Source organism: Capricornis sumatraensis, chromosome 20 (assembly GCF_032405125.1).
Source record: "Capricornis sumatraensis isolate serow.1 chromosome 20, serow.2, whole genome shotgun sequence".
Taxonomy (NCBI): domain Eukaryota; kingdom Metazoa; phylum Chordata; class Mammalia; order Artiodactyla; family Bovidae; genus Capricornis; species Capricornis sumatraensis.
In genome coordinates, this window is record NC_091088.1 from 70,706,849 (window position 1) to 70,758,431 (window position 51,583).

Below are 51,583 nucleotides of genomic sequence, written 5' to 3' on the forward strand. Positions count from 1 at the left end.
ACCACACACATATCACACACCACACGCACACACACACACCACATGCATACACACACCACATGCATACACACACCACATACACACACCACACACACACACCACATGCATACACACACAGTGCATACATGCATCACACACACCACACGCATACACACACCACATATATCACACACACCACACACATATCACACACACCACACACATATCACACACACCACATGCATACACACACCACATACATACACACACAGTGCATACATACATCACACACACCACACGCATACACACACCACACACATATCACACACACCACACATATCACACACAGCACACATATCACACACACCACATGCATACACACACCACATACACACACCACACACATATCACACACACCACACACATATCACACACACCACACATATCACACACCACACACATATCACACACACCACACGCACACACACACACCACATGCATACACACACCACATACACACACCACACACATATCACACACACCACACACATATCACACACACCACACATATCACACACACCACATGCATACACACACCACATACACACACCACACACATATCACACACACCACACACATATCACACACACCACACATATCACACACCCCACATGCATACACACACCACATACACACACCACACACATATCACACATACCACATGCACACACACACCACATACACACACCACACATATCACACACACCACACACATATCACACACAGCACACATATCACACACCCCACATGCATACACACACCACATACACACACCACACACATATCACACACCACACGCACACACACACACCACATGCATACACACACCACATGCATACACACACCACATACACACACCACACACACACACCACATGCATACACACACAGTGCATACATGCATCACACACACCACATGCATACACACACCACATATATCACACACACCACACACATATCACACACACCACACACATATCACACACACCACACCTATCACACACACCACATGCATACACACACCACATACACACACCACACACATATCACACACACCACACGCACACACACACACCACATGCATACACACACAGTGCATACATGCATCACACACACCACATGCATACACACACCACATATATCACACACACCACACACATATCACACACAGCACACACATATCACACACACCACATGCATACACACACCACATACACACACCACACACATATCACACACCCCACATGCACGCACACACCACATGCATACACACACAGTGCATACATGCATCACACACACCACACACATACACACACCACATACACACACCACACACATATCACACACAGCACACACATATCACACACCCCACATGCATACACACACCACATACACACACCACACACATATCACACACCCCACATGCATACACACACCACATACACACACCACACACATATCACACATACCACATGCACACACACACCACATACACACACCACACACATATCACACACACCACACGCATACACACACACCACACGCATACACACACCACATACACACACCACACACATATCACACATACCACATGCACACACACACCACATACACACACCACACATATCACACACACCACACACATATCACACACAGCACACATATCACACACCCCACATGCATACACACACCACATACACACACCACACACATATCACACACCACACGCACACACACACACCACATGCATACACACACCACATGCATACACACACCACATACACACACCACACACATATCACACACACCACACGCACACACACACACCACATGCATACACACACAGTGCATACATGCATCACACACCACATGCATACACACACCACATATATCACACACACCACACACATATCACACACAGCACACACATATCACACACACCACATGCATACACACACCACATACACACACCACACACATATCACACACAGCACACACATATCACACACACCACACATATCACACACCCCACATGCACACACACACCACATACACACACCACACACATATCACACACACCACACACATATCACACACACCACACATATCACACACACCACATGCATACACACACCACATACACACACCACACACACACACCACATGCATACACACACAGTGCATACATGCATCACACACACCACATGCATACACACACCACATATATCACACACACCACACACATATCACACACACCACACACATATCACACACACCACACATATCACACACACCACATGCATACACACACCACATACACACACCACACACATATCACACACACCACATGCACACACACACACCACATGCATACACACACAGTGCATACATGCATCACACACACCACATGCATACACACACCACATATATCACACACACCACACACATATCACACACACCACATGCATACACACACCACATACACACACCACACACATATCACACACCCCACATGCACGCACACACCACATGCATACACACACAGTGCATACATGCATCACACACACCACACACATACACACACCACATACACACACCACACACATATCACACACAGCACACACATATCACACACCCCACATGCATACACACACCACATACACACACCACACACATATCACACACCCCACATGCATACACACACCACATACACACACCACACACATATCACACATACCACATGCACACACACACCACATACACACACCACACACATATCACACACACCACACGCATACACACACCACATACACACACCACACACATATCACACACACCACACGCATACACACACACCACACACATACACACACCACATACACACACCACACACATATCACACACACCACACACATATCACACACACCACACACATATCACACACACCACATGCATACACACACCACATACACACACCACACACATATCACACACACCACACACATATCACACACAGCACATGCATACACACACCACATACACACACCACACACATATCACACACACCACATGCACACACACACCACATGCATACACACACAGTGCATACATACATCACACACACCACACACATACACACACCACATATACCACACACATATCACACACACCACACACATACACACACACCACACGCATACACACACCACATGCATACACACACAGTGCATACATACATCACACACACCACACACATACACACACCACATACACACACCACACACACATCACACACACCACACACATATCACACACACCACATGCATACACACACCACATACACACGCAGCGCATACATACATCACACACCACATGCATACACACACCACATACATATATCATACAAACACACACCACATACACAGCACACACACATATCACACACACCACATGCATACACACACAGTGCATACATACATCACACACACCACACACATACACACACCACACACATATCACACACCACACGCATACACACCACACGCATAGACACACCACATGCATAGTGCATACATACATCACACACACCACACGCATTCACACACCACATACACACACCACACACATATCACACACACCACACATATCACACACCACATGCATACACACACCACATACACACACAGCTCATACATACATCACACACCACATGCATACACACACCACATACATATATCATACACACACACAGCACACACACACACAGCACACACACATATCACACACACCACACACATATCACACACACCACATACATACACACACAGTGCATACATACATCACACACACCACATGCATCACACACACCACATGCATACACACACCACATGCATACACACACCACATACATATATCACACACACCACACACATATCACACACACCACATGCACACACACACCACATACATACACACACAGCACATACATACATCAGACACCACACGCATACACACACCACATACACACACCACACACATATCACACACACCACACACATATCACACACAGCACATGCATACACACACCACATACACACACCACACACATATCACACACACCACATGCACACACACACCACATGCATACACACACAGTGCATACATACATCACACACACCACACACATACACACACCACATATACCACACACATATCACACACACCACACACATACACACACACCACACGCATACACACACCACATGCATACACACACAGTGCATACATACATCACACACACCACACACATACACACACCACATACACACACCACACACACATCACACACACCACACACATATCACACACACCACATGCATACACACACCACATACACACGCAGCGCATACATACATCACACACCACATGCATACACACACCACATACATATATCATACAAACACACACCACATACACAGCACACACACATATCACACACACCACATGCATACACACACAGTGCATACATACATCACACACACCACACACATACACACACCACACACATATCACACACCACACGCATACACACCACACGCATAGACACACCACATGCATAGTGCATACATACATCACACACACCACACGCATTCACACACCACATACACACACCACACACATATCACACACACCACACATATCACACACCACATGCATACACACACCACATACACACACAGCTCATACATACATCACACACCACATGCATACACACACCACATACATATATCATACACACACACAGCACACACACACACAGCACACACACATATCACACACACCACACACATATCACACACACCACATACATACACACACAGTGCATACATACATCACACACACCACATGCATCACACACACCACATGCATACACACACCACATGCATACACACACCACATACATATATCACACACACCACACACATATCACACACACCACATGCACACACACACCACATACATACACACACAGCACATACATACATCAGACACCACACGCATACACACACCACATACACACACCACACACATATCACACACACCACACACATATCACACACACCACATGCATATACACACCACATACATACACACACAGCGCATACATACATCACACACACACCACATGCACACACACCACATACATATATCATACCACATGCACACACACACCACATACATATATTATACACACCACACACATATACACACACACATATCACACACACCACATGCATACACACACCACATGCATACACACACAGCGCATACATATATCACACCACATGCACACACCACATACATATATCACACACACCACATACATATATCACACACACCACACATACAGCACACAAGCACACTACATACATACACATTTCTCCCACACCACATACACTACACACAAACCAACGCACACCACACACACATGCCACTTACATACACTTCCCCGCATACACACACACGGTTGTTTCCTTCTCCACACGGGCCTCCAGCAGGCTCTTTCTACAACCCGAATCTGATCGTGTCTCCACAGTCATGGGAAGCTCTCCACTGCGTCACCTACAGCAAAGCTTCCTGAATGGTTTACAAGTTTGCCGAGACATAAGTGGCTTTGGGTACCAGGCTGTCTCTCCAGTTACCTATGTGTTTATGAACACTCATTTTGCTGTGTGTCCAGTGGAGTGAACATAATTCAGATCGCTGCCCCGTGAGATGAACCTGAGACTCCGTCTCTGCCATTCACGGTTTGGCGGTGCCGGGCCCTCAGCCTCGTCTCCTGTGGCCCTGCCTCCCACACACCTGCTTGCAGAACACGCACTCCCTGGAGGAGCCATCCTTTCTCCCACGGACATGCCTTTGCCTCTGTGCCTGGAACCCTCCGCTCTCTCCTGCAGGATGTCTCCCCTGTCCCTCCCCCATGTCCCCACTTGCGCTCTCTGCTCCCCGAGTGCCTCCTCCCGAGCCTCCTACACACCATAGCTGCTCCTCACAGAGCTTGGAGTTCGTCTTTCCCGAGGACACTGAGCGTCCAGGAGCAGGGCTGCGCCTCACTGAGTGTCCACGGCACGCGGGTCAGAGGCGCTGAGCGACAGCTGCTGAAAGCGTGACCGACGCCTTTCCATGGGCGGTCACCACGCTCCAGCCTGAGTCGTCCTCAGACGTTTACGTTGCTGTCTCCCCGGTTGTGGGCCCTCCGGGACAAACTGCCCGATTCCTCCAGGGCCCCCGCGCCCAGACAGGCCGGCATCTGGGGCTCCCTTCCCGTGTGCCGAGCCAGCCCTCTCCGTGGCCCCGCAGCTGCGGGGCTGCCGTGGCCGGCCGTAAGCGCTCTGCCTTCCCTCTCAGCTCTGTGCCCCCGACCTGCTTGCAGGCTCCATGCCTGGAACCAGCGTGGCAGCCTCTGTGCCTCTGTTCCCGTCAAGGCGTCAGCCTTCTTCCCTGTTTCTCTGAAGACTCTGGCGTGTGAACCTGACCCCCCACCACACAGTTGTGTATTGTGTCCTGGTCATCGACACCATCTCTCCCCGTGTCTCTCCCTCTGTCTCGAATTCATCCCTTCTGTGTCATGAGTAAATGAAGACCTCTGAGGAGTGAGGTTCAGAGCAGAAAGCTGAGACCCAGGGAGGTGGAGATCTTGTCAGTATCTCAGAGTCCCAGATGTACCCAGCATGGCTGAGGCTCCGACGCTGAGGAACTGACAGGCTGTGAGAGAAGACGGTGAGGGGAGATGTGTGTCCCCCTGCCCTTAGGCCCCCGCAGGCTGCAGGGAGCGGAAAGGCCGCCGTGGGGGCCGCAGGTCAGTGACTTCCCTGAGCCTTAGTGACCGGCTCGGTCAGGAGAGGGGATGAAGAGACCCGCCTCTGCAGCACCCGATGCAGGCTCTGGGCCCTGGCCCTGCTGCTGGCATCTGACTCCCCCTTTCCGCCCCACCCTCCTGCTCTCTTTCACTGAGGAACTGAATCCCCCCCGGCCGCACTCAGAGCACTGCCACACCCTCTTTGTCGGGAGATGTGTGTCTACTTTGTTTACCCAAAGGCGAAGGAGTTCAGGGGAAGAAAGGAATCTTTATTAAGGTCTTACATCCCATTTAAATGGTAAAATATTAATTCTAAGTAGACTGTAAAGAGTGAAGTATGCATACTGTGATCCCAAGAGAAATCTTTTAAAAGGACTATACAAAGAGAATTTATTGGAATGACTGATGCTGAAGCTCCAATAGTTTGGCCACCTGATGCAAACTGACTCATTGGGAAAGACCCTGATGCTGGGAAAGAGTGAAGACAGGAGAAGGGGATGACAGAGGATGAGAGGGCTGGATGGCATCGCCACTCGATGGACATGAGTTTGAGCAAGCTCTGGGAGTTGGTGATGGACAGGGCAGCCTGGCGTACTGCAGTCCATGGGGCTCGCAAAGAGTCAACACGACTGAGGGACTGAAATGAACTGACAGATGATCCGAACTCAGACGAGTTAAAAAGGAAGCTGAGAAACAACCCAAAAGAAAGCAGGAAAGGGGAAGCTGACAGATAACAAAAGGAACGAAGAGGCAGACCAAACTGTAGGCTTATACATTGTTACATATAAGTGATCTGAACATGCCAACTAAAAGAATTTGCCAGAATGAATGTCTTTAAAAAAGAAAATAAGAAACTCTTTTCAGTATGATGATATAGGGACTTCTCTGGTGGTCCAGGGGTTAAGAATCCACCTTGCAATCCAGGGGACATGTTTGATCCCTGCTCAGGGAACTAGATCCCACATGCTGTGTAGAAACTGAGTACCACAACTACGGAGCCCACGTGCTCCGAAGCCGCCAAGCCACAGCTAGAGACTTCATGTGTCCCAGGGAACGATCCTGCATGATTCAATGAAGATCCTCAGGCCTCAACTAAGACCCAATGCAGCCAAAGAAATAAATATTTTAAAAATAAATGTAATTATATAGGTAAGCTTAAGGTAAAAAAGTGGAGAAAGATATATATTATGAAATCTCCATCAAAAAATGCTGCAATGGCTATATTAATATCAAACCAAGTAGACTTAAGAACAAGGAAAATTACTAGGAACAGAGAGAGAAGTTACATAGTGATAAAGAGACAATTCACCGAAAAGACATAACAGTTCCAAATAATGTATGCATTTCACAACAAAGCCTTAAAATAACAGGAAATAAAAACTGATAGAACTGAAAGAAAATAATAGACAAATTCACAATTATAATTGGACACTTCAACACCCCTCTCACTAGAATCAACAGAACAAAACAGAAAACCAGTAAGGATGCAAAAGAACTGACCAATGTCATCAACCAACTGGATGTAATGGATGAAGCTGCCAAAGGTCAAACTTTGTTTATCCAGAAATAATTTCCCATGATTTAAGCTAAGATAAAGCTTTTTAAGTCTGATATTAAGCTGTTGCTAATGTTTACCCCCAAAAGTGAACGGTCTAAGCTTCCACCTGAAGAAAATGAAAAAGAAGAAATTAATTCAGAATTAAGTGGAAGGAAGGGAATGATACAAGCAGAGAGTCACAAAACAGAAAAGAGTACCACAATGAGCACTCTCAAAAGGCAATCTGTTCTTTGATAAAGATAAATATAACTGCAATTGATGAACCTCTAGCTAGACAGAGAGGGAGGAGGGACACAGCATCAGTCATGAAAGAGGTGGCATCACTACAGACCCTGCAGGCGTGCGGACTACAGCAGTGCAGTGAGCAGCTGCGCCGGACGGTCCGAGCTCGCCGGTCAAGAGGCAGGCACATTTCTTGCAAAAACAGTTCACCAAGCATTGGCCTTACTCACAACTGATGTATGTCAGCACCTGGAGGGCCAGGCTAGGGCGGGCCAGTGGTCCAGGAGCGGTCCGGTTAGGGGACCGTGGGGAAGAGCAAAGAGGACTCCTCCCTCCCGCGGCCTTGGGCTGCGGGGTGGGCGGCCCGGTCTCGGCGCGGGCGCCCGGTCTCGGCGCGGGACACAGCCCCGCATCGCCACCTGGTGGCCGCTGAGCCGGGAAGTTCAGTTCAGTTCAGTTCAGTTCAGTCGCTCAGTCGTGTCGACTCTTTGCGACCCCATGAATCGCAGCACGCCAGGCCTCCCTGTCCATCACCAACTCCCGGAGCCGGGAAGAGAGAGCTGCAAAATGCAGCCTCTGAACCGCCTCCTATCCAGTCAAGGAGGTCCGGAGCCTCATCTGCCTCCCACACCTGCGGGGGCTGGACGGAGGGGACTGGGGAGCAGGAGGAAGCTTAATGGGAGAAGGCAGGAGAAGGGGCCTCCATCCTCAGGATGCAGCCCAGCCCAGAGCCCACCCACCTTCAGGACTCCAGATCCCAGCCCGGGGGCTCCCGCCCCCCGCACCTGGACCACCATGGGCCAGAGACACGTCTTACAGGCTGTCTGCACATTTATTAGTTCCTGGGATGGATCAGGGAGAGGCGGCCACTCCCCCTGCCCCCAGGGAGAACTCCAGCTTCCCGCTGCAGCACAAGGCATCGGAGGCAGGCTGGAGAAAGGACTTCCCGAGGATACCATCAGCACCGGGCTCGGCCCCTGGGTCAGCTTCCTGGACCAAGTGGACAAAAGTGATGGTGGGGAGGAAGGCTCCCTGCATGAGTCAGGGCGGGCCTCGTTGAGGCCTCAGCAGGGCAGGGACTGGTCAGCTGCCCGCGAGGAAACACGCCCCCACCGCCCCCTACAGGTGCTGGTGACCACACCCCACCCTGCCTTGCAGTCCCCGGACACACATACACACCCAGCACACACACACACCCAGCAGTCTAGGCGCGCGCGCACGCACACACACACACACACACACACACACACACACACACACACACCAGCAGTCTAGGCCCACCAGCCTATGCCAGCGCTGGAGGGGCTCATGAAAGCGCAGCCCTGGAGGAGGGTACCATCTGGGCAAAGGCCTGGATCGCAACCCCCTCCTCCTGGGCCGTCCATTCACCTGCCACCTGGAGCTCCACCGGGTCGCTGAGCTCAGACAGCAAGGAGCGGGACCCGCCGGTGCGGTAGCGGCAGCTGTATGTGCCGGCGTGCTGGCGGCCCACGTGGGTCAGCACCAGGTCCGCGGAGCGGTTGGTGGACCAAGCCACCGCCAAGGGCTCCTCTTCGCCCGCGCGCAGCAGCAGGAAGGAGACGTCGGGCACCTGGGCCTCGCAGCGCAGGACGGCATCGCGGCCCGGAGTCAAGGCCCCAGTCCACAGGGCCCGGAGCTGCGGCCTGGGCAGCGGTCCTGGGCGAGCGGCGGGAGGTCAAGTGAGTCCCTTCGGCCCCTCCGACCCTGCGCACTGCGCTGTAGCTGGCGGGCCTCCCCGTCCCACCCCCTAGACCTGCCATGAGGTCTGAGCCCCCCAGGGGTCCCCATCACGGGCACGCAGCGCCCAGGAGGAAAACGCCACCCGCCCAGCGGAGTGGGGTTTCCGCGGAGGGCACAGCCGGGGCAGCGACCCGGAGGTGGGAACTGTGTCCCCAAGAGGCCCGGACGCGGAAATCCAAGGAGCACACAGACCCAAGGCCGGCGGGGCCTCGGCGAGAATTACACCTCGACCCTCCGCATAGGCACCTGGGCTCCAGGAGGGCTGGGGTCCTAATCTGACGACCACCGACAGGCGCGTGGCGCAGGGAAACCAAGGCACGAGCCGGTGCCAGAGCGGCCAGAAGTCTGAACCCTAAAAGCTGGATCCGCCCCCCACGATCTCCAACAACGCGCCCCACCTGCCCGGCGCTCAAGGCGGCGGCAGACAGGCCACCAGGAGGGGCGCCCCGGGGCCCTGGCGGCCGACCCCCTCAGGCCCCGGGCGCCTCCCGTCGGACCCCGGAACAGGCGCCCGGGGAGAAGGGGGCTCCGGGCGGCCGCGCCCGCAGCTCACCGTCAACGCGCAGCTCCAGGGTCGCGCTAGGCTTGGAACCCGCGAAGGGCGGCGACGTGTCCGTGTAGACGCAGCTGTAGTTGCCCGAGTCCACCGCCGAGACGCCGCGCAGCTCGAATTGGGCCTCGGGGCCCGCGGGGCTCAGGACGCGCTGCACCCGGCTCCCGCCCGCGTCCTCGCGCACCAGGGCGAAGCGCATGCCGGCGCGGGGTGCCCGGCACCGCAGCTGCACCAGCGCGCCCGGCGTGGGACTCAGGATCGCGGGTTCGGCCGACAGCTCCGGCGCGGGGAGCGTCCCTGCGGGGAGCGCGCGGGAGGCTGGCGCACAAACCGGATCCTCCCCCGGAAAGATCCGCCCCGCTCCCTCCTGGGAGGCCGGCGGGGCCCACCCCCGAGCCTTCCTCCCGACCCGGTCCGGTCCTCGCCGGACGCGGACGTTCCTACGCTCTCCGCACTAGTCCGTAAGCGCAGGAAAACGGGGTGCGGGCGCATTTTGTGGAGGGAGCCCCCCCGAGCCCCCGACGGCCGCGTCCTCTCCTGAGCTTTACGCCCCTGGTCCGAGTCCTTAGGGGTCTTGCAGCTCCCCCGGCTCCCTCCACAGCGGCCTCAGGGCCCGCCGGAGCTGGCCCTGCGCTCCTCGCCCTCGGCTCGCGAGGGAGAGCGCGCCCCGGGCACGGGCAGGGCCGCGTCCAGGCTCCGTCCCGGCTCTCGCAGCCCCGCGGTCTCGTCCCGCAGGCTCACCGTCGCTCAGCACCAGCTCGGCCGGCGCACTGTCTCGGGACCAGGCGGCCAGCTCGCTGCGCAGCCGGTAGCGGCAGGTGTAGCCGCCTCCGTCGCCCGCGGCCAGTGCGCTCAGCAGGAAGAAGACGCGGTCCGGACTGGTGCTGGCCCGGGGTACCAGCTGCTCCTCCGCGCCCCGCCGCAGCTGGAAGTCCACGCCGCTCAGGGGCGCCACGCAGGTGAGCGAGGCAGGCGAGCCCGGCCTCAGGACCGGGGCCGACTCCCTGTCCACCGTCAGCGTGGGCGCCGGCGGCGGGGCTGCAGGGAGGGGTGTGTCACTGGGGCGGCCGCTGGGGGTCCCAGCCTCCAGACCTCTGTCCCAGAACAGCCTGCCGGTGGTGGGTTCCGACGCCGCTCCCCAGACAGGCCGCTGCTTCCCACAGCCGTCCTGGGTGGGGCTGCTCAGGGTCCAGGGTAGTTTCTCGTCCCCCAGGAGCCTCCTCCCCCAGGAGCCCTCTGGGATGGCCCACCCACTCACCCAGCTCCTCTACGGTCACTGTGGCACTGGGCTCCGAGGGGGTGCCTGCCGCGTGGGTCCGGTAGCTGCAGCTGTAGTTCCCAGCCCGGTGGACCGGGAAGGAGGCTTGCGTGGCCTCTGGGGCCTCAGCCACCTCCACAAACTGATCCTCGCCTTCCTGCCTCAGCAGGAAGGTCACACCTCGAAGTCCCGAGAGGCACAGCAGCGTGGTGTTCAGGCCAGGTGTGATCCAGGACACGGGACTGGTTGAGAGCGAGGGTGGGGGCAGGGGCTCTGCGGATGGGGCAGGGGTCACAGCGGGGCAGGGGTCTCGGGTGGCCCAGCCCGAGCTGGACCTCCAAGCTCCTGACAGTGTGAGAGAGCCGGGAGGTGGACGTCTTGATAGGGGAGTGAGTGGAATACAAGTGGAAGGCATGGGGCCGGCCTGCCCGCAGCTTCCTGGGGATCCAATCATTTATTCCTCACAGCCTTCTAGGGTTGGTGAAAACATCACCCTCTTTTTGGTCAGTCACTAAGTCTGTCCAGTTGTTTGGCACCCCACGGACTGTAGCCCGCCAGGCTCCTCTGACCGTGGGGTTCCCCGGGCAAGGACACTGGAGCGGGTTGCCATGCCCTCCTCCAGGGGGTCTTCCTGACCCAGGGATTGGACTGGCCTCTCCTGCGCTGGCAGCTGGAGTCTTTACTACTGAGCCACCAGGGAAGCCCAGTCTCACTTATTCTACAGATGGGGACACTGGGCTCAGAGACAGGACCTGAACTGCCCGGGGCCACCGGCTGCTCCGGACGGCAGGAAGAGCGCAGGGGCCTTGAGGTGTGGGCAGAGGAGCCTCCCCAGCAGCCCGCCTCCTGCCTGCAGGCCGTGGACCACACTCACCTGCTCCCGTCACGTCCACCGGCTTGCTCGGGCTGATCCAATCGTCGTTGCCCTTGTAGCGGCAGCTGTAGAGGCCCCGGGTGGTGCTGGTCACTGGTCCCAGTGGGAACCTGTGCTCGTGAGCAGGGGACTCCAGGTGCACCGGTTCCTGGCCCACGCCATCCTTGAGGAGCTGGAACTCCAGGGTTGGCAGCGGGCTCTGGCAGGTCAGCGTCACGTTGGCCCAGGGTGCCAGCGGTGAGCTGGCCTCGGCCCACAGGGATGGCCTGGGGTCGAAGACTGCATGGGGGAGGCAGTCAGAGCCGGGCACCCACCTGGGGGCTCACCCCACAGTGCCCCCCGTGCCCAGGCCAGCCTACTCACACGTCGCCTGCTCAGTCACCGGGCTCAGGGCCAGACCTGCAGAGACCTGGCTGTTAGGCCTCACTGCCGTTCCCCCCACCCCCAGCCACCCCAGGACCCAGCCTCACCCCAGAGCAGCAGGAGGGCTGCCCGAGCAGACATGGTCCACCTCCCGCAGCCTCGGGGCTGTCTGTGGGGTTATAAGGTGCAGCCGGGGCAGCGGGGCTGACCCCCATGTCCTTCCCGGAAAGCTGGGCTCCAGGGGCAAAGGGCGAACCTTGACCCCCAGAGGCTCAGCCACAGCAACAGTCAATAACCGCGCTGAATGGATTTGCTGCCTTCCGGTCAGTTTTGCAAACCTCTCACACGTAGTTATGGGGACTAGCAGCAGTCAGGATGCACGTTTCGGCCCCGGACATGTCAGGACTGGACACGGCTTCTTTTCAGGATCCTGCTGGCAGCCCTCGCGGGCAGGTTATTTTTCCCTTGGATATCCCAACCACAAAAAACCTGCCTGCCAACAAGAGACTGGTTCAATCCCTGAGTCAGGAAGCTCCCCTGGAAAAGGGAATGGTCACCCACTCCAGTATTCTCACCTGGGAAATTCCACAGACAGAGGAGCCTGGAGGGCTGTAGTCCATGGGGTCCCAAAGAGCCAACACGACTTGGCAACTCAACAAAAACAATCTCAGCTACAGCAGCAGAGATGAAGTGGTGGTCAGAGCTCTGGGGAAAGGGTTTGGGTGGAAATCAGCCGCGGTGAACTTGCAGGTGAGACTGCAGAGGAAGGCGCGCGCCGAGGACAGTGAGGGGCCGCAGGAGCTGCAGCCGCTCTGCTGCAGCCGCTCGTCTGGGGCTGCGTGTCAGAATCTGGAAGCTAAAAGCCCCGAGTAAGAGCGTCCCGTCTGGTCCTGCGTTCGGCAAGTTGCTGGTCTGAGGCATTCCCCAGAAAAATAAGGAGGCCATATGGACAGGCAGGACCTGGGGTTCTCACACAGGTCACACATCACACACACACGCAGCCATTGCACAATCTCCCGTCCCGTCCGGGCCTGTGTGGGCCTGGCCTTCAACCCAGGGAGTTGAAGGCCTCTCCCCACATTGGTGGCATTGATCGGGTAATTCCTTGGAAATCCAGTGCCTCCCGCGCTCTGTGGCAACTCGCCACGTTGTCCCTCGGTTTCTCCACCTGACAAATTAGCCAGCTGGAGCTCGAGACTGAAGGATGGGTGCTGGGAGCCCCCTCTCCAAGTAGGCATGAGGATGTTCGGGTGATGGTGAACACTGGCATGCCACGCCCCATGCCGAACTGTCCTCAGGGCCCTGATGGCCACCCGTCACCATGTGGGAGGATGTGACAGAGAAGCTCCGCTTTCCCAGAGCTCATGGGCTGGAGATGCTCGTCCCAGGCGGGAGGTGGGCCGGCTGCCATGCCGCCTGTCCTCCTGAGACACCGACCGTGCGGCTCCCAGAGAACGGGGCTGTGGGGAGCCGGGTGCGCTGGGGGACAGGCAGCCAGGGGCTCACCTGCCCACCGCCCCAGCAGCAGATGGGAACAACCTGACCCACAGTGGACGCCAGCCGAGGCCGACGGAGCTGGGGTCAGCAGCCGTGACTCCTGGGGGAGGTCAAGGGAGGTGTTTCTCTAGAATTTGAAGCCTGTTGTGCAAGTAAGTAGACCAGCCGCGGGTTCCAAAAGGCGTCCCTCATACGCCAAGACAGGCAGAGCGGTGGGCGGCAGGCCCTGTCGTGTCACCCACTGCAGCTTAACTGCTCAGGGGCGTCCAGCACCCAGCCCACACAGAGTCTGCCCTGCCGAGGACAGATGGGCGGGAAGAGCTGTCCAGGGAAAGGCAAGTGCAGCACGCACCCTCATGCGGCAGCTGGGAGTGGAAAACAGGGCAGCCGGCCACTGTGGACGGCCGCCCAGACGTGCCCCCGTGGTCACACAGCACGTCACATGCCCGGTCCTACATTTCCACATGAGAGAAATGAAAACAGGCGTTCAGGCAAACACTTGTACACTGATGTTCAATGCAGAATCTTCCCTAACTGCCCAAAGGTGGAAACAACCCAAAAGTCCATCAACTGATGAGTGGCTGAATGAATTGTGGTCTACCCAGAGGATGGAATATTACTCAGCGATAAAAAGGAATGAAATACTGGTATGTGGTCAGACCACAGAAAATATCACGGTCGGGGCAAGAAGCCAGACGCCAAAAGGCCACATATTGTATGATTCCATTTATACGAAAAGTCTAGAACAAGCAGATCCAAAGAGTGCGTCAGTGGTTGCTAGGGGCTGAGGGGAGGAGCAAAGGGGAGTGATGGCTTAATGAGCAGAGTTTCATTTTGGGGGGTGGAAATGTACTGGAATCAGTGACGATGACGATGGCACAGAAAGTACATGAACTGAAAAATAAAAACAAAAACCAACCTGAATTGTACACTTTGAAATGGTTCAATTATGTTTTGTGAATTGCATCTCAGAAACAGAAGGCACTCAGCATAATGTGTTCCTGCCTTTGGCGTGCTGGGGTGTCCACTTGAGGTGGCGGGGGCCGGCCCACCCACCAACATCCAGAAGTCATCCGAGCCCCGGCCAGAGGGACAGTACTGCGCTGGCAGGAGATGAGTGCATGTGTGTCTGAGCGATATTTTTACAATGAGAACAAGGTCTTGGGAATTGTTAGGTAAAATAAAACATCAGCTTCTTGTCCATGGTCAAGCTGACTGCACACCAAAGCAGTTGTTACATCAGAAGATTAATGCGGGGTTGACAGCATTCTCCCCGGGGCAAAGACTTCTCTTCAACCAGGTGTCTCTTAATCCATTCGCTTCAAGAAGAAAATGCTTTGTGGGAAGATGGAGACACCTGCTGGGAATAATGGGCAGCGTGCTGGGGCGCAGGGCAGTGCCCTGTGGAGGCCAAGCGCGGGGCACTTCAGTCACCACAGATGAGGAGCTGTGACTCCACGAGGCTTGACTCCGGCAGGACGTGCGGCTCGATTTGTCTGACCCTGGAGCCCTGGCTCCCACCACTGCCCACCTCATTCAGCGTCCGCCTCTCACAGGGGTCGGCCTTACTCTCTGCAGGGGGGTGGTCTGCAGGGCAGGCCCAGGCTGCTACCTCCCCAGCCTCGCTTGAGTCTCTGCCTCTGCAGGTTTGGCAGATTTCCTCGGTCTGCCTCCAAGAAGCCAGGTTGACCCTGCAGGGGACCAGCTGCAGAGCTGCTGGGGCGGCTGCCAGGACCCTCTACTCATGGGGCCAGCCCAGGGACGCCAGCAGGCGAGGGTCTGGGGTCCCCGCGCACACGGGAGCCATGAGTGCTGATGTGGGGACCCCTCCACCCCTTCTCTTTGCACAGCTGCAACTCAAGCGTGAACCCGGCCCCTCACAGAGAAGGGGACCCCACAGGAGTGCCAAGCCTTCGGAGGCTGTGGCCCTGCCAACACCTTGATTTCAGATGCCTGGCCTGTAGAATTGAATCAAGTCTTGTTGTTTCAAGCTGCCCAGTCAGTTGTAGCCACACATGCAGAGACCAGCCCAGCACCCTCGACGGGATGGGTGGGTTGCATGGGGAGGCGGCCTCTCCTGACCGCCAGTGATGCCCTCAGATGACTGTTCAATGCCGGACAAAGGGTCGCGGGTGACGGAGCGGTACCTGGAAGCCGCAGCCCCGTCTTGCAGGAAGGGGCCGTGTACTCACAGGAGGCAGGGCTGAGGGCGCCTCCAGACACCCTGCCCCCACAGGTGGCTCCTCTGCACGTCTGCTGGGCCAGAAACCGGCCTCCCAGCACTAGAGCTGGCAGATGGAAGCTGCAGAGCCTGGCTGTGTCTGCCGCTGCTGCCCTGCTCCGAGGCTGCACCATCGAGCCACCTCTCCTGTACTTGACCACCTGCCAGCCGCGGACCCAGGATCTGGGGCTGCGCTTGGCGAGGGCAGCCGGGAGCCTGTCCCTGACTGCGAACTGCAGTTGTTCCAGGTGTCTGGCAGGTCTGCCCTGGGAGACCACGACCTCCACGCTGCGGGCTGGCCCAGCCTTCCTAACTGGCTGCCGGTGAATGAGATTAGGGCTCAAGGACCTTCGGGCCCGCAGGGAGGCTGGGGGGGGGGGGGCAACGTCTCCAGGGCCGCGTCCTGCAGAACCGCATGCCAGCTTCCGTGGGAAAGAGGTGAGCGAGGCTCAGCGTCCTCAGCACCTGGACACGACCCCTAAGGCTGATAAGATTTTCCTGGAAATCAACAGAGCCAGCTTTGAAGCGCGGAGGTCAGGCCGGGGGCGGCTCCACCACCTCTTATCTTAAGCCAACCGCACCCCCACCGAGGGCCCCGGAGAACCCTGGCGTCTGTCCCTGCACGGGAGGGCGGAGCAGGACGCTCAGCAGGGCGGGAGGAGCGCCGTCTGCGTGCGGCCAAACTCCCTCCCACGCCCGTCCCCCCGGGCGTGCAGCCGCCCGGGCCTCGGCCTCCACGACCGGAACGCGGGAGCCGGAGCCAGAAACACAAAGGACAGGCCCGCCCGGAACTGAACGGCCGACCGCGGTGCCCGCCCGGGCCGGAGCCCGCGGACCGTAAGTGCCCCGGTCCGCCCCCGCCGGGACCGCGCGTGCGGCGCTGGGGTGCGAGCCGGGGTGGCGGCCGTGAACGGCGCCCTGGGCGCCCCGCTTGCAGGCTGGGGTCGCGGGAACGCGCGAGATGCCCGTTACTCGCCGGCGTGGCCGGCGCGGGTCCCCGCGTCCCCGCCCGCTCGCAGCGCGGAGCCTGCCACCTTCCTGCTCCGGGCCGCGGCGCTCTCAGTACCTTCAGTGGTGTCCGACTCTTTGCGGACCCATGGGCCGCAGCCCGCAGCCTCCTCTGTCCGTAGGATTCTCCAGGCAAGAACACTGGAGCGGGCTGCCGTGCCCTCCTCCAGGGGATCTTCCCGACCCAGGGATCGAACCCGGCTCTCTGAGTCTCCGGCACTGCAAGCTGATTCTTGACCCACTGAGCCGTCTGGTACGCCCGCTCGCGGGGGCTGCTGGGAAGTGTAGTCCTGCCGCACTTGGCTCTCCGTCCGCCCAAGGACTCCCGTTGCCGTGGTAACGGGCGCCTGCAAGGAGTGAGCCTGCGTCGTCGCCAAGGAGACGGCGTCCGGGACCTGGCACTCCCGGGCGCACCTAGCCCGGGAGAAGCTGGTGGCTGGCCAGGACGATGCTTAATAGTCGTTGTCCCCTGTCAGACTTCTGGGACATACGGACTGGGAAAGGCGTGGAAGGGTCGCGGGTGGAAACACCCGGGCTGCTCTGAAACGTCCTGGTGAGCGGGTCGCTCCCAGAGGTGAAATCAGAATCTCGGAGCGGGGCTCGGGCATCTGGGTGTCAGAGCTCCGAGGCAGACTCTAGTATGTGCAGCCGCGTTCCAGAGCCGCGACCCCCGGGGCCCCACAGGTGACGCTGAGCCTGCTCTCTGCTGGGCGGAATGTGCCGATTAGGGCCCCCAACCACTACGTAGCCCGCGTCGGTGCCCGCCCTTCCCGGGACTCCTGCACCACAAGCACACGGACACACGTGATGATGTCGGCCGATGTGGCCCCCAGGTGGCACTCAGCGGCCCCGACGGTCTGCTCCCACTGGTGTCCCCTTCTCCAGCCTTGTGGGTGTCTGGACGTCGAATGCCCTGCTTCAGTGAGGCCTGTCTCCCTGCCCAGCGGCAGTGCCAGGGCTTGCTTGAAGCTGTTGGTGGGGCTCACCACGCTCTGAGGTTGGAGCGGTGGCTGACCAGCACGCAGAGGGCCGCTTGCCCGCGTGCCTACCCTGGTGGAACAGGAAGGCCTTGCCAGAGTGGCTGCAGAGGGAAGGTGCGTGGGTGCCCCCCGGGTGTGGGCAGGCCCCAGCACTAGCTGAAGACTCTTGTGCTGAAGACATGGTCTCCCAGGGCTCAACAGGCTTACAGAATTGGGACCTCTCAAGCCTGTGGGGGCACCGCTGCTGAAGGAGCCTCTTCTTGCAAAAGGACCTCCTGCTCTGCGTGCACAGAAAGGGCCACTCCCTGGAGCGAATTATCTGCTGCCTCAAGCCCGCCTCCCAAAGGCCCTGTTGCTGTTGGGCAGTCCTGGAGGGTGGGCGTGGGCACCTGTGTGAGGGACCTGTTTGGCTGGGGTTGGCTGCAGGGTCTGCTTGACAGAAGCTGGTTGCCTAAGATGACCTCCTGTCCCCCCCCCCTGCCCCCTAGGGCTTATGCTGGGAGCAGCACCCGAGAAGTACTTGAGTGCCCTGGTGGGCTACAGGGGGTTTTTAGGGACAAGACCCCTGGCCACACTGGGAACTGAAGAGGGAGTTCCCACATGAGGTCCCTTGAAATATCAGGCTCCTGGATCAGGGCTCACACTGGGCCCCAGCCCTGGGAGCCTGTGCTCAGGGAGCCTGTGCCCTGGGCCAGCTGTCCTGCCACCGCCCCCCCCCCCCCACACACACACACAGGAGGGGGTCTCTTAGCTCTGTCTGCTGGGGGCCCAGGCTCCACCTCGGCCTCGCCTGAGGTCCCAGGACAGCTCATGGGGCATCAGCCTGCTCAGGGCACTTGGCTGGAGCATCCACCCTGGGGCCAGCCTCCAACTCAGGAGTCCTCCTTGCAGGACATGGAAGAGCTGAGGAATGGAGAGGCTGGCCGTTCCGAAGAGGGGAGAAGCAAACCTCAGTGACAGGGATTCTGGATGACTTGGCCGGATTTCCTTAAGAGTCTTGAAAGCAGTAAAAAGGGGAAAGACGTAAAGAAAGGAGCTTCAGGGCCTTCCCTGGCAGTCTAGTGGTTAGGACTCCAGGCAGCAGGCATGGGTTCAATCCCTGGGTGGGGAGCTAAGATCCCCAAGCTGCTCGGATTAGCAAACAAAAAAAGAGAAAAAAGCAGGAGCTGAAGGCAGCCGGTTCAGTGGGTTGAAGTATGTGGTCAGGAGGCAACTCCGGCTCTCCAGGCTTGGTTTCTCCCCTCGCCTGCACTGTCCTCTCTCACCCCGGTGACACCTAGCCCTGGGCTGACCTCCACCTTCCTCAGAGCCACCCTCTTCACCAGCTGTCCTGAACATCCTCCCAGACTGCCCATCTGACAAGTCACACTCAGTGCTTGTTATCTGGTGGCTGTGCCAGCCCCACAGTGGAACCACCAGCGTGTAAAGTGCCGTGTGTGTGTGGTCAGCAGAAGAGCAGACTCCAACTAGACCCACACCCTAATGCAGAGCCTGTGAGTGTGCCACCTCATATGGCTAAGAGGACTTTGCACATCTGAGAAGCGATCAGGAGAGAGAGTGTCCTGAATCATCCCGGAGGGCCCTAAATGTGGTCACGATGCTCCGTTTAAGAGAGAGGCTGGAGAGGCGGTGTGATGACGGAAACAGGGCAGAGTGACGCGGCCGCAGGAACGAGTAGGGGCCTCTGGCCTGTCCCTCCCCATTCAGCTCCACGCAGACCCCTGAGTGACCTGAAACTCCGCACTGAAGTTGCCCAGTGGAAACAAAGGATGCAAAACAGAGCTCACAGGGAAAGGATTTCTGGCGCTCAGCTCCCTGTCGCTGCGTCTGGGTGGGTCTGGGGCTGTGGGCCGTCTCTTTATACCTCTGTGATCATAACTTTTCCATCTCTTCTCTATAAGTAGGTATTAGGAAATCGGAAGGCATCCCTTTTTTGCTTTTACAACATTTCAGTGGCCCACTTGTCCCAACATCTGGGCGGTTATTTACGATTGAGTAACAAAGCACCCCAATGTATGTATCCTCCACTCTTAAAAAGTTTGCTTTATGGCACTTTGCTGTGAAGAAAGATCTACATTAGAATCTATTTCTGCTAAATGAAAGAAATCTTTGAAGAGGCTTTTCACCTTTAAGAAAAGTTAAAGAGGGGAAACTTCATTCCGCATTTGCTCTGCAGTGAAGCTGAGAGACAGGAGACGCGCACGTGTGAGTGAAATAAGCAGGGTGACGGCATACAGCCTTGATGGACTCCTTGCCCTATTTGGAACCAGTCTGTTGTTCCATGTCCAGTTCTAACTGTTGCTTTTTGACCTACATTCAGATTTCTCAGGAGACAGGTGAGGTGGTCTGATATTTCCATCTCTCTAAGAATTTCCCAGTTTATTGTGATCCACACAGTCAAAGGCTTTGGCATAGTCAATAAAGCAGAAATAGATGTTTTTCTGGAACTCTCTTGCTTTTTCCATGATCCAACGGATGTTGGCAATTTTATTTCTGGTTCCTCTGCCTTTTCTAAATCCAGCTTGAACATCTGGAAGTTAATGGTTCACGTACTGTTGAAGCCTTGCTTGGAGAGTTTTGAGCATTACTTTGCTAGCGTGTGAGATGTGTGAAATTGTGCAGTAGTTTGAGCATTCTTTGGCATTGCCTTTCTTTGGGATTGGAATGAAAACTGACCTTGTCCACTCCTGTGGCCACTGCTGAGTCTTCCAAATTTGCTGGCATCATCTTTCAGCATCTTTCAGGATTTGAAATAGCTCAATAGGAATTCCATCACCTCCACTAGCTTTGTTCTTAGTGATGTTTCCTGAGGCCCACTTGACTTCCATTCCAGGATGTCTGGCTCTAGCTGAGTGATCACACCATCGTGATTATCTGGGTCGTGAAGATCTTTTTTGTATAGTTCTTCTGTGTATTCTTGCCACCTCCTTTTAATATCTTCTGCTTCTGTTAGGTCCATACCATATCTGTCCTTTATTTTGCCTATCTTTGCATGAAATGTTCCCCGGGTATCATTAATTTTCTTGAAGAGATCTCTAGTCTTTCCCATTCTGTTGTTTTCCTCTATTTCTTTGCATTGATCACTGAGGAAGGTGTTCTTATCTCTCCTTGCTATTCTTTGGAACTGTGCATTCAAATGGTTATATCTTTGCTTTTCTCCTTTGCCCTTAGCTTCTCTTTTCTCAGCTATTTGTAAGGCCTCCTCAGAGAACCATTTTGCCTTTTTCCATTTCTTTTTCTTGGGGATGGTTTTGATCACTGCCTCCTGTACAATGTCATGAACCTCCATCCATAGTTCCTCAGGCACTCTATCAGATCTAATCCCTAGAATCTATTTGTCACTTCCACTGTATAATTGTAAGGGATTTGATTTAGGTCATCCCTGAATGGTCTAGTGGGTTTCCCTACTTCAATTTAAGTCTGAATTTGGCAATAAGGAGTTCATGATCTGAGCCACAGTCAGCTCCCAGTCTTGTTTTTGCTGAATGTGTAGAGCTTCTCCATCTTTGGCTGCAAAGAATATAATCAATCTGATTTCAGAATTGACCATCTGGTGATCCCCATGTGCAGAGTCTTCTCTTGTGTTTTTGGAAGAGGATGTCAGTGCGTTCTCTTGGCAAAACTCTGTTAGCCTTTGCCCTGCTTCATTCTGTACTCCAAGGCGAAATTTGCCTGTTACTCCAGGTATCTCTTACTTCCTACTTTTGCATTCCAGTCCCCTATCATGAAAAGGACATTTTTGGGGGTGTTAGTTTTAGGTCTTGTAGGTCTCCATAGAGCCACTCAACTTCAGCTTCTTCAGCATTACTGGTTGGGGCATAGACTTGGATTACTGCGACATCGAATGGTTTGCCTTGTAAACGAACAGAGGTCATTCTGTCTCTTTTGAGATTGTACCCAAGTACTGCCTTTCAGACTCTATTGTTGACTATGATGGCTACTCCATTTCTTCTAAGGGAGTCTGAGGGATTCTTGCCCACAGTAGTAGATATAATGGTCATCTGAGTTAAAGCCGTCCATTCCAGTCCATTTTAGTTTGCGGATTCCTAGAATGTCGACGTCCACGCTTGCCGTCTCCTGTTTGACCGCTTCCGATTTGCCTTGATTCATGGACCTGACGTGCCAGGTTCCTATGCAACATTGTTTCCTGCAGCATTGGATTTTACTTCCATCACCAGTCACATCCCCACTTCACAGACGGGAAAACTGAGGCCCAGACAAGAAAGCCGCGCATCCTGGGCTGGACCCATGCAGCCAGACACGCAGCCACGGCCCACGACCCGGGGCTGATCTGCCCCACACCCCCACCCCAGCTCCGAGGCCCCGCCCCATCCCCTACGGGCGTACGGGCGCGACCCCCACCCCAGCCCCCGGCAGCACCGCGCGCTACCGCCTCCCTCTCGGCGCTCAGCGGCTGAGCACCGGGCGGGAGAGGAGTCGGCGATCGTCTCCGGGCTTGGCCAGGCCTCCCGGTTACCGTGGCGACCACCACCTTTTCCGCGCCGCAGCCCGTCTCCGCAGGCGGCGGTAGGTACTCCAGCGTCGGGGTAAAGCTGTAGCCTTCCTGCGATTCGCCATCGCCTTGGAGACACATGGCGTCACCCAGCGGGCAATCACTTCCACGCTAGTGATTGGTCGTGCCCAGGGGAGGGCGGGGCTTTCGGTGTGGGTCCCGGCTGTTGGTCGGTTCCACGAGCAGGACAGAGGGAGGCTGGAGCGTTTCCCCGCACGTTTGAACTGTGCCCTTAGATTCCCCCCGACCCCGCGAAATCCCCACGGCCGGGTCCTCCTGCTCCGGCCTAACTTAAGTTCCCGCCTCTAGTTCCGACGAGTCCGGATGCCAGATTCTACCCCAGTTCCTGAACATTGGGTCCCACCCCCCAAATCCATGTATCCGTTTCTCATCCCGTTAAGCAGTTGGGTTCCCCCTCCTGAAGTCCCGGTGCCCCTTTCTCTCCGAATTTGTGCCCTGCATCTCCAGATCGCAGCCGCTAGTGTCTGTCTCTGTGAGACTTCTGAATTCATACATCTGGCCTCCAAAATTTGAGATCCTGTACCCACTAACCCTGGATATTTGGAAGTTCGAAATGTGTTTCTGGATTTATCCTTAATCCAAGCCTCTGAGAGCCCCTATTAATACCCTGTCCTAAGTGCTGCCAAGTGAGGAGACAGGTCTGCAGCTGCTCCGGCATTGCCACCCCAGCCCTGCATTTTCTGTCCTGTTGCCCCCTCTGGTCCTCATTCCGAAGAGCCACCCTGAACATGTGGTCCTGATTTACAACCAAGCAAATTGAGGACGGGGAATGGGCCTAGACTAGCCCGCCTAGCAGGTGAGCGGGCCCAGGCACCTCTCTTGCCTTGAGCTCTAGTCCTATAACAAGCATCCTGGACAAGCCACCCATCCCTGTGAGCCCAAACTGATGCTCAGTGGCCAGGGCAGTGGGAAAGATCAACTTGCTCTCTGCCAAGGAGATGGGTGCGGTTGTTGTGTATGTGCGGGGGGGGGGGGGGGGGGGGGGGGCAGGAAGGATAAATAAGCTTGTTTGTTCACATTCATTTGTTCCTTTGAGCCCGTTTGAAATCAAAGAGACCATCCTTCCTTGGTTACTGGTTCATGAACCTTTTCTTTAATAAGGGAGGAGCTTAGGGGGCAGAAAGAGCCTCTCTCTGAATCATGCCAGATCCAGTGGAAAGGCCTAGAGTTGATTGAACTCATTTGTTCATTGGACACATATTTATTGGGCACTTTGTAGGTACTGAGCTCCCTGGCACTGAGGGAGACACGATGCAGAGAAGTGGAGAGGCCAGCTGAGGGAGGAGAGGTCAGGTTCTGGGGCAACCATCTTAGAATTCCAGCTCTGCCCCCTTTTGCTGTGTGACCCTGGGTGAGTTAGTGCACCTCTCTGGGCCTCCAAGACTACCTAATAAAGTTGCTCTGAAGAGCAAACGGTCTGATTCCTAGATTCCTAATGCCTACCTGGGATTAGGAAGGGGTTTCTCAAGGCCAACCTCGATTAAGAGGTGGCCAGGAGGGCTTCCCTGGTGGTCCAGTGGCTGAGACTCTGTGCTCCCAAGGAAGGGGCCCGGGTTGGGTCCCTGGCCAAGGAACTAGATCCTACATGCCACAACGAAACCGGTGTAGCCACATAAAATTAAAAGAGGTGGTCAGGAAGAGGGACAGAACCAGGTGAGGAGGTGTTCTGAACAGGGGACAGGACTGTGGGTCTGAAATTGGTGTCTCATGGAGGAAGGAGGCCCAGTGACTCGGTGTCTGCCTGAAGCCCACAGTGGGAGCAGCGAGACTGGGGACATGCCACATCCATCCTTCCATCCATCGTTTATCCAGCAGTTACTGTGAGCAGAGGCTGTGCTTCCAGCTCGGGATACACAGAGAACAAGCCTTGCATTCCACCCTCACGGAGCCGTTGGAAGACCAGGGCACAGAAGATGGCCAGGGCTCCTCAGCCCAGAGTGAACATGCTGCACCAGGAATTGGGGGCGGGGTGGGGTTTGCAGAGCCTTGCCTCCTCCAGCCTGGAGAACAGAGTACCAGCATCCCGAGGCTTACAGGATCAGACTCTGGACTTTGCGCCTGTGTCGGGACCTGGAGAGGTGGGGCTACCCTGCTGCTGCTGCTGCTAAGTCACTTCAGTCGTGTCCGACTCTGTGCGACCCCAGAGGTGGCAGCCTACCAGGCTGTTCTGTCCCTGGGATTCTCCAGGCAAGAACACTGGAGTGGGTTGCCATTTCCTTCTCCAATGCATGAGAGTGAAAAGTGAAAGTGAAGTTGCTCAGTTGTGTCCAACTTCGAGATCCCATGGACTGCAGCCCACCAGGCTCCTCCGTCCATGGGATTTTCCAAGCAAGAGTACTGGAGTGGGCTGCCATTGCCTTCTCCGGGGACTACCCTAGCCCTGGCAAATAGTGTGTGATCTTCAACTAAGCAAGGTGACCCCCGACCCCCCACCACAGAGGGCTTTACTGCAGGTGCTCCCACCTGCTCTTCACTGCACGGTGGTCACTCTTGTCAGGTCTATAAAGATGTCCATCATCAAGTGACCACTGATGGCCAGGCCACAGACTCCTTACTCACCTTGTTTGGTTTAGTTCTCATTTTCACAGACAGGGGAAACAGGTTCAGAGGGGTGGGCCCTTGCAGCTTTTGAGGAGAAAGAGGCAGGGTTTGGGGGGGAGGGCCTCTGGATCCTGCTGAGGGTGCCCAGTGCCTACTCCTAGCTTCCTGCTTTCCCCTGGGAAGCACGTCCCCAGCTGCGTCCCCCAGGACCAGACAGAGGCTACTCAGCTCCTCCTCATCCCCACAGACCATGGTGGGGAGCGCAACTGCTGCTATGCAGAGCAGGGCAGAGGCCAGGGGAAGGCCACAGGCTGCCGGGTTGTGGTGGGGGCGGGGCGGGGGGCTGGCCTCTGGGCGCAGCTCCCAGACTTCCACCCCTCAGAGCCTGAGGTCTGATTCCCTGCGCAGACCAGCTTCAAGGCCTGTGTCCCCCCTGGACAAAGACATGAGCTGCGATTGAGACAGTCCAGAGTTTCTGAAAAGCCTCAGGAATTGAGATGGGGTGGGAGCGAGTCTTTATAGTCAGTAGTCAGTCAGTCAGTCAACAAACATCGCAGCTACTGAGCACCCGCAATGCATATGCCGGAACAGTGGACAAGTGGGGTTGCTGGAGATAAATGAAGGACCGCCTGAGTCACGAGGCTGAGCCCCTTCGAGGTTGAGATGGGCACTTGGAGGTGAGGAAGCTCAGGAGACTCAGTTCTGCCAGGTGCCGCTTCCTGCCATCTGCAGCCAGCACGGGTGTACAGCTGGTGGTCGCTGCGTCTGCGAAGCCCGCCAAGGAGGCGTCCCCCTCCCAGCTCGGCTCCAGGGTCTAGGCTGGGGGTGTGACTCTTGGCACGTGCCCTCCACGCCGATCGCCGGGGTCACTGAGTGCAGCTGCAGAGTGGACAGGGCACCCATCACGGTGCGGCCCATGCACTCGACTAGAGACCTTAACAGCACAGGCCCTAGCTGAATCAGAAAGGGAGGGAGCTGTCCCCCAGAACCCCTCCCCGATCTCCTCCCGCACGCGGAATGGGGCAGGAACCGCGGGCACTAAGGAGAGACACCGGGAGGGGGGTGGGGACCCCGGCAGGGGGTGAAGCGAGGGGTCCCCTCTCGGAGGCTTAGGCCCCAAGCAACCCCGCGGGAGTGTGGGGGTGGCGGACACTCGAGTGGAGCCTGGCCACACGCTCGGGGCCGGGACCACAGAGGAGCGCAGTCGAGACGTCCCGGCACCACTCAGCCGACCCGGCCTGCAACGCGTGCGTGTAGATGTAGCGATCTCCGCGGGCCAGACTTCTGACCTCATTAGACATGGCGGCGTTGGCCTCAAAGAGACCTCTGCGCCTGTGCAAGTGCCCCTCGAAGAGCTTTCAAGGGCTGGAAGTAGGACTTCCGCCAGACTGGCTTTGGGCCCACTTCTGCGAGAACGCATGCGCCTAATGTATACGTGTTCCGTCTGGCCCTGAGGGCGCGTTTACATGCTCGTTCCGGATTGGTCTAGTACTAGGCCGTGTCCGTATGCGCACGCGCCACCTTCGCTGACCCGGAAGTTCTCGCCTCAGTTAAAGGCCTCGGCCCGCGGTGCGCGGCCTCTTCCTGTCTGTGCCTGAGCGGCGCGTGGTCAACGCCGAGGGGTAGGGACGCCTCGGCTGTGTCTTCAGGTGAGGCTGCCGCGGAGTAGGGGGTCTGAGGGGCGATCCTGGGTCTTCCGGAAGCTGTGGGTGCGCCCCGCGCCCGGGGGCTTTCCTCGTGCGGGTGACCGGATGGAGGCGCGGGGAAAGTTACCCTCGCCCTCTCGCTTCAGCCCCGCCGCCGCCGTAGCCTTGCCTCGCGGCGTACTGGAGAAGTTGCTGGCGGTTGCCTTGGTCTCTGCAGTTGTACTTTATTTACGTAATAAAATTCCTTACGTACAAGAATAACACTTTGGAGACGCTTCCTCCTAAATAACAGCCCCTAATGATCCCCTCGGGGTCGGACTCCAACTTTTGTATGGGTAAAACACGGAACTCTTATACTTGACTGATGAGGGAGCGGAGTCGAGAGGAGAGTTGTGGATCTGTAGGTTCACAGAGCACTGGAAGAACACGGTTGGGGTTTGAATTCTAGCGGATGCAGCGTCAGGGCATGTGGACTCAACCTGCCCATCCCTGGGCCGTCCTGCAACTGTTGAGGGGGTGCCTGTCAGCTCTGGGCCTCAGGATTTCTGGGTAAGAGACAGGTGTGGCTTGCTGACAGATGAGTGGTTTTTCCAGGATTCAACACGGTGGCCCCAGATATTCCCAGCGTTATTTGGTTGCTGGCAATTTCCCACTTCTCAGGGTGTGCTCTAAGCTGGCCTCAGAGTCAGTGATAAGTATACCTGCGCTTTGACGATTTTTATCCCTAGGATGACGGAGTGGGAAACAGCTGCACCTGCAGTAGCAGAGACCCCCGACATCAAGCTCTTTGGAAAGTGGAGCACCGATGACGTGCAGATCAATGACATTTCTCTGCAGGTGTGGAGGGTGTTAGGATTATGTTCCCCAGCTGGGGGCGGGGTCACTTGAAACTTGTAGCCTTTCTCCCTAGTAGAGCTGAAGGTGGGACAGGTAAAGGAGGGATTCCTGGACCACCACACCCTCCATATCTGTTTTTCTTTGTATCCTGTTAGAGGTTGCTACACTTTTTCCCAGGAGATGGTTTCTTCCACAGTAATTATCACATCCCACAGGTGGTTTAGTTTTTTGGTGTTGTAGTGAAATAAACAGAAAACTTAGTTTTTAGTCTTATACATTTTGTTTTTTAAAGGTGTTTCTTATTTTACTCAAGTGTTGAAAATGGCAAAGGCAATACTGTTTCGTTCAGGCTATAACATTTGAATTATATATTTTAGAATTAAATAAAAATGGGCATTATTCATCAAGTTCAGAAGCTGTGCCCTGGAGAGAAGAGTCAAATTACAAAGATTCAAACGCCTGAAAATCTAAACACTTTCCAGTTGTCCCTCAGTGTCTGAGGGCATGTTGGTTCCAGGAGCCCTAAGTTTACCAAAACTCTCAGGTGCTCATGTCCCCCCATGTGCACAAGTATTTTAAGTGTACGAGCCCCAAATTACTATTTTGTGTGAGGAAATCCAGTTGTCCTAGCGCATTTGATTTTTGTCTTTTGGAGTTTTGTGCATCTTAACAAATTTACGCCATGAAATGTTACTTGAGTCTCATTTATATGGTATATGTATGTATCCCGCACCATTTGTTGAAGGGACTGTTTATCCCATTGAATAGTCTTGGCACTGTTGTTGAATATCAATTCAGCAAAGATGGAAGGGTTTATTTCTGGATTCTGAACCCTTTCCTTGGTCTCTATGCCTTTTATTTTTTTTGCCAGTATCACAATCTTAATTACTACAGCTTTGTAATAGGTTTTGAAATTGGTAAATGTGAGTTCTCCACTGCAGTGTTGGCCCCCACATTGTTTTACACTTGGGCTCATTAGGACATTTGTGGGGCCTTTATAAAAAGAAATTTATGTTTTGTGACTGCGTTAGTATTGTTGTTCAGGGGCTAAGTCATGTTTGACTCTTTGTGACCCCATGAACTGCAGCATATCAGGCTTCACTGTCTCTCGGAGTTCCCTCAAACTCACGTCCATTGTGATGCCACCCAACCAGCATTACTATTTGTTGCTTCTATGCAATGCAGGGAACCCCGGTTTGATTCCTGCATCGAGAAGATCCGCTGGAGAAGGGATAGGTTACTCACTCCAGTATTCTGGCCTGGAGAATTCCATGGCGTCACAAAAAGTCCGACACAACTGAGCAACTTTCACTTTTCATGTATATTACAGTACCTGGGCACTGAGTCCAACAGAAAATTCAAACCTGTTTTTTATTCGGAGTGTCTTCTAGAGCTGTTTTATTTCATGGGTTTGTTGGAGGAGGTTTGCAAGCTTAAAATGGCCAGACAGTGAGTGTTTCAGTCTTGGCAGGTCACTTGATGGCCTGTCACATGTGTTTGCCTTTGTTTATTTTTTTCCTTCTTGCTTTTTTTGGTACAAAACTTTACTAATGTAGAAACAATTTTCCACTTTTCCCTGGTGTTCTCCAAGAGGCTGGGGAAGCAGAAGGGAGCATGGTATCAAAGTTCTCACTATCAGACTTCCCTGGTGGTCCAGTGGCTAAGACTCTGCACTCCCAGTGGAGGGCCCAGGTTCAATCCCTGGCCAGGGAACTAGATCCCACATGCTGCAACTACGACCCTGTGCAGCCAAATAAATAAATATTAAAAAAAAAAATTCTCACTACAGAGCTGTATTGGACTCTACCATGGGGCCCAGCAGCTTAACCAAATGCTCGCTGGGGTGTTTGGTATTCACAGTTTTTACAAGTCCCTGCATGTACACCCCTCTGTATAGTTTTGTTTGTGCAGATGGTTCTCCAGACGAGACTCCAGTCTGTCATGCCTGTGTCGGAATCCTGTATTCTTTCCTGTCAGTCTTTGGTTTTGTAGAAACTCATTGTTTGTATATGTTCTCCTTTGTATGTGGTAGAGTGACTTTTTAATGTAGGGTTCATCCTGGAAATAGGTCAGAAATAGTCCTTTTCAGGTACATGGAGTCCTCTGACTCAGCCCCTCCCCCAGTGATTTAGTGTTTACTAGATGTTGTCTTGGGACCTGTATATATTCATAGGCGAGATTGTTGAATGATTTTTTTAAAACAGTGGTTCTCTGGGATGGATCCCCCATCAGCCCTTAGGGAACACTAGGCAATGTCTGGCCACGTGTTTGAGTGTCAGTGGTGACTGCTACTAAATACCCTACAGTGCACAGGACAGCAAAGAATTATTTGATACAAAATGTCAGTGAAGAGTGAAGGACACTTAAAACGAGTTGTGAGCTATCATCTCCTTAGTTCTCCACAGCCTTCCTCCCATTATCAGGAAAGTACTCTTCTGGTGACCTTGTGAAGACACTTTGTTGTTCAGTTGCTAACTCTTATCTGACTCTTTGCAGCCCCATGGACTGCAGCACACCAGGCTTCCCTCTCTTTCACTGTGTCCCAGAGTTTGCTCAGATTCGTGTCCATTAAGTCGATGATACCATCCAGCTGTCTCATCCTCTATCCTCCCCTTCTCCTCCCGCCTTCAATCTTTCCCAGCATCAGGGTCTTTTCTAATTAGTCAGTTCTTAACATCAGGTGGCCAAAGTATTGGAGTTTCAGTATCAGTCCTTCCAATGAAGATTCAGGGTTGATTTCCTTTAGGATTGACTGGTTTGCTCTCCTTGCAGCCCACGGGACTCTCAAGAGTCTTCTCCAGCACCACACAGTTCGAAAGCATCAGTTCTTCAGCGCTCAGCCTTCTTTATGGTCTGACTCTCATATCTGTACATACTGGAAAAACCACAGCTTCTAACTATGCAGGCCTTTGTTGGCAAAGTGATGTCTCTTCTTTTTAATACTCTGTCTAGGTTGTCATAGCTTTCCTTCCAAGGGTCACTTGCTTAGATTTTAATTTCTGTGGCAGGCAGGGGCTCACTTCCAAAGCCCCACAGGTGGGTGGGGGCTCCCATAAGCGGGTGTTGGGTCCCCCTGCTCCCCTCGGATGTCCTTCCTGCTCTTGAGTGAGCTCCCTCCGTCCCCTCTTCCACTGCCCCAGGATTACATTGCTGTCAAGGAGAAGTACGCCAAGTACCTGCCCCACAGCGCGGGCCGCTATGCGGCCAAGCGCTTCCGCAAGGCGCAGTGCCCCATCGTGGAGCGCCTCACCAACTCCATGATGATGCACGGCCGCAACAATGGCAAGAAGCTCATGACCGTGCGCATCGTCAAGCACGCCTTCGAGATCATCCACCTGCTCACTGGCGAGGTAGGCCCCAGGGCCAGGCGGGGAGAGTACCCTGAGGCGCCCGAAGCCAACAGCACCCCCGCCATAGGCATGCCAGGGCCCTCCAGGGAAGGGGAGGGATGCGGGCTGGGCGTCAGGCTCATGCGCGTCCCCCTGCGCCCCCCAGAACCCCCTGCAGGTCCTGGTGAACGCCATCATCAACAGCGGCCCCCGGGAGGACTCCACCCGCATTGGGCGAGCTGGAACAGTGAGGCGGCAGGCCGTGGACGTGTCCCCACTGCGCCGTGTGAATCAGGTGGGCTTGGGGCCTTTGGTCACACGTGGGCACCCAGGAACGGCCACCAGGCTGGGTCAGAATGCTGCCTGGGGCAGAGGCTAGCAACTGGGGATGTTCGCCTCTGTCTGCATGTTTTACCTGAGTGTCATTTCCTCCAGGAAACCTCCCAGGGTCCCCACCCCGCAGAGTGCATCCGTGCCCCGGCCCTCTTCTGGTCACCGTGTGGCTGAAGGGCCCGTTGTATTTGGGTGTCGGTTTTTATGTCGTTTCCTATTTTCTTGGCCCGTGTGAGAGCCCACCCATTGCGGGTGTTCCGACCGTTTTTCTGTTACCACTTCAGCGGGTGTCTTCAGTCTAGTCTGTCCCCACCGTCACCTGCAAGGAATTTAACAGCAATCTGTTCACGTTGCATCACCGGTCCAATTTGTGGAGCTGTCCCCAGCACACCCTTTGTAGTTGTTTGTTTCCAGTCAGGGCTTCCGGGCCAGGAGCACACATTGCTTTCCCCGTCTCAGCCGGTTTAAATCTGCTGCCATCAGGGACCCAGGCCTCAGCCTTTGACACCCTTTTCCTGTGGCCCTCTCTCTGATCTCAGCCCTAGCGGCCTGCTCTGGGCAGCACCATGGGCTCCCACTACCGTGCTTGGTGGGCCTGCGGGTGGTAGCGTGGTTGGCAGGGTGTGTTAGGGGGCCCGGTACCCGAGAACTGTGGGCCCTCCTGGTGTGGGGGCACCTTTTCAGCTGGCCGCTGCCCCTAGGCCATCTGGCTGCTCTGTACCGGCGCCCGGGAGGCCGCCTTCCGGAACATCAAGACCATTGCCGAGTGCCTGGCGGATGAACTCATCAACGCAGCTAAGGTGGGCGAGGACGCTGCAGGGGGGCGGGGCGGGGGGGTTGGTCCAGGGGGAAGGGGGTCCGTGTTGAGCCAAGCGTCTCTCCCTTCAGGGCTCTTCCAACTCCTACGCCATCAAGAAGAAGGACGAGCTGGAGCGCGTGGCCAAGTCCAACCGCTGATCGCTGGCTGCGGCCACAATAAACTTGTTCGCCCTGTGGGGTGGCCCCTTCTCCCGTGTCTGTCCTTGGCGGGGGCTGAGTGGGAGCTGAGGGTGAGGGGCGGGCTGAGCCTGGTGTCTGAGGAGTTGGCCGCATTCATTCCTGGCGTGTCTTCGGCCTGTGGGGACCTGGATTCACCAGGGAGGACTCAGCTCGGGAAGCATCGCTGACTCAGAAACCGCGGCACCCTGGGCTGCAGGCCTGGCTGCCTGGACCGTCCCGGCAGGTGTCAGAAATGAGAGGGGTGGGGTTGTCCTGGCAGAGATGGCACTGGGCGGGCACTTGGGAGGTGCCGCCCACCCTGAGAGTTGCCAGGGAGCAGCCAGGGTCAGGGCCTGGGTCCTGGGCTACAACAGTGCCTCCCTGTGTCTGCTGGCCGCACGGCGGTGACCCAGTCCAGTGCACTGTGGGGTCTGCCCGCCTTCAACCCCCAGGACCTCAGAAGCTGGCTCTGGGTATGCTGTCCCCCACCCAGGTCTCCCCCCATGGACACACTGGTACCCCTGATAGCTCTCATCCCACAGTGACTGGGTGGAAGGTTCAGGAGCTGGGGAAGGCTGGAGGTGGCAGGGGTCCTCCCTCCCAGGCCCTGGACTGTCATACCCTTGTCAACCTGTGCCTGCAGCCACCCGCGGCACTCCGCTGAGGTCAGGCTTGTGCGCTCAGTCCTGTCGGGACCTTCCTGGGGGCGGTCGGACAGGTCCGGTGGGAACCTGGAGGGCGCGGCGCCACGGCGGGCACCGCCCACGGGGCGGGGCGAGCAATGTCCACCTGCAGGCAGGTCTAGGGATGGGGTCAGAACCCGCGCTGGTGTCAGCCCGAGGGTGGAGGCGCCACCAGGTAGGCAGGAAGAGGCTGCTGGGGTCTGTGCTCGGGGAACCTCCCGGCCTGGCGGGCTGCCGGCCCGACGTCCTGAGGCTCGGGGCCTCGCCCTCCCTCCTCCCTTGATCTGTAGTCCCCCCCCACCCCGGGTCTGTCTGCCCAGCTCTCCTGGGAGCCCGTCGGGTCTTTTCTGAAGGCCCTCAGGTCCACTCTGCTGGCGCCTGGGGGTCCCCAAGTCTGGCTCTGAGGCCGCGGTGCTCAGCCTCTAGGCCTCACCCGCCCGCCGGCGGCCTCGGCGCACATCCCGCGCCGCTCCCCGCCCCCCCCTCCCGGCTCTGATCCTCTTGCCGCCCTTCCCCGTGCCGGTGGTCCCTCCAGAGCCAGGCCGCTGACCGCCTCTCCCCGCAGGCCGGCCCGGATGCCCTGCCCTCGGCCGCCCTGGCTCCGCCGCCCGCGGGCCCCGCGGGGCTCGGGCCCCAGCACCCCGGGCTCCGCGTGCACCCCGCGCTCCCCCGGCAGGGGGCAGGGTGAGGACGAGGGCGGCGAGGAGGAAGCGGACGGCAGCCCGGGCCCCATGCTGGCCCCCGCCTCCCCGGTGGAGTGCCTCATCTGCGTGTCGCCCTTCGACGGCGTGTTCAAGCTGCCCAAGAGCCTGGACTGCGGCCACGTCTTCTGCCTCGAGTGCCTGGCGCGCCTGTCGCTGGCCACGGCGGGCGGCGGCGCGGCGGTGGCCTGCCCGGTGTGCCGCGCGCCCACGCGCCTGGCCCCGCGCCGCGGGCTCCCCGCGCTGCCCACGCAGCTCGGCCTGCTGCCCGGCCCCGCGCGCGCCCCGCCGGCGCCCCCGGGCTCCGTGCGCTTCGACCGCCGGCGCGGCCTGCTCTACCTGCGGCCGCCGCCGCCCGGGCCCGGGCCGCGCAAGGCCCGCGCGCCGCCGCCGCCGCCGCCGCCGCCGCCGCTGCGCCTCGGCCGCCCGCTGTCGCGCCGCCTGTCGCTGGCGCGCCCGGCCTGGCTCTTCCACGCGGCCGTCGTCCTGGCCGTGCTGGTGGCCGCGGGGCTCGTGGTTTCGGGCGCCTACATCTTCTTCCTCATCCCGCGCGCCACCACCTCCCACCCCGCGCGGCCCCAGCTCGTGGCGCTCGCTCCGGCGCCCGGCCTCTCCTGGTTCCCGCCTCGGCCCACCGCCCAGGCGCTCCGGCCCCCCGGCTGGACGCCGCTCCCCGCGGCCCCCGACCCGGACTCGAGTCCTGACCCGGACGCTGCCCCATCGGGGGTTTCGGAGGACGCGCTGGAGCCCGAGGGGCTCCCCAAGGACACAGAGACACTTGCTGGGCCCTCGGAGCGCGCGCGGGGGGCGGAGGCTGGCCCTGGCCGGACTCCGCGGGCACGGGGCGTGGGGACGCGGGGGTAGTCCCGAGGCTCCCCCTGATCCCCGCAGAGACCTTGGCGGGCGCGGGGCAAGGGCGCCCAGCTCCAGCGAGGCCCAGTGGCTCATTCCGGGCGTCCTCAGGAGGCAGGAACCCTCCCAAAGGGCAGCCCTGACTGCAGTCCCCGTGGGCCACTGCTGGAGGAGCCCCGTGGGTGTCGAGGCCCCGAGGGGAGGCAGAAAGGGCCAGGGGTGCCCTTGGTCCCCATCTCTCCTGGGACTCCAGTCCCCTGGGCAGATCCCGCAGGGCCCTGCTAGGGGCACCCCCCAACCCTGAGCCTCAGAAGTGTCCCCCGAGTCATCAGCGCCCCAGGAGGATGTTCAGCCCTGGCTGGCACTGGGGCCGCAGTCTCTGATTTGACTCATCCTTTGGGCTTTCGCTGGGTCCCTGGCCACGTCTGCGAGTGGCTGGGACCAACCACCCTGCTCCTCCCTGGGCTGGGGAGTTTGTTTTCCACTCTGCTGCCTGCAGGCTGCGCCTGGGTGGGATCCAGCCGTCTGCATGCAGGGCCTGCGTGGCGGCCTTGGGCACCTGGCTGGGGCTGGGGCTGGGGCCCGCCCGGGAGGGGCCCAGGCCTCCCAGATGGGCTCCCATCTGGGCCCTCGCTCCCGCTGTGGGGGGTGCCTTCTGGAGTTCTCTGGAAGCCTCCTCTTGTGAGGGCAGCTGTGGTCTGGCTCAGAGCGGCCAAGGTTGCCTCCAGGTCAGGCCGTGTCGGTGGGGATCTCTCCCGACATTCCCGGCCTGCCCCAAGAGTTCCTGGCCCCTCTCCCCACCATGAGCCCCCATCACGCGCATCTCCACCCGCCGAATGCTCAGGGTCAGTCTCTGCCCTCCTCCAGGACTCCTTCAGCACCTCGTCAGCACAGAGGGCAAGGGGCCTCCGCCCTCCCTGTGGACGGCAGCTTGCAGGGAGGGGGTCCTCCTCCCGGAAGCCTTCCTGAATTATCACAGTGGGGCAGACGGCAGCCCCTCGCCACACAAACTGGACCAGGGCCTTCTGTCTCCCCCGCAGGCCCTGGGGCCCCTGTCTGCCTCACATCACCCAGCGCTGGCATGCTGTGCGGCAGAGTGGCGTCCAGCATTTTCCAGGGAGAAATGTCACTTCTTTGCGGATGGGGGCACCTGGTTGATTGTTTACATGTATGTCCTCAGGACCTGGCACACAATGCGTTCCGAATAGCTCTGTAGGGAGGGACAGCCCTGCAGGGACTGCTGCGGGCACCTCGGTTCACCCGGCTCTGGGCATCCTCACCCAGGCGTGCCAGCAGAGCTGCTTCCGATGGGATCTGCTGCTTCATCTGAGGGAGTGTCTCCCTGGACCAGTTCCTGTCCAACATCTGGGCCAATGAGGCCTGCAGGGGCCTGGGCCAGGGTGTTGCGTCACAGAGCAGGCCCAGCAGGCCCACAGGGAGGAGACTGGTCAGGCAGGAGCAGGGCTGACTGGTGGTCTGTATAGGTTTGCCCAGCTGCTGCAACAAATCACCACTGACTCAGTTCCTCCCAACAGCACATGGTAGTTCCCTTCCTCACTTTCCTGCTGCACTGTTCCTGAAAAGGACACCAGGATTGCAGTGAGCCCACCCGGATAGTCGAGGACATCTCCAGCTCCATACCCTTCATTTCATCACCTCTGTAAAGTCCATCTTTACTGTGAAGTAACAGATTCACATTCTAGGTACTCGGGGGGCTATTATTCAGCTTTCATAGGGTCTCAAATGTCAACCTCCTCATCCCTCACCTCCTCCACTACAGGCTGGGAAGAGTTGAGGTGAGGGCATAGAATGAGCAGAAATGGGCCCGGCCGCAGGGGTGCTCAGAAAGGGGTCCTTGGCTGTCAGGTGCACAGAAGAGAAAGAGATGATGCTTTCTGCCTGAAGGTGCTCAAGGAAGGCTGCCTGGAGGAATAGTACCTTCAAGAATGCTCAGGGGAGAGGACTTCCCTGCTGGTCCGGTGGTTAAGACTCTCAGCTCCCAATGCAGGGGGCCCAAGTTCAATCCCTGGTCAGGGAACTAGATCCCACATGCTGCAACTAAGACTTGGTGCAGCCAAATAAATGAATAAATATTAAAAAAAAAAAAAAGAATGCTCAGGGGAGCGACATCTGGCACTGAGGCAGGGGGACCTGAGGGAGGGAGCTGGTGGCTTAGGGCAGCTGGCAGGGCTGGCTCCTCCTTGTGAAGCAGAGCAGGACCCTGCTCCCAGACCTTGTTATCTGCCTGCCCTTTGCCTGTGGATAAGTCTAGTCCAAGAAGAAATTTAATCAGGGAAGTGAGAAACAAAGGAAAACAGTCTAAGGAGACTAAATAATAGTGATGCCGTCATTAAGTGTATTCAAGGGCCTCCAGCTCTTTCTCAAGGGCTGTAGACAACATTCTGAGCCATATCCTGTGAGCTGTCTTATAGACACCAACACACCAGCTGGAGAAGTTGGTCACCAGGTACGTGATGACCAGACTGTACCAGGGCTTGAGCTGCCACAATTCCGAGAATTGATCACAAAGAATTGGGAACAAGTGCGCCCGGGACGGAATAACTGTACTTAAAACAACCAAGATGATGCTGGTCAGACCACTGATGACCAATCTGAAGCGGACTGTTAGAGATGATGGTGCTGTTTCTGCATGTTGTCCCCCCACCCCGACAACTTTGTCTATAAAAGCTCTCACTGCCTGCTTGTCAGAGGGGGGAGCTGGCCTTTGGACAGATGGCTGCCACCCTCTCCTCCACGTGCCAGCATCTGAAATAAAGCAAACTTTCCTTTCCACCAGCCTGCCCTGCTTATTGGCTTTTGAGCGGTGAGCAGCCAGACACCCACCATACACACATTTTGGTAACACTTGTCCTAACCTGCTTCCCCCTCCAAACCGTGGGGAGTGGTTGCTTCTCTACCCTCCCAGATGGGAGCCTGAAACCTCGTTCTCTCTTTCTGTAAAATGCAGCTGATGACAGAGCTCAGGGGTCACTGAGCGGCCCTGTTTGCTAACTACTACCTTGATGTGCACACGCCCACTCCTCTTGAACAAAGAGACTGCCTGAAACCACCACCTGGGCCAGGACTGCTGGACAGCTGCGGCCTCTGTGGCCACCTGGCGCTGTCCTCTTCAGGCCTGCCCGGGCCCGCCCCATCCCTGCTGGGCGCACCCTCCACGCCTGCCCCAGTCTTGCTCCTCCTCTTAATGGTCCCGATGCCCGTGAACACGGGGTGGAGGGTGATGGTTGTGGGGGGGGCATCTCAATGCCCGGCATGGTGCCAGGAAGACCTGTACCCATCAGACTTTATTCTATCTTCTGTAAAACGGGAGATGGTAAACTTGCAGGAAGAATTTTTCATTTCTCCACAAGTATTTATTGAGCGCCTGCTCTGTACTTTCAGCGCACTGGAGGCGCCATCGGAACTAGGGGCATGGCAGGGCAGTTGATGTCCAGAGGCGAGAGGCAGCCATCAGCTTGGACACACGACCTCTCCCTGCACGCTCACTGGGCCCTCCACTCCCCTTGCAAACAAGGTGCGCAGGATGCTCCACACCACCGGGATCCAGCCAGCCTCTCTTCATGAGGGCCAGGGAGGCCTCTGGCCACACTACACCGGTTTCCGGCCATAGGTTAGCCTCTTATGTTGAGGTTGAGGGCACAGGGCCACTGGGGGCCCTCGCTGTACGCTGAGAGCAGAAGTGTCCAGCTTAGAGATGGGAAATCAGGCTGAGGGAAGGACAGGGCATAGACTCTAGCAGGGACCAGAGAGCCTTCCGAAGAACAGCTCCTTTCAAGTCCACTCCCTGGCTCTGGCCAGGAAGAGCCTCGCTCTTCCTTCCTCCTGGGGCCCAGCAGCCGCACCTCTCTCCTCCATAGGCCAGTTTCCCAACCTCTTTACCCTTCCTGCTCGCAAACCTAAGTTGCCACAGGCCTGGAAAAGGTCAGTTTTCGTTCCAATCCCAAAGAAGGGCAATGCCAAAGAATACTCACACTATTGCACAGTTGCACTCATCTCACATGCTAGCAAAGTAATGCTTAAAATTCTCCAAGCCAGGCTTCAACAGTACATGAACTGAGAACTTCCAGATATTCAAGCTGGATTTAGAAAAGGCAAAGGAATCAGAGATCAAATTGCCAACATCCGTTGGATCATATAAAAAGCAAGAGAATTCCAGAAAAAACATCTACTTCTGCTTCATTGACTACATGAAAGCTTTTGACTGGGTGGATCAAACAGACTGTGGAAAATTCTTCAAGAGATGGGACCGGACCACCTGACCTGCCTCCCGAGAAGTCTGTATGCAAGTCAAGAATCAACAGTCAGAACAGGACATGGAACAGACTGGTGCAAAATATGGAAAGGAGTACCTCAAGGCTGTATATTGTCACCCTGCTTATTTAACTTACATGCAGAGCACATCATGAGAAATGCCAGGCTGGATGAAGCACAAACACAAGCTGGAATCCAGATTGCCAGAAGAAATATCAATTACCTCAGATATGCAGATGACACCACACTTATGGCAGAAAGCAAAGAAGAACTAAAGAGCCTCTTGATGGAAGTGCAAGAGGAGAGTGGAAAAGTTGGCTTAGAGCTCAGCCTTCAGAAAACGAAGATCATGGCATCCGGTCCCATCACATCATGGCAAATAGATGGGGACACAGTGGAAATAATGACAGACTTTATATTTTCTTTGGCTCCAAAATCACTGCAGATGGTGACTGCAGCCATGAAATTAGAGGATGCTTGATCCTCGGCAGAAGAGCTATGACCAACCTAGTGAAAGTGGAAGCCGCTCAGTTGTGTCCAAAGCTTTATGACCCCATGGACTGCAGTCCATGGGATTCTCCAGGCCAGAATACTGGAGTGGGTAGCTGTTCCCTTCTCCAGAGGATCTTCCCAACCCAGGGATGGAAGTCTCCCTCACTGCAGGCGGACTCTTTACCAGCTGAGCCACCATGACCAACCAAGATAGCATATCAAAAGCAGAGACGTTACTTTGCTGACTAAGGTCCATCTAGTCAAAGCTATGGCTTTTCCAGTGGTCTTGTATGGATGTGGGAGTTGGACTGTGAAGAAGGCTGAGCACTGAAGAATTGACGCTTTTGAACTGTGGTGTTGGAGAAGACTCTTGAGAGTCCCTTGGACTGCAAGGAGATCCAACTAGTCCATTCTGAAGGAGATCAACACTGAGTGTTCATTGGAAGGAATGATGCTACAGCTGAAACTCCAGTACTTTAGCCACCTGATGCGAAGAATGGACTCATTGGAAAAGACCCTGATGCTCGGAAAGACTGAAGGCAGGAGGAGAAAGGGATGACGGAGGATGGTTGGATGGCATCACTCACTTGATGGACCTGAGTTTGAGTTCAGTTCAGTTCAGTCGCTAAGTCATGTTCGACTCCTTGTGACCCCATGAATTGCAGCACGCCAGGCCTCCCTGTCCATCACCATCTCCTGGAGTTCACTCAGACTCACGTCCATCGAGCACATGATGCTATCCAGCCATCTCATCCTCGGTCGTCCCCTTCTCCTCCTGACCCCAATCCCTCCCAGCATCAGAGTCTTTTCCAATGAGTCAACTCTTCGCATGAGGTGGCCAAAGTACTGGAGTTTCAGCTTTAGCAGCATTCCTTCCAAAGAAATCCCAGGGCTGATCTTCAGAATGGCCTGGTTGGATCTCCTTGCAATCCAAGGGACTCTCAAGAGTCTTCTCCAACACCACAGTTCAAAAGCATCAATTCTTTGGCGCTCAGCCTTCTTCACAGTCCAACTCTCACATCCAGACATGACCACAGGAAAAACCATAGCCTTGACTAGACGGACCTTAGTCGGCAAAGTAACGTCTCTGCTTTTGAATATGTTATCTAGGTTGGTCATAACTTTTCTTCCAAGGAATAAGCGTCTTTTAATTTCATGGCTTCAGTCACCATCTGCAGTGATTTTGGAGCCCAAAAAAATAAAGTCTGACACTGTTTCCACTGTTTCCTCATCTATTTCCCATGAAGTGATGGGACCGGATGCCATGATCTTCGTTTTCTGAATGTTGAGCTTGAAGCCAACTTTTTCACTCTCCTCTTTCACTTTCAACAAGAGGCTTTTTAGTTCCTCTTCACTTTCTGCCATAAGGGTGGTGTCATCTGCATATCTGAGGTAATTGATATTTCTCCCGGCAATCTTGATTCCAGCTTGTGTTTCTTCCAGTCCAGCGTTTCTCATGATGTACTCTGCATAGAAGTTAAATAAGCAGGGTGACAATATACAGCCTTGATGTACTCCTTTTCCTATTTGGAACCACTCTGTTGTTCCATGTCCAGTTCTAACTGTTGCTTCCTGACCTGCACACAGATTTCTCAAGAGGCAGGTTAGGTGGTCTGGTATGCCCATCTCTCTCAGAATTTTCCACAGTTTATTGTGATCCACACAGTCAAAAGCTTTGGCATAGTCAATAAAGCAGAAATAGATGTTTTTCTGGAACTCTCTTGCTTTTCCCATGATCCAGCGGATGTTGGCAATTTGATCTCTGGTTCCTCTGCCTTTTCTAAAACCAGCTTGAACATCTGGAAGTTCACGGTTCACGTATTGCTGAAGCCTTGTTTGGAGAATTTTGAGCATTACTTTACTAGCATGTGAGATGAGTGCAATTGTGTGGTAGTTTGAGCATTCTTTGGCATTGCCTTTCTTCGGGATTGGAATGAAAACTGACCTTTTCCAGTCCTGTGGCCACTGCTGAGTTTTCCAAATGTGCTGGCATATTGAGTGCAGCACTTTCACAGCATCATCTTTCAGGATTTGAAAGAGCTCATAGGAATTCCATCACCTCCACTAGGTTTGTTCGTAGTGATTCTTTCCAAGGCCCACTTGACTTCACATTCCAGGATGTCTGGCTCTAGATGAGTGATCACACCATCGTGATTATCCGGGTCGTGAAGATCTTTTTTGTACAGTTCTTCTGTGTATTCTTGCCACCTCTTCTTAATATCTTCTGCTTGTGTTAGGTCCAGACCATTTCTGTCCTTTATCGAGCCCATCTTTGCATGAAATGTTCCCTTGAGTTTGAGTAAGCTCCGGGAACCGGTGATGGACAGGGAAGCCTGGCGTGCTGCAGTCCTTGGGGTCGCAAAGAGTCGGAAAGGACTGAGCGATGGAACTGAACTGAACCTCAGCGGTGTTCGAGGCGGGGAAAGCGCAGGGCGTGTCAGCAACGCGCACCAATCGGAGGCCGCATTCCGGGCTGGGGGCGTGACCGTAGTTGCCCTGGCAACGTGGCCCGCCTTCGCCGCGCCGCTCCGTGGGACTGCGCGTGCGTCACAGCCTCCCCGCGCGGGTGGGAGGGATGAGACGCTGCCGCGCGGACAGCGGAGGGGCGCCCGCGGCGGCCGTCGCTGGCGATTTGACCCGCACCCGGCCCCGAGCGCGCACAGCGCTCAGGAGGGAGAGCCTGCGGGAGGCGGCTGTGCCGTCCGTCAAGGGCGGGAACCTGAAGCGAAGCTGTCAAGGCGACCTCCGGAGCGCTTTCGGCAAGCCGGCCGCGGGGCCGCGGGGCCGCTGGAGGAGGCAGTGGTCCGGTTTATCACACCGGGCGCGCTTCCGCTGAGCGCGAGGCTCAGCGCCCTGGACAGACTCGTCCCCCGCCTTGCGGTCCGCGGTGCTCAGCTAGTGCTCATCTAATAAATTTTGACGCACAGTAATGCGAACCCAGGTAGATTAGATTACAAAGGAAGAGCGTGACTCAGATGTGCTCTCCGTAACCCTAACCCCAACCCCTGGCCGACCTGGGAAGTGCTGGGACCCTCCGTGCCAAGGGGAAAGCAGGCTCGGATGGGGAGCGTCTCCCCTAGGGACACTCCTTGGCAGGGCAGCTGGGCATGTCCTCCTACGCTGTGGCTTTCTCTGCCCTCTCAGTCTCTGCAGAGGCTGGGGCAGAGGAGCCAGGAGGGGCCTGAGAGCTGCATGCCGCTCCCTGGGCATGGGTATTTCCACTCTAGTGGCCATGCTAAACTCCACATGGGATATGGGACTTTTCCAAGGAATCTTCCAGAAATTTTCTCGTTTTTAGTTTTAATAATAGGTTTCTTGAAATGTAATCTAAACACATTCATACAATTTGCCCAGAGTCTACAATTCATTTTGTTGTTAATATGATCACATAGTTATGCAACCATCACCACTTATTCCAGAACATTTTCAAGAAACCCCATCCTGATTCAAGTCACGTCCCATTTCTCCTTCCCCTTAATCCCTGGCAACCATGTCTACTGTTTGTCTCTATGGATTTACTATTGTGGGCATTTCATACCAATAAAATCCTACATAAGCAGAAATCCACCCTTTAGAACAGCAGCCTGTGGATTGTTCTTCCCAGCCAGCGGAACCAGCTCAGCCATGCATGTGAACGCTGGAGCCAAAGAGATGTGGGTGTGAATCCTGCTTCCATTATAGCCTTGCTCTTGGCCCTGCTGGAACTCACTCTTCACTTGGGGATGGTGGGGGTGGGGTACACTTGGCCTTGGGTGTGCCTGGCTTCACACAGGCTGTGGTCCCTGCTCTCGCCTACTCGTGGGCTGTGAGAGGACTGTGGGCCTCTGCTGGGTTTAAAAAAAAAAAAAAGGTTATTTTATTTTTTGGCTGTGTTGGTTCTGCATTGCTGCACGCGGGCTTTCTCTAGTTGTGGTAAGCGGGGGCTACACTTTGCTGTTGTGCGTGGGCTTCTCATTGCGGTGGCTTCTTGATGCAGAGCAAGGCTGTAGGTGCCTGGGCTCAGTAATTGCGGTGCACTTGAGCTTAGCTGCCCTGAGGCACATGCGATCTTCCTGGACCGGGGATGAAACCAGTGTTCCTTGCATTGCAAGGTGGATTCTAAACCATTGCTTCCCAGGTGGCGCTAGTGGCAAAAAACATGCCTGCCAATGCAAGATCCATGAGTCAGTCAGGCAGGCAGGCAGTCCAGTAGCTCAGTCGTGTCAGACTCTTTGCTACCCCAAGGACTCCATCACGCCAGGCTTCCCTGTCCATCACCAACTCCAGGAGCTTGCTCAAACTCATGTCCATCAAATTGGTGATGCCATCCAGCCATCTCATCCTCTGTGTCCCCTTCTCCTCCCACCTTCAATCCCTCCCACCATCAGGGTCTGTTCCAGTGAGTCCGTTCTTCGCATGAGGTGGCCAAAGTATTGGAACGTCAGTTTCAGCATCAGTCCTCCCGGTGAACATTCAGGACTGATTTCCTTTAGGACGGATTGGTTGGATCTCCTTGCAGACCAAGGGACTCTGAAGAGTCTTCTCCAACACCACAGTTCAAAAGCATCAATTCTTCAGCGCTCAGCTTTCTTTATAGTCCAACTCTCACATCCATACATGACTACTGGAAAAACCATAGCTTTGACTAGATGGACCTTTGTTGGCAAAGTAATGTCTCTGCTTTTCTAGTATGCTATCTAGCTTGGTCATAGCTTTTCTTCCAAGGAACAAGACTCTTTTAATTTCATGGCAGCAGTCACCATCTGCAGTGATTTTAGAGCCCCCCAAAATAAGGTCTCTCACTGTTTCCATTGTTTCCCCATCTATTTGCCATAAAGTGATGGGACCAGATGCCACAATCTTAGTTTTCTGAATGTTAAGCTTTAAGCCAACTTTTTCACTCTCCTCTTGCACTTTCATCAAGAGGCTCTGTAGTTTTTCTTCATTTTTTCTGCCATAAAGGTGGTGTCATCTGCGTATCTGAGGTTATTGATATTTCTCCCAGCAATCTTGACTCCAGCATGTGGTGGAAGGAAGAAAAAGAGGAAGAAAAAAACGAAGGAAGAATGCCTTCCTCAGTGATCAATGCAAAAATAGAGGAAAACAATAGAATGGGAAAGACTAGATATCTCTTCAAGAAAATTAGAGATACCAAGGGAACATTTCATGCAAAGATGGGCACAATTAGTGACAGAAATCGTATGGGCCAACAGAAGCAGAAGATATTAAAAAGAGGTGACAAGAATACACACAAGAACTGTACAAAAAAGATTGTCATGACCCATGTAATGCCAGTGGTGTGATCACTCACCTAGAGCCAGACATCCTGGAATGGGAAGTCAAGTGGGCCTGAGGAACCATTACTATGAAAAAGCTAGTGGAGGTGATGGAATTCCGGTTGAGCTGTTTCAAATCCTGAAAGATGATGATGTGGAAGTGCTGCACTCAATATGCCAGCACATTTGGAAAACTCAGCAGTGGCCACAGGACTGGAAAAGGTCAGTTTTCATTCCAATCCCGAAGAAAGGCAATGCCAAAGAATGCTCAAACTACCACACAATCGCACTCATCTCACATGCTAGCAAAGTAGTGCTGAAAATTCTCCAAGCCAGGCTTCAATAGTACGTGAACTGACTACATGAACAGTACATGAAACATTCAAGCTGGACTTAGAAAAGGCAGAGGAATCACAGATCAATTTGCCAACATCTGTTGGATCATCAAGAAAGCAAGAGAGTTCCAGAAAAACATCTACTTCTGATTTATTGATTATGCCAAAGCCTTTGACTGTGTAGATCACAACAAACTGCAAAATTCTTCAAGAGATGGGAATACCAGACCACCTGACCTGCCTCCTGAGAAATCTGTATGCAGGTCAAGAAGCAACAGTTAGAACTGGACATAGGACAACAGACTGGTTCCAAATAGGAAAAGAGTACATCAAGGCTGTAGATTGTCACCCTGCTTATTTAACTTATATGCAGAGTACATCATGGGAAATGCCAGGCTGAATGAAGCACAAGCTGGAATTAAGATTACCAGGAGAAATATCAATAACCTCAGATATGCAGATGACACCATACTTACCTATAAGAGACACGGGTTCAATCCCTGGGTTGGGAAGATCCCCTGGAAGAGGACATGGCAAGCCACCGCATATTCTTGCCTGGGGAATCCCATAGACAGAGGAGCCTGGCAGGCTATAATCCATACAGCTGCACAGAGTTGGATGCAACTGAAGCAACTTAGCAGGCATGCACAGACCCCCAGGGAAGCTCTGATGTCAATTTTCAAAGGGCAATATCAACTTCCCTGGAGGTCCAGTGGTTAAAACTGGGTGCTGGGAACTAAGATTCCTGCATGCCACGTGGTGCAGCCAAAGAAAGAGAAAACAAGAGATTTGGATTTTACACCAAAGAAGATGCACAGATGGCAGAGAGAAGCAGATGAAAATATTCTGAACATCATATGCCATTACGGAATTTCAAATTTAACAATATCACTACATATCTATTAGAATGGCTAAAATCCAAAATACTGACAAGCTGTACCAGAACTCTACTGCTGTCCAGAATACAAAATTATATAGCCCTTGGAAGGAAAGTTATGACCAACCTAGATAGATATTGAACAGCAGAGACATTGCTTTGCCAACAAAGGTCCGTCTAGTCAAGGCTATGGTTTTTCCAGTGGTTTGTATGGATGTGAGAGTTGGACTGTGAAGAAAGCTCAGTGCCGAAGAATTGATGCTTTTGAACTGTGTTGTTGAAGACTCTTGAGAGTCCCTTGGACTGCAAGGAGATCCAACCAGTCCATTCTGAAGGAGATCAGCCCTGGGTGTTCTTTGCAAGGAATGATGCTGAAGCTGAAACTCCAGTACTTTGGCCACCTCATGCAAAGAGTTGACTCATTGGAAAAGACTCTGATGCTGGGAGGGATTGGGGGCAGGAGGAAAAGGGGACGACAGAGGATGAGATGGCTGGATGGCATCACCGACTCGATGAACATTAGTCTGAGTGAACTCCGGGAGTTGGTGATGGACAGGGAGGCCTGGGGTGCTGCAATTCATGGGGTGGCAAAGAGTTGGACAGGACTGAGAGACTGAACTGAACTGAACTAGGAAGACAATTGGTAGTTTCTTATAAATTTAAATACACTCCTATTATGTGATCCATCTACCACACGCCTAGGTATTTACACAAATGTACTGAAAATATGTCCACACAGACAGTGGAACAGGAATGTTTATAGCAATTTATCCGTAACTGCTTAGAACTGGAGTCAAACGGATGCTTTTCCATGGGTAAATAAATAAGGAAATTGGTACATTCATACAGTGGAGTATTATTTAGCAATAAAAAGAACTGTGCTCTGGAGCCACAAAGAAAGCATGGCGGAATCTTAAATGTGTATTCCTAAGTGAAAAAGTCAGCTGAAAAAGGTACATACTGTATGATTCCAGCTTTATGACATTTTGGGAAAGGTACAACTAGAGAGAGTGAAATAGCGGTTGCCGAGGTCTCAGGGGAAGGGAGGGAGGGGTGAACAGACGGAACCGAGGTTTTTCAGGCAGCAAACTAGCCTGTAGAATCCTGTAATGACTGACGTGTACAAAAAGGTGTAAGTTCATACTTCCTACTTTAAAAGCGACAAAACCAGTGTAACTATGCTCTTTGGTCTGTAACAAACAAATACATTTCCCAATAACGGAAAGGCTGTCCTCCGCCCGCGACCGGGTCCGAACGCCCAACCGGAAGTCGCGGGCCCGCCCCCGCCGCTCTGCCGGAAGCGCCCCGCCTCGGGCCCCGCCTCGGGCCCCGCCCGGGCCCCGCCGGTGCAGACGCAGCCTGCGACGGCCGTTAGGCGACGGGGGGTTCGCGCGCGCCTCGGACCGGGCCGCGGGTGACGCGGGCGGCGAGAGAATGGGGGCACGCGGACAGCGCTGCCACCTGGCGGCGCCGGCCGGCCGGGCCTTGCGACGTTGGGGTCGGGTGTCCGTTTCGCCTCCGCTGGCGGTCGCTGCGTCCCGGGGAGGGCAGCGGGGCTGGGCTGCCGGCGTGGCCCCGCGCGGTGAGGCACGTTGAGGGCAGCGCTGTCACCGCGGAGACCGTCACGGCGCCTTTGCTCGCACCGTGACCCCGGCCATGAGTCCCTTTTCGCCGAGACTTGCTGTTGTCCTCCGAGAACCTCCTGAAGCGGCTCCTGGTCTTCAGTCGGCCGGGGGCTCGGGCGGGCTGGCGGGTACGGAGCTCAGCTGAGCCCGCTGAAACTCTCCGCCATTCGGTTCCGATGGCCAAGGAGGCGCAGGTGAGTGGGAGGTGCGCCCCGGTTCTCAGCACCCGAGTCCCCACCCAGCAGGCCTGGACTCTGAATGGCCTGTGAGAGGTGAGGAAGGCTGTGACAGGTGAAGGGGCAGTCTGCAGAGACAGAGACGGAGGAGGGACGGGGATCTGGGAGCTACGTGTGTGGTGTGGTTCCCGGCGACAGAGGGTTGCAGGGTGAGGAGGTCCTCTGTGCAGAGCCGGGGGGTACCCTTGGCCGTGGGCCGTTGGAGGGGTGGCGGGGCGGGGGGCGAGGCAGGATGGACTTGAAATTGCTCCCCGTGGTCGCACCCGGGAGACACCAGTGTGCACAGTGGCACGCGAGAGCTGCCAGTGGGGTGGACTGGTGAGGTTGTGCTGAGGGTGTGAAGTTGTACCGTGCTGCCGTACAGTTACGTGCCGGGCGTGCAGGAAGGCAAAGTGGAGGGCCTTTGGAGTATGGTACTCAGGCCTGAGAGAGAGACGGTACCGTGGGTTTTGTGGCTTCCGAATGGTGATCCCTGGGAGACAGGGAATTGACTGGCAGGAAATAGGATGGGCCTGTGTGCTTCTAGGCGTCCATCGATGGCAGCCTGTTGTTGTGGGCTGGACGCAGAGTTTGATAGCAACAAGATGAGAGAGGCACCAGTGGTGCTGGGGGCCCTGGGAGCCCTCTGAGCCAGGGGTCTTAGGAGGAGAGAGGTATGAGGGCTTGTGAGTGGTGGGGGCTCACAGGGAGCCAGGACGGCAGTGAGGGATGTGGCGGGACCTGAGGCACGGGTCAAGGGCGTGGGTGTGCTGCTCTGTCCGTATTTTGGTTGTCTTTCTGCCCGTTAGTGACCCTAAGACTCAGTGGAATTTATCATTACAGGGCCCGGTGACTTTCGAGGATGTAGCTGTGTATTTCTCCCGGGAGGAGTGGGGTCTCCTTAATTTGACCCAGAGGAGCCTGTACCGTGATGTTATGCTGGAGAACGTTGCACTCATTGGCTCACTAGGTAAGTCACACTTTTCCCCAACAGACAGACCACCTCTACCTTTTCTCTATGGGAAGTTCTGTTTATCCTAAAGCCCAGAGTCTGTGTGCCCTTCCCTGTCTCTCTCTGAGCAGCCCTATTGGCAGCTTTGACACCTGTTGCCCCACAGGCTCCTGGAGTAGGGCTTGGGGTTCACACGTTTATAGTTTGCCTAACAAATCCCAGCTCTGTCTCTTTCTGGCTGTGTGACTTTGCTGAAGCTTTGGCCCCTCTGTGCTCTGAGTTTTGCCTTCCTCCTCCAAAAGAAATTTTGTAGGGCCAGATGTCAACCATGAATTAAAATCAGTAGATCAGTTTGGGCAGGATAGCCACTTTTTTTTTTTTGCTGCTTTGAGTGGCTTGTGGGCTTTTAGTTACCCATCAGGGATTGAAGCTGCGCCCTTGACAGGGAAAGCGTGGAGTCCTAACCACTAGACCTCCAGAAAATTCCAGGACTGCCATGTTTAATATCTTTCAATCCATAAACATGAATGTATTTCTGTTTATTTAGCTCCATATATTTTTTAAAAATAATTTGATGTATTTATTCATTTTGGACTGTGCTGGATCTTGTAGCTGCGGGTGGGCTTTCTTTAGTCACGGCAGCTGGGCCACTCTTCCTTGCCATATGCAGGCACTGAGGTGGCTTCTCTCATCGCAGAGCGTGGGCTGTAGGGCAGATGGGCTTCAGTAGTTGCAGCAAGTGAGCTCAGTCATTTCAGCTCCCAGGCTCTAGAGCACAGGCTCAGTAGTTGTAGCTCAGGAGCTTAGTTGCCCCACAGCACGTGGGATCCTCCTGGACCAGAGACTGAACCTGTCTCCTGCATTGGCAGACGGATTCTTTACCACTGAGCCACCAGGGAAACCCACTAGCTCTAATTTTTTAAACAGTGTTTTTAATATACAAGGCTAAATTTATTTCTGAGTATTTTATTCATTTTGATGCTCTTTCCCCCCCTCCTTTTAATCTTTTTTTTAATGCTCTTTTAAATGGAATTTTTTTCTTAATTTCATTTTAGATTGTACATTGCTAGTGTATAGAATGGAGAAGGCAATGGCACCCTACTCCAGTACTCTTGCCTGGAAAATCCCATGGATGGAGGAGCCTGGTAGGCTACAGTTCATGGGGTCGCTAAGAGTCAGACACGACTGAGTGACTTCACTTTCACGCAGTGGAGAAGGAAATGGCAACCCACTCCAGTGTTCTTGCCTAGAGAATCCCAGGGACGGGGGAGCCTGGTGGGCTGCCGTCTCTGGGGTCGCACAGAGTCGGACATGACTGGAGCAACTTAGCAGCAGTGTTTAGAAATGTAATTGATTTTCCTATACAGATCTTGTGCTCGGCATCCTTGCTAAATTCGTTTATTAGTTCTGATAGTTCTTTCAGTGGATTGTTTGGTATTTTCTATAATGTCAGGACATCTGTGAATAGAGATATTTTTACTTCTTCCTTTGCCTAACCAACTTGGCTATTGGATATAAATTGTAAGAGTAGACGTCTTTTCTTGTTCCAGTTCTTACAGGAAAAGCACTTATCAGTCTTTCACTAATGAGTATGATGTTAGCTATAAGTTTATTACATATGCCCTATTCAGGTGAGGAAGTTCTCTTGTTGAGTGCATTTATTTTGAAAAGTTGTTAGATTTTGTACAGTGCTTCTCCATATCTGTTGAAATGAACATGTGATTTTTGTCCTCTGTCCTATTAATGTGATGTATTACAGCAATTGATTTTCTATATTCATGAGTTATCAGTGGTACAATTTTCTTTTCTTGTCTCTTTATTTGGATTGAGTATGAGGATAATTTTGGCTTCAGTGGATGAATTGGGAAATGTTCCCTTCTTCTCTACTGTTTTATGAACTGTTTCTGAAATATTGGTGTTAATTCTTATTTCTG

The 51,583-nt window shown here is 54.9% G+C and overlaps 4 protein-coding genes and 1 non-coding gene across 5 annotated transcripts in view; 4 read left to right on the forward strand and 1 right to left on the reverse strand.

Annotated features, from left to right (window-relative positions):
• Positions 1 to 9,505: 9,505 nt before the first annotated feature.
• On the reverse strand, positions 9,506 to 13,725 carry A1BG (alpha-1-B glycoprotein). Its single transcript, XM_068992881.1, has 8 exons — positions 13,594 to 13,725; positions 13,487 to 13,522; positions 13,124 to 13,402; positions 12,250 to 12,522; positions 11,733 to 12,029; positions 10,992 to 11,288; positions 10,067 to 10,354; positions 9,506 to 9,667 (listed from the first exon to the last, which is right to left on the reverse strand). The coding sequence occupies exons 1-8, from the start codon at positions 13,625 to 13,627 to the stop codon at positions 9,660 to 9,662; spliced, it is 1,512 nt and encodes a 503-aa protein (XP_068848982.1). The 5' UTR covers positions 13,628 to 13,725; the 3' UTR covers positions 9,506 to 9,659.
• Positions 13,726 to 27,813: 14,088 nt separating this feature from the next.
• On the forward strand, positions 27,814 to 33,420 carry RPS5 (ribosomal protein S5). Its single transcript, XM_068992886.1, has 6 exons — positions 27,814 to 27,916; positions 28,642 to 28,750; positions 31,891 to 32,100; positions 32,246 to 32,374; positions 33,114 to 33,212; positions 33,301 to 33,420. Exons 2-6 carry the CDS (start codon positions 28,643 to 28,645, stop codon positions 33,367 to 33,369), a joined length of 615 nt encoding a protein of 204 aa, XP_068848987.1. The 5' UTR covers positions 27,814 to 27,916; position 28,642; the 3' UTR covers positions 33,370 to 33,420.
• Positions 30,393 to 30,463, forward strand: TRNAG-CCC (transfer RNA glycine (anticodon CCC)). The gene has a single exon. It is a non-coding gene; the product is annotated as a tRNA-Gly (tRNA).
• Positions 33,421 to 34,648: 1,228 nt separating the features above from the next.
• RNF225 (ring finger protein 225) lies at positions 34,649 to 35,638 on the forward strand. Its single transcript, XM_068993208.1, has one exon. It carries the CDS (start codon positions 34,649 to 34,651, stop codon positions 35,636 to 35,638), a length of 990 nt encoding a protein of 329 aa, XP_068849309.1.
• A 12,859-nt stretch (positions 35,639 to 48,497) lies between these two features.
• The window catches only part of ZNF584 (zinc finger protein 584), a 7,104-nt gene continuing 4,018 nt past the window's right edge, over positions 48,498 to 51,583 (forward strand). Inside the window, exons 1-2 of the mRNA XM_068993209.1 lie at positions 48,498 to 48,676; positions 49,541 to 49,670. Of these exons, the coding sequence (XP_068849310.1) occupies positions 48,659 to 48,676; positions 49,541 to 49,670 (148 nt within the window). The 5' untranslated portion in view covers positions 48,498 to 48,658. The remainder of the gene's footprint in view (positions 48,677 to 49,540; positions 49,671 to 51,583) is intronic.

Coding starts and splice junctions, on each gene's coding strand:
- RNF225 (XM_068993208.1), top strand. CDS start 34,649: ATGCCCTGCCCTCGGCCGCCCTGGCTCCGCCGCCCGCGGGCCCCGCGG.
- RPS5 (XM_068992886.1), top strand. CDS start 28,643: ATGACGGAGTGGGAAACAGCTGCACCTGCAGTAGCAGAGACCCCCGAC. Junction 28,751..31,890: donor TCAATGACATTTCTCTGCAG/GTGTGGAGGGTG, acceptor CCACTGCCCCAG/GATTACATTGCTGTCAAGGA. Junction 32,101..32,245: donor TCCACCTGCTCACTGGCGAG/GTAGGCCCCAGG, acceptor TGCGCCCCCCAG/AACCCCCTGCAGGTCCTGGT.
- A1BG (XM_068992881.1), bottom strand. CDS start 13,627: ATGTCTGCTCGGGCAGCCCTCCTGCTGCTCTGGG. Junction 13,523..13,593: donor AGCCCTCCTGCTGCTCTGGG/GTGAGGCTGGGT, acceptor AGGTCTCTGCAG/GTCTGGCCCTGAGCCCGGTG. Junction 12,030..12,249: donor AGTGACCGTAGAGGAGCTGG/GTGAGTGGGTGG, acceptor CCCTCCCTGCAG/CCCCGCCGCCGGCGCCCACG.